Source organism: Ornithodoros turicata, chromosome 1, assembly GCF_037126465.1.
Source record: "Ornithodoros turicata isolate Travis chromosome 1, ASM3712646v1, whole genome shotgun sequence".
Lineage (NCBI taxonomy): Eukaryota > Metazoa > Arthropoda > Arachnida > Ixodida > Argasidae > Ornithodoros > Ornithodoros turicata.
Window position 1 is genome coordinate 73,424,301 of NC_088201.1, and position 72,089 is coordinate 73,496,389.

At 46.7% G+C, this 72,089-nt stretch overlaps 1 protein-coding gene across 2 annotated transcripts; it reads left to right on the forward strand.

The window, feature by feature from the left end:
* Nucleotides 1-4,768: 4,768 nt before the first annotated feature.
* Nucleotides 4,769-50,206, forward strand: LOC135400850 (uncharacterized). Of its 2 annotated transcripts, none has more exons than XM_064632794.1 (9): nt 4,769-5,163; nt 5,920-5,977; nt 6,113-6,225; nt 6,276-6,350; nt 10,399-10,437; nt 10,496-10,519; nt 16,439-16,648; nt 49,464-49,631; nt 49,842-50,206. In XM_064632794.1, the coding sequence occupies exons 1-9, from the start codon at nt 4,785-4,787 to the stop codon at nt 50,024-50,026; spliced, it is 1,251 nt and encodes a 416-aa protein (XP_064488864.1). In that variant the 5' UTR covers nt 4,769-4,784; the 3' UTR covers nt 50,027-50,206. The 2 variants fall into 2 exon arrangements, with proteins under 2 accessions (XP_064488864.1, XP_064488872.1); XM_064632802.1 differs by having other exon boundaries at nt 49,464-49,719; nt 49,842-49,970.
* The last annotated feature ends 21,883 nt before the right edge of the window (nt 50,207-72,089 follow it).

Consider the following 72,089-nt stretch of genomic DNA (forward strand, 5'->3'; position numbering starts at 1 on the left):
CTCTGCTCATGTATCTTGTTTTACTGTCTAAACCTTTCTAAAACTATGGTTTTAGTTTAATCTTGCTGCTTTTACATAGTCACCAACCATCCCCATTGTCTTTTCACCATAGCTTTGGCGCACTATGACCTTAGTTGTCCGTGCGCCATAAAAACCTGAATCATCATCATCATCACCTCCCGGAGCTGCGTTATTTCCGCAGCAATCCGCTCCTGCACCTCCAGAATGCGATTTGCTATTGGTGCGGGGACCCGCCTCCTCCTGCTTCGGCATGGCCCTATTCTACCACGCTGTGTGCCTGATACGTCTGGCACTGCTGCTGCGGTAGCCTCAGTTTCCTGCTGGGGTGCAGCTGCAGAAGTGCTTGCTACTGCAGCATCGGTGTAGTGAAGCACCTGTGACAGTTTGCTCGTTAAGTTATATGGATAGGCAAAGAAGTTACGCAATTCCTCACCGTAGGGCCTGTTGCTGCTGGGACACTGCCATTGTCTCTTTCGGTCTCTGGTTGGTCAGCTTGTTCTGACACTGGCTGTGTAGGTAAACGTAACGAATTCGTTGGAAGGCTAGCTTTATCTAGAGTAACTTTTTCTTACCACTTGTGGCACTTGTGTAACGTTGCCCGCCATACTTAGTCGTGCAGCTCCTGCTGCGCCCGATACGGTGTCCCAGCCTACAAGGGCCATGACACGGGCGTCGAAACCACGCAAGGACCCTGCGATATCGACGACGCGTGTTGTTGTCTCCTCGCCGGGCTCTGTGCCGGGGTTTGCAATAGCGCCGCCGCCGCCACCCGTACCACAAATGCCAATTATGTTGGCGCGCACCGTTTTTCGCACACGGTATCTCCACTGCTTCCATAGTCCCTGCCACCCAACTGCGTCTTTCACCAGTCCCCCTAGAGAGTTTAGGGCTACAGCGATCTCTTCCCACTTTTTCTTCCTATCGTTCTTCGTTTCACCGGGCATGAAACTTCTATTGTTGCATAGCTCCGGATTCTGCTCCATAAACGCGAGCAGCTGCAGCTTCTGCGCTTCAGACATTGACATGTCTGTAAATTGAAGGCCGATTCTTTGCTACCTCCGACTCCAACAACCTAGCTGCTTCCAGAAAGGTGAGGATAAATGCTGCAAGTGTTTCCACGGGAAACACTATAGGAATAAAACTTAAAATAGGCAGCGCAATGTATATAAAAACAGCAAAAGATCCGAGCGCACGTCAGTCGATAGCAGACGACAGTGTTGAATTTGAAAAACGCGCGCCTCCCGAATGACCGTGTCTCTACTAACAACGATTATTTCAAATTTACGATGAGGGTTTATGCTAGTCTAGGAAAAAGACAGAGTAATATATCATAAACAGCTCCTTTTATTACGTGACTGTATAAAATGTGCCTTTCCACAAGGTGTCCTGCGGCGTCCGGTGCCGAGAGTAGCGTCTGTTAGTCTCGGTGCGAGGAGAACGAAGACGACCACGCGCAATCACCCTTGTTGCTTGCGCTGCATGGTCTTTCGTCTCGCGGAAGAGACGGTGAGACGATGACCAAAGACGACACGAAAGACGATGCGGGAGAAACGTGAACAACGCGCCCCTGGTCACTTGCGCTTTCACTTCCAGATAGTAAAGCTGTTATTACTTTCGCTCCGTGTCTCGTCCCTTTAAACAAGTGTCACATCACATCTGGACAAAATAAAAATTTAAAAAATTCGAATAAAATTGTGCGGGTGAAATCCAAACACATCAACCGGATAAAATCCATGTGAATTAAAACCAAACAACCCTGCTGTGTTGTCACCGTGCTGTCAAGCAAACGCCTGCACATTTCGGAGACTCGATCTCACGTTGATGAATCAGAAGGATGTAGGAGGCAGCTTCGCTTTGAAAAGGGTCAATCACCCATGTGCGAGCCTCGCTCGGTAGTTAGGCCAAACAGGGAACGAGACAGAGATGAGCACTTTGCGTACCTTTAATGCACTTTGCATATACGAACAAACTTTCTCACACAGAGCATATGTTCCAGCGCCACAGCTCGACGCTGATGTGTGTGAAATGCTTTACTGCAGGGGAGTCGAAGTGGCGGCCCGCGTGGCTCCCTTGCAAAAAGAAAAAATAGTCGGCCCAAGAAGCATTTTCATTGGGCTTTGTACTTGTGCAATTTATCTTGCGTTAGTTAAATAAATGAATATAAATACAAATTACTGATAAAAAGGCGAAACTGAAGAAAACTTTACTCAATTGGTATTACTAACACATTCCTACCAAAATTTCTTAGCAAACCCAACATGGCCGATTTGTTATACATGTGCCTTCAATGACATCGCCAACGGACTGGCTCAGTCGCAGGGTTGGTGAACTCCCGGTGAATTCGGGCAAAGATTCTTCGAGTGCAGGTGACTTGAAACGCAGCTTTCTGGCTCGCTGTTTTCCGCAGCTGTTGACAACGTTCCTGATCGGCTAACAAATGGAACTGATTGGCCTGCAATGCGACGCACCGATAAGAACACGTTCGACGAAGTTGGTGCGACCTCGTTTTATTCCTACACTCTAAAAATAGAACTTCACCGCATAGCACGCTCATGCCCAACCATTACACAGAATGATACCTTTATCACTTTTGATGTGTAGAGAGCGCGGGGCATACGCCTTTCGGGACACTCAATGTATCTGCATAAAATATAAAGAACACCACGACGTCGCAATTCCGCAGTCACTTTCACACGATGATGACGGAATAGTTAGAAAGAAAAGGTGCCAGGTTTCATCATGAGTCATGACACAGCAAATAAAAATGATTGCTGACCGTGCGACTGAGGAATGCTCAGTAACCCAAATATATATGCCGTTTTAGGATCTGTCTTGTGTCGTCTTCGTATATCAGAAAGAGGCTACCCCAAAGCCGTGGTATGCGGCCTGCGTAGTTCCTCCATGGCTCAATGAGGCCCGCGGACACGAGTGAGGTCGGCACCCCTGCTGTACGGAATACGTCGTTGTTACATCCAACAACTTACCGCAGATAATATACAGGGTGTTTCCTTTTATCTGCGACAAATTTTCATAACTTTTACTTTACTTTTGTCATTGGATTACTCGACGGGGGTAAATGACGCTAGTAAATGACGCTAGACGTGTTTGAAATTCAAACTTACAGTTTAAGATGGCTTCTGTGGCTGCACTGGCTTCTATGTGTGCAGCCATAGAAGCCATCTTAAACTGTAAGTTTGAATTTCAAACACGTCTAGCGTCATTTACTTATTTCTTTAATGGCTTTTTTCTCCTCATTATAATTCACTGGCTTGCATTGTGGCATTGAGGAGTGCTCAGTCACCCTCCCAGGTGTATATCGCTCGCTGAGTGACCCCTGGTTTGCCAATCCCGGACGATGCGCAGCTACCCAGGGCTGACGAGCCGCAAACACGGCGAAACACGTGTCCTCTGGTGCTGTCGCATCGTTCCATGAGTATATATATATATACACTCTTATACTATACAGGGTGTCCCAGAAAACGTGTCATGAAATTATAACAAAAAAACTACGCCACCTAGAATCATGCGGTCAACGGCATTTGTTCTTATTAGGTTTTTGCCACCTTGTAAAGTTAATGCCATGTACCCCAAGTTTAATTATGCAAATATTTGCGAAGTGAACTCAGAAATTTGCCAAGGGAAGGTCACTTTTTTACCCCACCAATATGAAGAGCGTGCCGAATTCACTCAAATTCATGATAATTGACAGTGATATTCACGAGCTATCCCATCGGAAAAAATAGCCGAATATCATGCTTTTCAGAGCACAGGACCATAACGCGCGATGTCTTTCTGAGCGCAATCGCTCGCAGTCCGACAAAAGGAGGTTCCGAAGCCAGCCCACAGAGTGATAGTAGAAAAAGTAACAGCTCCTAAAATTGGGAGAGGGAAAGTATTATCCCAGCGAAAGTCGGACATGATAAGCCATGCCTGTGTTATCTCTTTCTGCGATGCCGGGGTGGGCTGGGTTTCCAACCTCCTTTCGTCGGACTGACACAGATTGCCCTGAAAAATTCATCGTGCGCTATTCTGTGCGACCTCCGTAGAGCATGATGTTCGGCTATTTTTTCCGATGGGATAGCTCCTGAATATCCCTGTCAATTATCATTAATTTGAGTAAATTAGACACGCTCTTCACATTGGTGGGGTAAAAAAGTGACATTTACTTGGCAAATTTCCGACTTAAGCTCGCAAAAATTTACATAATTAAACTTACGTTACACGACATTCACATGAGGAGGTGGCAAAAACCCAGTAAGAACAAATACCGTTGACCGCATGACTCTAGGTGGTGTAGTTTTTTTATTATAATTCAATGACACGTTTTCTGGGACACCCTGTATATATATATATATATATATATATATATATATATATAGTATAAGAAAAACGTTACGTTTGCTTGGCTAATTTTGGAGTTCAATTAGCAAAATTAGCTTGCTTAATGTGTGACGCGAATGCAAAACGGCCTGAATCTGTGGCAATGTGCTCACGCAAAAGTCTGTGTGTGTATTTCAAGTAGTTTCCTAATTTTCCGAAGTTAAACCTATTTTTAGAAATTTAATGACACTTTCTCACCGGACACCCTGTATAATCTACTCAACGGCATAGTGTACTAATCTCGTGATTAAAGCTGTGTTCCGTGGCCAATTGCAAGTGGGCTATGCGCCACTTTTGACGAAGAAAAAGAAGAAGGTACTTGAACCATTCAAAGAAGCTTTTGGGATAGTGCAATGGCTACGCCTAACGAACGAAGGCCATCAATGCCTCAAGTAGAACCACCAAGAAGGTCATCCAAGGCTGAAGTAGAAGCTTCCAGAAGACCATCCATGGCTCAAGTAGAAGCTCCCAGAAGATCATCTAAGGCTCAAGTAGAAGCTTCCAGAAGATCATCCAAGGCTCAAGTAGAACCACCCAGAAGACCATCCAAAGCACAAGTAGATGCTTCCAGAAGACCATCGAGGGCTCAAGTAGAACCACCCAGAAGACCATCCAAGGCACAAGCAGATGCTACCAGAAGGTCATCCAAGGCTCAAGTAGAGGCTGCTGGGCAACCAAGGCCATCCACTTCACACGTTGATCCACAACAGTACGTGAGCGCGCCCCAGCAAGCGAGACGAGCATCCAACAAATTCTTTAGTGGTGAGCTCCCTCCTCCTACTTGCTGAGGGTAGATATTGAGAGAAAGGATGTACCCAGAGAAAGCGTCCTAGGTTGCTCCGTTTAATTCAGTTCAATTTCGTAGAAAATTCGTTTTGACGCATTTACTACAATACACCACACATCAGCTTACTGCAGTTAATTTTCGAATAATATGATGGTGTCTTGTTAGCGCACTAAGGCTAAGGCCCAAAGGACGCCTTATGTTGTATGTCTAATTGAACCAAGAACAACAAGTTCATTTTAGACGATGAATGGTGAGTTTCATCGCCAAGGGCGATACTCTACCCCGTTGCTGGTGGTGATGTGAGGAATGAAGCACGAGAAGAGAGTTGAATGTACGAAATTGTCTGAAAAACGCCGTCTAATCGTGACGAGGACGCCTACGGGTGTCAGAGGTATTATCCCTGAAGCAGCTGGTTGAATAATTTAATCGATTACGAATACTTTTGTCTGTTCGGTGGTTACTCGGTAAAATGTTCAAACTTTGTGCTCCACTTGCATGGTCCTTCAGAGACGTTGCTGAACTACCGGCAACGGTACTTCTACCAGCGGCAGTAGTGGAGAAGTGTCGGCGGCGACGCTCGTGGTAATGCCCGATAAACATTTAGATGTAGTGCCCCGGGACAGTGTCAGGGAAGGGAGAACCTGCGCTTACGCTCTAGGTGGTCGCGTCATCCAACTGAGAAGTGTTGTTGCCTACCAGAAGGCTGTGAGTAACTTCTCTTATGGTTTCAGTGATGGAAATCGTCAACTACATGGACAATATCCGGAAGCTCGACGAGCCACGGTCGTCGTAAGTCCACGAGTGATACCTCACAGAGCGGATGAATTTGGGTCTAGTCCTGTCAACTTGCGTTTTCCGTTACTGTCGCTACCACCTCCTCAGGCTTAAGGAAATTATACCATGAAGGATGAATTTACATTTCAGAATTTCCTCCCCATCTTCGCGAAATCGCGGCTGGTATTTGAAGCGATGCTGTGTATGTCTGTTACTGCTCGTGAGCATGCTCACCATCGCCCTAGCCATCTACATAGTTACCGGTGAGTCAGAATCCTTCAGAGGTCCAATCTTGACGCAGATGTTTGTGCAGGACCTGCTGGGAGGTGGTTTACGATCTCCGAGGAGACGACAACTCCTACCGAACCACATTATGTGCCACCGAAGGGTAAACCCATTTTAGCATGTACACTTCGGATTTCACTGCCTCTTTCCACTTACCATGTAGTACATGACGCCCCGTTGGATTGTTTGGTAGTGTGTCCGCCTACTTGTCACAACGTTCCGCGTTCGAACCTGACCAATAGCAGGAGCGGCTTGTTGACAGGGTAGAAGCTGCAAGAACTATCTGGGTTCGGCGAGGGACGTTCAATAGCGTGCATGTGGTGCGCTGATATTTCGGCCCGCGTTCGGGAGCCCGAAAGTGGGCAAAATTAATCCACGGACCGATCAATGTGCCGCCGCTTATGATCTCGCGCCGAAAAATTACGAACTATATATGAGTTACCTAACCGTGTAAAACGTAAAAGAAAGTTCCCAAGTCCCGTGGACGTTACTCCGTGCAAATGTGATACTAACGGCGAATTGTCCGCTTGCTAAGCTGGGTAGAAATTTCGCTCAGGGAAAACGCAAGAATTGGTCCATTGATGGAAGCAGGCCTGACGTTCTCAGTGGGACAACTTAGTAGCTTTTATAACTAAAAAAGTTAACTAACGATTTTTAGTTTAGTCATTCGACGGTTCAGCAACAGATGGCCGAGAACGTCCGGCGGCAAATGTAATTATGAAAGTTAATTAGGACATTGCCTTAGGAATTTGCGTGCGCCCTCTTTATGAGTGCCCTTCAGCATATGCTATATTGCAATTGACTTCATCTTGAAAAAAGTGATATATAATATGTGTGTGTGTGTGTGTCTATATACAGGGTGCGGCACGAAACGTGTCACTTGACCATTATAAAAAAATAGGCCTAACGGAAAAATATGGGGTAAGCAGCTTTCTTCTGGACATTCAGTTTGCCACCTAATAAAAATAGTTTCATCAATTTGACATTGAAATAAATCGAATTTTCCAAATTGAACTCGGAAATTTGCTAGTCAATGTAAGTTTTTCTTGCTAAATCAGATAGACCGTGGTTTAATTAGCAAAACCCACCGCAAAATACGTTACGTAGTACGGCGGTTATATGCAGAAAAGTTGTCTGAAAATTGAGGTTTTTATTTTCGCATTTGTCAGCGACGCACTAAGTCGGCCGCAAAACAGTGGCTTGAGGAGGCCATATCACTAGCCACCCAACAGAGCAACAGCAGAAAAGGAGGAGAGTGAACAAGAGACGCCGCGTATGTGCAGATACGCGGGTTTGTGATTGCTGGATGCGAAGGCTGCCTTTCCCTTATTTTTCAGGTACTCTGTCTATCAGGTGGAGAGTGGTATACCTTCTCACGGCGCTGTTTTGCGGCCAACTTAGTGCGTCGCTGAAATATGCTCAAACTTCAATATTTGGACAACTTTTCTGGACATAACCACCGTTCTACGAATCCTAGTTTGCGGTGGGTTTGGCTAATTCAACCACGGTCTATCTCATTTAGCAACAAAACAGTTACATTGACTAGCAAATTTCAGAGTTCAATTTGGAAAATTCAATTGGTTTCAATGGCAAATTGATCAAACTGTTTTTATTAGGTGGCAAACTGAATGTCCAGAAGAAAGCTGCTTACTCCATATTTTTCCGTTAAGCCGTTTTTTTTTTTATAATGGTCAAATGATAGGTTTCGTGCCGCACCCTGTATAGAGGGTGTTTCAAAAAACGTGTCATTCGGACTTTATAAAAAAACGGGGCGACGGAAAAATACGGGGTAAACGGCACTTGTGTGGCAACTGAATTTGCCATTTTGCAAAAGTATTTTCATTCGATTTTAATTAAAATAAATTGAATTTCTTTAATTGAACTCAAAAATTTCCCAAGTCAACCTAACGTTCTTTTTTTGTTTTTTTTTACAGAATTAGAGAGCCCGTGGCTTAGTCACTTAGTAACTTAGTCAGATCCACCAAGAAATCCGCTCGATATTGCAAATGGAACTGCCCAAAATAAGTCCCGAAAATTGAGGCTTCAAAGTTCCGGGTATTCAACGGCGCACCAAATCAGTCGCAAAGGTGCGCGGAGAACAGGACATGCTCCTGCCCCCATTAAAGATAGAAGGTCGAAAAAAAAAAGAGGGCGGGAGAAAAGATGCGGGTTTGCCGCTTATCAACGTATGGTTGAATGTCACCCGCCTTGTTATCGGAGCGTCTTGTGCTGCACGCCGGTCCGGCGATAAATTGTTCTAGCTTCATGGGGGCAGGAGCATGTCCTGCTCTCCGCGCCTCTTTGCGACTGATTTGGTTAACCCCGCCGTTGAATACCCGAAACTCTGAAGCCTCAATTTCGGGACTTATTTTGGGCAGCTCCATTTGCAATATCGAGCGGATTTCTTGGTTGATCTGACTAAGTTCGCTACGGGCTCTCTAACTCCGTAAAAAAGGAAAAAAAAAAAAAAAGCGTGCGGTTGACTTGGGAAATTTTGGAGCTCAAGTAAAGAAATTCAATTTCTTTTAATTAAAATCAAATGAAATATTTTTGCAATGTGACAAATTCAGTTGCCACACAAATGCCGTTTACCCCGTATTTTTCCGTCGCCCCGTTTTTTTATGAAGTCCGAATGACAAGTTTTTTTAAACACCCTGTATATATTAAGAAAATATGTTCGCATTTAACTGGGATGCACTGTAGAAGTGGACAGTTTTTACATGCAACTGAGCCGAAAGCAGAAGTACGCACTTCTGAAGTACAGAAACTACGTGACCAGACCAGCGCCTACTCCAATTAGCTCCATCGATACCAACCGCGTGGCCCTTCGACACGACCGACCGTCGCTTCTTTTGCGCTCGAGAAGAGCGTGATTTCAGTTTCGGCACATTTGCATAGCAAAATTTAGCGAGGAATATGTCAAAGTAAGTGCTCGCTTCAGGATATTTAAAAAGGAGGGCGAGTCTCTACAATGAGTGGTTCAAATTCTGCTGTCTCGCATTTCCCCGCAAAATATCTCTTCTTCACATCTTAAAAAGTTTTTGGGGAATTTGGGGTAATAAGTCGTTCAGCAGTTAGATACGCTTTCCGACAGAGTGTCTGCATGACCTCATGACCCACATGTGAATACCGCACCTATTTAGCCCTCAAGTTTATCATAAATACTCTGTAAATGATAAAAAATGCCCTGTATAGTAGGTCGAGGTTCCGAAAAATCCTAGCATGGTGGCCTCGCCATGTACACATCGTGGTCAATCGAATCTCTCAAAAGACGCTCCAGTTGCAGTGCCTTCCACTGTACGAAATACGCTTTGCTCCGGAGGAGTACAGATTGCGTTCCATTGGGATGCAGCCCCGTGCCACAGCGCAGGATCGAGTTCGTCATCCCTGCTAGTCAGTGACGTTAGCTAGGAGCGTAACGAAAAACGGACGCTTGGAATGTAGACGGGTAGAAATCCAGCGAACCCTTAAGGAAGTATCAAGGGAACTGCCTCAGGACGAGAGCCGCCGATATTTCGAACAGCGACTGTTGTTCTTCTGGGCTTCTTCCTCTTCCCAGAAGAAGTACAGTCTCTGTTCGAAATATCGGCGGCTCTCGTCCTGAGGCAGTTCCCTTCATATGACGATTAGAATGATCTACATTCTACGCTACAGATGTTTGCAGTGAGGGCAGAAAGAGTGTGTTTCGAATCACTTTCGTTGGGAGTATAGGTGAGCACAGATGTCTGAATGACCCCGAGAGAGATGGCATGACTTTAACGTTGAGTGCGTACGACATGACAAGCCCTCGCCGGAAAACTCGTAAAGGTTTTAGCACAATAGCCCCGTCGGGTCTCGGATTTAGCTTTTCCTGCTAGCAGTTGTGCTGTTTGAGGTTTTCCCTGGGTTTGCTGAAGATTTTCCATACGAATGTTACCACAGTTCCCTCTGACTTTTGCCCTAGGACGCATACTAACTCCCCTGTCCCCCACTCCTTCCTCCTGTCCTCTCTCCATCTGTCCCCATTTGTACGCCGCTCAGAGCCACAGTTGCTTCGCGGCGCTAACACGTAACAAAAATGAATTTAGCTTTGTACGATCTGGGATTCCGGTAGAGTCAATTGAATACGACAAGTGTACTAGCAATGACGTACTTTACTGTGTGGATTTCAGGACGGAGGGGTGTAAGCAACATTGAGGAGGTTGAAACCTGTAAGTTTCAATGTGTGTGCTAAACTACGCACATGGTTAATTCGTACTCTTATCGCAGCTGTTTCGACGAACGTGGCCACAAGTAAGTCTGCTGTGCGTAACTACTGTTCAGGGTACCACATATATTACTGCCCTCTTTAACCAAGATTGTCATTTCAAATTCCTCATTCAGTGTATTCCCAACTAGCAATGGCGTTGCTTCTGTACGGAGAAGGGTGACATTGTTTGAGTAGTTTAATTGGTGCGCCCATGTTGAGCCACTGCTGTGGAAAAGGCGAAAGTCATGTAAGAGGCAACCCATTAGCCACCCATGCAGATGACACTGGAATTTTACCCGAGACGAACAGTTGTCCAGGATATTTTTAACAGAAAAGAAGCGTGAAGTCGCGAAATATATATTCGATTACAAGAAGGCAAACAATGAGGCTAGAAACGCAGATTTGGAGAGATAATTTGCTAACTTCCTTAGCAGCTATAATGAGTGCTCTGTAAATGAAAATTGGATGCCTCATACGAATGCGTTGCTTGAAAATGACTGTCTAATTACAGTTTAATTCTAAGAGCCCCTGGATTCCCTCGGACCTGAAACGTTTAGCCAACAAGACGAAAAGTCTATGCCGTCAAGCTTTTTACACGAATAATTGAAATAAATGGGACCGGTACCTAAAGTTGGAAAGGGAGTACCGCATTGGCAAAACACAAGGAAAGGTTTTAATGTCTTCAGTTAGAAAGACATGTTGAGGAGTAAACTGAAGAAGTTTTCGTCTGTTCCACACGAGAAGGCTGGGGATGATGTACATACATTGGTAAACCCGAAGAACAAAGATATAGTTTTATTGACACGGAAGCCGCCCAGGCTTGTCGGCTTCTTCTGATGGGTTTTTACCTTTTCAAGGGTCGCCTAATCCAGGTCCACAGGGTTAGGCCACGTGCCCACATGCGGAGAATCTGCGCGGAAACGCGAACGCGGCGCGGTAAACTCTTACCGCTGGGCGGGAAAAGCCACCTCCGCTTTCCGCTTTTTGGCGATCGCGCAGTGCACGATTTTTAGCGGCATCCGCACGTGCTCGTTCAATAAGGGAGCAAACGAAAGTTGAGTGACGTTCTTGTTTTCTTCCGGCCTCCCGCACGGAAAGCATTGACGGCGTCTTTGACTGGAAGGTATGTCGCAGTGGTGCTCACGTTTCTCAACCGGCGAATTTATGAAGGAAATAAAATTTCATTGCTGGCTACATTGTACAGTGTAGCATTAAAATGACTTTTTGGGCTGACACTGGAATAAAATTTGGGATTGCAGGTAAGCAAAGTGTAAGATATTAACTGTCATAGACAGTGTCAGGAAGTTGAAAGCTAAACATTCTTCACAAGAAAAGAATGCGCTATCGCCACAGTGAGTGAACCCAAAGCCTGCGTTTCTTGCGTCTACAATGTTGATTTCGCAAAGGCTTACAGTCGGACCTCGTTTTATGAACCCTCGATATACGAATTCCCTCAACTTACGAACGGCTCCACAGGGAACCAAATTTTTTCCATGTATTTTGACCTCGTTTTACGAACCCTCGATATCCGAACTATGAACGGATTATGAGGGAACGGACCCAAAGTAGCCAAGCCATTCTGACCTCGATATACGAACGGGCGTTATGAACGGACAGAGGACAGGCCAATGGACCGGAGGATAATGAAAGTTCCTCAGTACATGCTGCCAAGGTCAAACATACAATGTCCCAACGCCACTACGTTCCACAAACATGATTCCCCATTTCCTGAAAGAATAATTCGGGCGTTTACAGCCGGATGGTTGTGAGTTTGGACCAGGTCTCCGAGATGGAAACATCTTGCCGTTCCAAGAAAGCGTTCAGTCCTGACAGCCGGTGACAAGCGTGATATTTGCCGTTGGAAACAGTCTCATCCGCGCGCGATACGGTACTTTGAGGACAGGGTGCATGAGTCAAGTGTCAGACTTCTGTCATCTCTTCTAAACAGGATAGTCCCTGCAGAAAGTATGGTGCAAAGCACAATTACGCAGTATTTTCAAAAATAAAACTTATTCAAATCAATTTCCCGTGGATTTGTGAGGTATTTGTGCACTGCAGACCTCGGACCTCGATTTACGAATACCTCGATTTACGAACGATTTTCTGAGAAACGAAGGGTGTTCGTAAAGCGAGGTTTGACTGTAGATGTAAGAACGGAAACGTTCACTACAGTAAATAACTCGACTTCGCATGTCGTTCGCCATCTTGTCAACCACGGTCTCAGAAGCTCTCGCTGTGGAGAGTCGAGGGCGGAGTCAGTATAGCTGGGGCGGCAGGCGGTTGCGCACATCTCTACCGCATGTGGGCTTGTGGCCTTACGTATGCGCATTTCTGAAAGCGAACACGTGGCTGTTTCTGTTTCCGCAGTGCTTAATGTGATTGAAAATCTTCCTGTGTCATCGGCTTCGGGCAGTGATAACGTTTCTAAATTACTAAACTTAACAAAGTGATAAGTAAAACCCTTGATCTAATTTTCCATGAGTCTCTTGATCGCGGAGGAGTTAAAACCACAACCAAGCTGTAGTAACAAAGATAGATACTACATGCCTGCCGACATTCCCGACATTCGAGAATGAAACACGCGACACACACACACACATGCACACACAAAGGGAGGAAGAATACCCGTGTCCACATCGCCGTTGCTCTCATTCTCTTCTCGCTCACTTTTCGTAACATAACTGATATCACTAGAAACACGCAACTGTCAAACAGATTCCGAAAGCCTCGAAACTTTTTCAAGTGCGCGATTACAGGCTCCGTAATGTAAAAGCCGAAGTCCGAGCACACAGAGGGATGACACGAACGCACTTCAGTTGGCTTGCATTATGGAGTTCTTCCATGCTAGCCTGCATCTACGCCATTCTGTCCGACAATTATAGACCTATTTCCCTAACCAGTGTGTGTAGGAAAATACTATTTTGTGTGTTCATATTATCGATCATCCAGACACATATGGTGTTATATTTAATGGACTACATCGTTGCAGGAGAAACGTTTAGTGTGAAACCCAGCTTTTTGAACTTTGAAAATAAGAAATGCCGGAATACCTGTTGATGCCATCTCTGTGGAGTTTAAAAATGTTTTTGATCGTGTACCGCACAACCGCCTTATCAGTATAGTTTGCTCCCTTGAACTTCATCATTCCGTTATCACATGGGTGTTACGAGTTTTTGAAACCTCGAAAAGGCAATGTGTGGGATGGGGTAATAGGAAGTGCAGGTCTTCTAATAGGTTGTCTGGCATTCCACAAAGCTCAGTGTTGGGCTCTCTGTTGTTTATAAGTTACACTCTAAGGAAAAAAAGGAGCAAAATGGGGAGTCAGTGTCCTCTGGTGCTGTCGCATCGTTCCATGAGTATCTGTTTCCCTGCGTGCAGCCATAGAAGTCATCTTAATCTGTAATTTTTAATTTCAAATACGTCTAGTGTGATTTACTTGTTTCTTTAATGGCTTTTCCCCCTCATTATATATATATATATATATATATATATGTGTGTGTGTGTGTGTGTGTGTGTGTGTGACGTATGAAAGAGGAGGTGCAGCGCGCGCAATATTGCGCGCGCTGCACCTCTTTCATACGGCACACTGCGCCAAAATGCGCCAAATGTGATATATTTGGCGACTGCGCCAAAATGTGATATATTTAGGGGCGGTGAGCCATATAACTGGCTCCTTCTAGGGGCATCATCCGAATACCACTTTTCTAATGATCTCGTGTCCCTCGTCTTCCTCCTCGTCCTCGTCGGTGCTACATTAGTGCGACGTATGAAAGAGGAGGTGCAGCGCGCGCTGCACCTCCTCTCTCATACGTCACATATATACTTCTAAACATATGTTCAACATGCAGCCAAAGAGCCTCTACTAATTTTCTTCCCATAATACTTCACTGGCTTCGCACTGGGCTTTCAGAGGTGAGTTTCTCACCCTGACGGGAGGACATCACGTTCCATGAGACCTTCCGACGCCACTCGCTCAAACGTCGCTCACCTACGCATTGCTGATGAAGGCCCAATAAGGCCGAAACAGCTGTCCAATGCTGGTGTAGCGACGTTTGGGACTTATAAACACACACACACACACACATATATATATATATAATGAAGGGCAAAAAAGACATTAAAGAAACAAGTAAATGACAGTAGACGTATTTGAAATTAAAAATTACAGATTAAGATGGCTTCTATGGCTGCACGCAGAGAAACAGATACTCATGAAACGATGCGACAGCACCAGAGGACACGTCTTTCGCCGTGTTTGCGGGTCGTCAGTTCTGGGTAGCTGCGCATCGTTCGGAATTGGCAAACCAGGGATCGCTCATATATATATGGTCTTCGCGATTTTTATGGAATAAGGCTATATAACTTGACTAACTGATCAATTTGCCGCTCACACAGAGGAAAAAACAGCGCGGTTCTTTCTTGCAAAATTTTGCCCATGTCCTAAGATTTTATACAACTCGACATACACTCGACTTGCGTTTGCTGACCAAGAGCGAGGGAGGCGCCTTCCGGATGGAGGAGGACGCCACTAGGAGGACGCGGAGGGCAGGCACTTCCCAAGTCTCTGCTTTTGCCTAAGACATGGCGCAGCGTTACCGTTGTTTCGCGCGTCGCAAGGCTTCTGCCATGGCGCACCAATCTAACCAACGGCTTCGCTGTCCGTCAACGTGGGAATGAGGCCAAGCGGAGATTGGTGCGCCATGGCAGAAGCCTTGCGGCAGGCAAAACAGCGGCAGCTGTTGGTTAACGAACGGCGAAGCAGTTGTTAGATTGGTGCGCCATGGCAGCAGCCTTGCGACACGCGAAACAACGGTAACGCTGCACCATCTCTTAGGCGAGAGCGGAGGCTTGGAAAGTGCCTGCCCTCCGCGTCCTCCTATTGGCCCGCATCCAGGAGGCGGAGCCTCCCTCGCTCTTGGTCAGCAAACTCAAGGATAGTCGCAGGTCAGAATACGGAAAACGAAGGTAATGTCCTTAACTTAAGCAAGGATGTGCGTTGTTTGTAATTATGGACTCTGAGGTGTCAAGGTAGTGGTGATAGTGGTGGTGTCAAGGTGTTTGTCATTATTAGTATTAAGCATTTGGGTGTATTTATATCGGATGACATCTCCTGGAAATACCACATTAAACAAGTTCGTTTTAGGGCTTCATTGGGCGATGAAACTCCCATTCATCATCTCAAAATAAGGTTGTTCTTTTTGGGTGTTTTGCAACGCACTTTACACATGGCACGAGCAGAAATAAAAGTACAGTCAAACTCCTTTACAACGAAACTCAGGGGACATCAAAAAAATTTTGCAGTAAAGGTATTTTCGTTAAAAAGGATGTCCATTATTGGTCCTATAGGGCTCCAGCGGGACCGCAAAAAAAATTTGCTGTAGTGGTATTTTCGTTAAAAAGGTGTTCGCTATAAAGGAGTTTGACTGTACTAGCTATAATTCATTAGCACGCACCAGGCTTGAGTGCGCCGCTGTAATTGTGAACGTGTGTAGTGAGTGAAGTTGTGAGTATGACTGAGGTAAAGACCGGTTTTGGGATTCCTTTGTTAGGTGCCAGACGCAAAATCTCGAGGCTTATTTCGATGTATAAGCTGTAATAGTCTCATTCAGCATAGGTTGTGGTTGTTCTGGCTCACATTGTGTCCAGTCGCCTTGACCACCCACATAAGCTACAACCCAAACACAGCCACACTGATCGTCATAAATATTCCACGTTACAATTAGGAATTTCCGAATGCAACAGTCTTCCCTTTGAAACTGCCTCAATATGTACTGTGTCTCAGTTTTTAGCCGCTTGTGAGCAGACGGCTTGACTGTTTTACATCGTATCGTTGTATATTGCCATTACGTAACGCCCCACAGGGCCTTGAAGTGGTAATAAATGAAATGAAATGTTAATGTGGATCTTCAGTCGGGGCATCCCAACGGAATTGTTCCATCTCTCACCATTCACTCATCCCGTAGTTCCAGAGGAAGTTCCGACCGAGTGTGAAATGAACGCCACCATGGACCACTGCCCGTCAAATGTCCGGCATAGCACCACCTGGTACGTCTGTCCTGGAAACGGCAGACTTTGCCAACCGGCCTGGAAACCTGCCGGCCGATGCCTCGGCCCCCGCGGCCCGAGGTTCTCCACACAGAAGCTCTGTGAGCGTCATTGTTTCAAGAAGGGAGGTAAGAACGGCTTGAAGAACTCGTTTCGCGTGAAAACTATATGGAATAATTTGGTCCTGAGGAGGACGATGAACCAAAAGTGCCACGAGCACTGGATCTCACAGTACAAGTTGGGATAAAAGTTTACGGAACACGTGAGCGTCGTACTTTTTCTTCGGTGCGACACCCTAGCTGCTGCCGGTAGCGGGTGAGTTCACTGTTTCGGAGGCGTGGAAGAGTGCGCTGTTAGCGACACACAGCGGCAGCTTCCCTCCCAGGCACACCCAAGCGGCACAAGAACTACTACTGTGCGTCCACGGAGGAGAAGTAAGGGCTAGTTCTTACTTGGCGACGCCCGACGCGGTGTCGTGAGCGGGCGGTGGAAGTAGAGGCGCATTTCTGCCGCCCCGTCAGCGCGCACGATTTTCATGTTCCCACCACAGCGGCATTCCGTCGTCCAAAGCCAGATGGGTCAAAGTCGCCATCTTGCCATGTATTTCGGCCCATTCCCCGCGTAAAACAACGGGGGTCGCTCTTGTGGGACCGTTGTTGCCAAGACCGCGAAATCTGCCCCCTAGATTTGTACCGAAGTAGAAATTATCTGCAAACAATGTGCACCGACCATGCTATTTCTCAAAATTGCCACTTCAATCCGTATCCAATCCAGCGTGAATTATGGCTGCCGTCGCTCCTCAATGGGTGTGTGGATGTGTTCACGGTATTTCGAATCATTGCGGACGTACGATCCTGTGCGTTCTGTCCAGTTGTGTCTCTGGACTGTGATGTTCGCTAAATATTGTGATGCTCGCCAGCCAGCTGAGGCTATAATAATAGCACATGGTGGAATAAAAGTAGACAGGATTTATTCGCAAATATATATTTAGAAATCGGTTTATATTTGATAATGCAAGTTGCATAATCACTTCGAATCCCTCGCAAGTACTCCATGAATCAATTTCAACCTCCATGTAACTTTTCTCTTAAAAAGTTCGGTTTGGAAGTGGAACCGCTTTCATGCACCTCTTTTTGTAATCGTTGAGACGTTTTGTAACCGTCTCGTTCACGTCATCCCCTTCCACAGTCAAAGAAGGGGCTTAAGAGGACATATCACATAGGTCTCAACTCAAAAATGAACTTTTTTCTGCGATAGATGGCGCCACACGCGCGGCCTTCTTACTCCTCCGACTTTGCAAGAAGTCCATCGCGTCTCTGATTGGAGGACACGACAAGCCCACGTGACAGGCGGAGACCTATGAGCTGGGTTGTAGGAAGGGAGTTGCCTCAGGACGGAAGCTGCCGATATTTCGAACAGAGACTGTTCTTCTTCTGGGCACCGTCCTCATCATTGGCATGGTATATAAAGGGTTAGGTGTGACGTGTTTAAAGGTTCATGCGAATTGTGGGTCAACAGCCCGGAGGGAAGAAAGGTTCCGTACGGGCTTCTACGGCCGGAGTGAATGGCTGCTTTGTTAGAGTGTGGAGGGGACTATGTGAACGTAGTGATCTAGGCTACAGACCGGTTACAGAAAAATGGAAGGTTCACGAACACGTGGACGAAACGGGACAACAGGCAAGATAAAAGATAAGGAGGTTAGTGGTTACGTGGGGAAAATTCCAGAACGAGCAAAGGCTTTTTTTTTTATAAGTTGTGTCGTGTAATAAAGAAAGCAGAAAGCAGTGGCCATGCAGAACATAACAGATGATAATGGAGGTCGAAGGGAAAAGCATATTTTATTTGTGAAGTGTTTCTAGGGTGCCTTGTGATTTGTTGATACCGGACGGGTGAAGAGCGTTGAACTTGTATATGAGATAAGACTCCCTATCACGTCTGTCACGTGTGGATCTAAACCCGGTTTCTAGAATATATTGTTTAATATTGTCAAAATTGTGACCAGGAACGTTAAAGTGTTCGGCGACTGCTTTGGGGAGTTTGTTGGACGTGTCAGTTCTGTGTCCGGTAAGGCGGTTGTTCATTTGTTGGCCGGTTTCACCAGTGTATTGCATAGAGCAGTCGCCGCATTCAATGCAGTATATGACATTGGAGCTTGTGCACGTGAATGCGTGGTTAACGGGGTGGGTGTAATTGCTCGCAGTGCTTTTGATGGAGTTAGCGTGTTGAACGTGCTTGCATGTTTTGCAGCGCGGGAGGTTGCAGGGTCGTGTTCCCGTGTACGGGGTGCTCGTTTTGCTGATTTTGGCATTGACCAAGGAGTCTGCCAGGTTTTTTGCGCGTCGGTATGGTCACCTGTATGGGATGGGTGAATATATTGCTCACTGCTTTGGAGGAGGGGCTCGTGTTTCTGTAGAATGGCTTTGATGTTTGGAAGTGCGTTGGAATATCCTGTGATGAAGCTTATTTCGCACGCGTCAGGATTTTTTCGGTTTTCTAGAACCTTGTTTCGATCGAGTGTGAGTGCCTTGCGACGGAATTCGGTTAGGAGGGACTCTGGATAGTCCCTTTGGGCAAGTGTACTGCAGAGTTCGTCAAGCTTCTCAGCGTAATCTGTGTCTTTGAACAAATTCTGCGTAGTCTTACCCTCTGACCATTAGGAATTCCAACCTTACAGTGACGCGGGTGGTGACTCTTGAAGTGAAGGTATTGTTGTTTGTCAGTTGGCTTTTTGTACAGGGTTGTGATGAGGTTGCCGTTGTCTAGTGATATTGTGGTGTCGAGGAAGTTAACTAAGTGAGTTGACTGTTGTGATGTGAACTTTATGTTGCTATGCGCGGTGTTCAGTAGATCTACGAACTTTTGAAATTCATGTTCCCCGTGTTCCCATATTATCAGTATATCATCGATGTATCGAAGGTACACAGTGGGTTTTAATGAAAGGGCGCTGAGAACTTTGTTTTCTAAGAACCCCATGAAGATATTTGCGTATGTGGGTGCAACAGGTGTGCCCATACTTGTACCGTGTACTTGTAGGTAGTATTCGCCATTGAACTCGAAGTAGTTCAGTTTAAGGACCAAGTCCATTAGAGCGAGTATGGTTTCCGTGTCTTTTCTGGTGTTTGTTGTAGAAAGGGTATTGCAGAGGGCTGTGATTCCGTCGTTGTGTGGGATGTTAGTATACAGTGATGTCACATCCAGCGTGGCTAGTATTGTGTCCCTACCAAATGTACGATTATTTTTGGATTTCCTCCTTTCCCCGATTTGCTTTTGCGCGGTGGATTTGGTTGTCTCGCGTTTGCTGTTTGGTATGTACGTTTTACTGGCATTTCTCGAACACGCCGTGTGATTGTCGCGTACCGCCGTTACCACCTCGCTTTCTCGTGGATGAAGATTGCTCTGATCGGTAGCAGTGGGCTAAAGCTTTTCACCCGATGCGCACAGACTGTCCGTGGAGGTGTCTGTTCGTGATATGGTGATTGTAGTTTTCAGTTTTCGTGGTGTCACAGGATCACGTGTCCCTGAAAGTATCGGGGGACTCCAGTTGAGCTGAATAGCGATTTTTGTCAGAGGCAACGGTATCCAGAAAGGACGGGGGTTGTCGACGGTCATATGACAGTGCAACATCCCGTTGCAAAACATCCCTGCTTTTCTTGCCAGTGACATTTATGCTGTTGAACCATGACGTTCGTTGCTGTCGATTGGTGTCGTGAAATCGGCTCGCATTATTTCATGGCAGAACTCAAGGCCGGTGCGCTCGCACAGGACTGCTAGCAAATTTCGATAGGGTTTCGCACTCCCCTTTAGAGCATTGCGCTGGCCTTGTCGGGCCGGGCTTTACGTTTTTCGCACGTGCCAGTGCCAGGTTCGGACTCGACAACACATACCATGGTGCGGCATGTATGTGGGTTGTCGCGACGAGGGATAATGAAGGGACAACCACACAGGCTGACGGTTGGCATGAGAATGGTTTAATGGCGGTGGAGCGAAGCTTGGTGCGGGTGGTGCGTGCGCACACGGCATCCCTCATCTTCCTTGGGATGCCGTGCCACTACAGCTACTCCCCCCCCCCCCCCCTTGGAGATGCGTGAAGGATGAACAGGTGAAGGGAACGGCCGGTGTCCTAGAGTCGGCCCAGGTGACAGTTTTGGGCAGCCGGCGGGCTGGCTCAGGGGGGACGTCTGGCGGAAGGAGGGTGGGATGGCAAAAGGCAGAGCTGGTTGCTTCCACGTAAGCGGGTTTAAGCCGGTCGATCGACACGACTACCTCGCGACCGTTGACGTCGATGGCAAATGTTTTTGCACGACGGTGGATAAACTTGTGGGGGCCGGAATAAGGGGGCTGGAGAGAGCGCCGGATGGAGTCGGTGCGCAGGAATACGTGGGAGGAGCTGGTGAGGTCCTGGGCGACGTACGGCGAAGAGGAGGAGACAGCTCTCGTAGGTATTGGGCGCAGCCGGGAGAGGGCAGCCTTTAAGCGCTGGGCGTAGTCTGATGGGGCTAGGGGTGATGGTTGCGAAGATGACCGATGGTTGAAAATGTCCGCAGGGAGCCGGATGGACGTGCCGTACACAAGCTCTGCTGCCGAGCAGCCGAGGTCGTGCTTCACGGCAGCTCTGATTCGGAGGAGCACCAATGGCAGGTGCTCGGTCCAGCGGGAACCGTCCAAATGGGCCATAAGTGCCTGCTTGAGGTGCCGGTGTAATCTTTCTACCAGGCCGTTACACGCCGGATGGTAAGCGGTCGTGCGCAAACGCTTCGTGCCGAGAATGGTGGTGAAGGCAGTGAAAAGTCTGCTTTCAAATTGCGGGCCCCGGTCGGTGACGATTTCTTCTGGCACGCCGAATCGGGCAATCCACGTCTGAAGAAAAGTCGCTGCGACAGTTTCAGCTGTGCTGTCCTGCATGGGTGCCGCCTCCGGCCATCGGGTGAATCTGTCGACGCATGTTAGAAAGTAGCGATGACGGCCAGAGAGGGGCAGGGGTCCAACTATGTCAATATGGACCTTCGAGAAACGGCTTGTTGGTGGGGCGAACTGGCCAAGCGGTGAGATGGTGTGGCGGTGGCACTTGCTGATCTGGCAAGGCGTGCAGGCGCACCCAGCGGCGGATGTCCTGCCGCACCCCTGGCCAGACGAAACGGCCGGTAATCAACTTGATGGTGGTGCGAACTCCGGGATGGGCGAGGCAGTGGACGCTGTCAAAAACTGCGCGGCGGAGAGTAGAAGGGACGACAGGGCGAGGTGACGGGCCTGACGTGTCGCAGAGGATGGGGACGGCTGAACCGGGCAGGAGAATGTCAGCGAGCTTGAGGGACGTGCGCGAGGACGCGTGGAGCTGGCAGAGCTGGTCGTCCGAATTTTGTGCGGCTGCCAGGTTGTCGATGCCGAGGACGGGCTGGCCGGGTACAGCGTAGACGCGGCTGAGTGCATCGGCCGCTACGTTGGCGGAGCCCTTCACGTGGCGTACGTCCGTGGAAAATTCCGCGATGTACGCAAGGTGGCGAATCTCGCGGGGGGAATAATTTTGGCCGGCGGACGTGAAGGCTCCGACGAGGGGCTTATGGTCTGTCCAGATAACAAAACGCCGTCCCTCCAAAAAGTGGCGAAAGTGGCGCACGGCCGCATAAGCTGCCAGCAGTTCCTTGCCGAAAGCGCTGTAGCGGGCCTCGGTTGGAGACATCTTGCGTGAAAAGAAGCCAAGAGGTTGGGTGCAGTGATCGACTTCTTGTTGAAGAACAGCGCCCAAGGCCCGGTCGGAGGCATCGACCATCAGCGAAAAAGCAGCATCGGGACGAGGGTGAGCAAGAAGTGTCGCGCGCGCGAGAGCCTTCTTGATGGCGTCAAAAGCTGCCTCGTGAGCCTCTGCCCACGGAAACTTGGACGCGCCGGGCCCTGGGGACTGGAGGAGGTCCTCCAGTGGCCGGAGTATCGCTGCGCAGGATTGCACAAAACGCCGATAAAAGTTGACCAAGCCGAGAAAGCGGCGCAGCTGACGGATTGAAGTGGGGGTCGGAAATTCTGCGATGGTCTGGATCTTCTTGGGCAGAGGCGAGATTCCGGCAGAGGATACGAGATGCCCAAGAATTCAAGAGAGGGCTTGCCAAACTCGCACTTCTGGGTGTTGATGACAACGCCGTGGTGTTCGAGGCGGGCAAAGACTTCGCGGAGGTGGTGGAAGTGCTGCTCCTTTGTTTCGCCGACGATGAGGAGGTCATCCATGTACGCGAAAACGAAGGGGAGGCCTCGCAGTATCGAATCAATAAAACGCTGGAACGTCTGCGCAGCATTCCTCAAGCCGAAAGGCATGCGCAGGAATTCAAAGAGCCCGAAAGGTGTCACAGTGGCTGTTTTCGGAACGTCCTCTGGCGCTACTGGAATTTGGTGGTATGCCTTAGTGAGATCGATTTTGCTGAAATACTTGGCCCCGGCTAGGTTCATTGTGAAATCCTGTATATTGGGCAGCGGGTAGCGGTCGGGTTTCGTAGCGATGTTCAGGGCGCGGTAAAAGCCGCATGGCCGCCAGTCTCCGGTTTTCTTGGGGACCATATGTAGATGCGTATACGAAGAGGGGAGTCAAGTCCTGTAGATCACATAAACAAAATACAGAAGCCGACACTGAAGATTTTTGTTTAAGTTTAATTTGTACAAGCTTTCGCGTGGAGGTCCACGCTTCCTCAGGTACAAAGTGAAATGGTGACACACATAAGTTTATATAGTATAGACACTGCTGTACAAAGAAAGGGAAGAGGAAAGGAGATATGGTGCCACATGTCTGTGTACAATGAATAGCTGGGCAGACGGATAAGTGACCTCTAACCGTTTAAGAACAGTAAAAGGTGTTGTTGTGAACAAAAAGGCTCGCCAACCCAGTTTCGCGGAAGGGGGGTCAGGAGTATGGGAAACGAGTGGCCCAGAACGGACAAAAGGGAAGGTTACGGATTATCTAACGGAGTACCAGACGATGACTGAAAGTGGGGATTCAAGAATTGTGCACAAATAAATATAGATATATAGCTACTAAATTTACATAAGCGGATATAACGAGCCAGGACTAAGATTCAGACCATTTGGTGTGAGACACTTGAATTGCGAAATTAAGTAGGACTCTCTATTCTTACGTTATGTGTGTCACCATTTCACTTTGTACCTGAGGAAGCGTGGACCTCCACGCGAAAGCTTGTACAAATTAAACTTAAACAAAAATCTTCAGTGTCGGCTTCTGGACCATATGTAGGGGAGATGCCCAATCGCTGGAGGAGGGGCGGGCGATGCCGATAGCGAACATATGGTCGAATTCGCTGCGAGCGATATTCCACTTCTCAGGGGCGAGACGACGCGGCTTGAAGTGCACCGGGGCCCGCGACGTGTTGATATAATGGACGACGTCGTGGCGATTGGGCTTCGTCCAATCAGGGGGCTGGGACAGAGAAGGGAATTCGCTGATCACGGCAGCGAAGGGAGACTGAAGGGACGAGAGGGAGATGGCGGGCAAGGAAATGCGGGGCGTTGATCCCATGCCTGCTATGCGCAGTCCCGTGTTCGAGTCAAGGAGGACCTTACAACGCACATCGACGAGCAGACCAAAATGCTGCAGAAAATCTGCTCCGATAATAGCCTGGTCAACGGCTGCGATTTTGAAGATCCATGGGAAGGAGCGACGTAGGCCGAGGTTTAGCGTCAGTGACTGCTCGCCGTAAACGGGAATGCTGTGTTGTTGACAGCGGTCAGGTGGTAAATCGGGAACTTGCACTTGTTCGCCTTGCTGGCCGGAAGGATACTAATCTCGGCACCAGTATCCACAAGGAAGCGCCGACGAGATGCTAAGACGGCGACGAAGAACAGGCGGTCCCGATGGACAGGAGGGGGGGCGCCCGCCGCCTTTAGCGCTCCCCGGGAAGGTTTCCCGGCCAGGAACACGGCGGTTGGCAATTGCGAGCTTGAGCACCGAAGGACCAGTGGTACCAACAGAATGGTGAAGGGTTGGCACGCTCTGGAGAATGGGACCTACGAAATTGTCGGGATCGTGAACCGCGACGGAATTGCTGGCGTCGAGGGGAGGCAGGGCCACGGTTCGACTGCGTCGAGGCGATGAGGGCACGGGGCTCGTGAACGTCGTCTCGAAGAGCGGCAATTGCGCTTGTTGGCTCGGCAGGACGGAAGGAAGGCTGAGGGGCAGTCACCGAAGTGCAGGGTGCAGGCACGTGAGCGGGCATCGGGAGGGTGGCGTGCATGACGGCTAGTGAAGGCTGTGCCACTTCCAGAATCTTGTCCGCATGAAACGCCAGCTCTGTGAGCGACAGGTTGGTTGCAGTGGCCAGTATCATCTGCACGGTAGATGGAAGGCGCTGTAAGAATAGCTCCTTGAGGAGTGCTTCGTCAAAAGTTTGGGCGCGGTCACCGAGCAGGCTCTGCATATGCCGTAGATATTGGGATGGTCGCCGGTCTCCGAGATCTTCGGCGGAGAGAAGCTGTTGGAAACGCTTCCGGTCGGATGCCATGGTGCGCTGAATGATAGCAGCCTTAAGTGTGTCGTAGGGCGTAGGGCCCGACGGAGCGCAGAGAATGTTGGTCACATCAGAAGCTACCTCGGGTGGAAGGACGGAAACGACGTGCTGATACTTCGTCGCTTGCGTGGTGATGCCAGCCAGTTGGAATTGGCATTCGACCTGTACGAACCAGATGGTAGGGTTCGCAGGCCAAAATGGCGGTAGTCTCACGGAGACGCGACTGACGTTGCTGGTGGACGAGAACTCCTGCATGGCAAAAGCGATCAGCGGAGGGTATGCAGGTGGATCAGCAGGGTAGTTCGGGTCACCAGTTGTGGGTTGTCGCGACGAGGGATAATGAAGGGACAACCACACAGGCTGACGGTTGGCATGAGAATGGTTTAATGACGGTGGAGCGAAGCTTGGTGCGGGTGGTGCGTGCGCACACGGCATCCCTCATCTTCCTTGGGATGCCGTGCCACTACATGTACGTCAACAGACTTCATGAGACTCGACAGCTGAATTTTTGTCCATTTTCATGTCCATTTTCATGCCTATTTCGTGTAACGGGTCTCGGTTCTTCTTCTTCATAGGGGTTAGGAGATGTCAGCCAGATGGCTACGGCTTGCTACTCCAAATTCCACACACATGTACTCACACACGTTGGGGCCCACAGGCGTGGTGGGCGCGTTTGGACAGCGGAAGGAGCGTCCTTCAACAAAGCCAGAGAGGAGCAACCGCGTACACACGACACCGGTCTCTCCGTGAAGCAGAGTGAGACGCTGATCAAGAGGAAAGCCGAAGTGCGGAGTTTTCAGGCGTAGTGCAGGGTTCTGCACGACCCGCTCTATCCTGCGGTGCGGATCCCGGTTTGGAATTTCCCGCGGGTAGCGGGTCGGTTGCGGGTGATATTATTGACACCCGCGCGGGTTGCGAGACTGTTGCGGGCAGCGTTTTTGGCACAAGCACTGCTGGCGGGTCGGCCACGAACAAGCAACGGCTACAGCAACAACAACGAAGAGAAAAGGTCATAACAAATAATAGGTAAACAAAGGCGCCGCAGCCCCTGCTGGTCGGGTCCGGTTGGGTGCGGATTTCATTTTCTGGTAGAGCGCGGGTGGCGGGTCTTGTCAGAGGATTTAGGGGTCGGGTATGGATTTCACCCTCAAATAATGGGTTGCACGTCATACGGTCCAAACGCAATTTTGTCCATCTACCAAGTGTCCGTCTGGCTTACGCGAACATTTGGGAAAACAAAATGCGTGATAGCGCTTTTCTATAGAAACCGCTGTCTTGTCCCCCGTCCCGAGTTTCTTCAGCTATCAGACAAACCAAACAGTGCACGTATGCACAGGTCATGCGCATTTTGGCACTGTAGTCGCCTCTTGAGAAGGGGTAGAGCACTGCATGGGCCGGATTTTCAGGCCCGTGCCCTGCCCATACACCAATATTTCCATACTGAGGCCCTATCCAAACCCACCTCTGCTCTAAGTGTTCCCCAGGCTCGCAGCGGGCCCGATGGCCAGTCCCATTTGTCCATTCCAATTTTCTTTCTGTGTTCTCGGGAAGGATAGCTCCATAACATACCCGAAAATCGTGCCAAAATTTTGGCGGCGATTTTGAGTAAATGGCCGCCGGATTTGGCCAATTTCGTGATACAGTGTGCGTGCAGACGGCAGGTGTCAATGTGTTACTTCCTTCACTGTATTATTGTTACTTTTTATGGGGTTTAATGCTAGCCGGGCCTTCCTCAACCACGATAAAAATTTCATAATTCCAAGATAAAGCAACCTGTCTGAACAAGAGAGAAACTGATGTTCTGAGGCTGGAACAACATAGCCGAAGATGTGTGGGTTCGATCCCTACAGCTGGCTAACCTTTTCAGTGACTTTCATATTTCACCGGTAATCCAGAAGATGTGGGTTCGATCCCTACAGCTGGCTAACCTTTTCAGTGACTTTCATATTTCAACCTGTCTTCCAGTCTGTTCAGGCTGACGTGTTGAATTGTTTGTCTGAATATTCGATATTTCGGACGCGACTGTTTATCATAGTGTAGTTTGCATCAATTGCGGACTATCCAATTCAAAAATAAAAGAAAGCGCCAATCGAACTACGATTTCATCTTCACCGTCAGAGAATGCAGGCGAATTTCCATCCTTTCCGCGGTGCATATACAGTTCATAAAAGGAAGCTTTTGACCACTCAATAAATAATTTGTTGTTTTTAGTGTTTAAACATATGACCGTCCCACTACAGCGAAGGATTCTTAGGTATACATGCAGAATGCTCATGACAAATAAATCTGGGTTTGCGTAGCGTGCCGCAAAATCTTGTGGCAAACGTCCACACCCTTACGGTCATCGCAATATATTTGGTTTGGCTGGTCCATAAGGCCCTAAACCAATGTGCAAAACACCACAAACGCATTTGATTTTATTTATATTTTTGCATGCGGTGGGTTTGTTGTGTGGGCCCCGTCACAGAACATCCGCGTCTGAACGAGCGGGCTGCCAAAGGCTGGTCGTCGCGTCGACCTCAGCGAGCAGACGACCAGACAGCCGTGGAGAGGAGGACTGCGCAACGGCGCCAACTGCGTCTCGCGCACGGCACAGACGCACGCATGGTTCTCCCTTGCAGCTTCTTCGGAGATTTACTTGTTTAGCGTTCAGCTGACTTTGCAGTTCGCCGCATCACGCATTGTGATCCCAGAGAAACGTAAACGATGAAAGGCGCGTTGGTTGGCAGTAGCCAGCTGAAGTTTATGACGCGCGACAGGTTGTTCGTGGACGCTGACGTGGAAATCGTCACTTTTAGCTATCCCGGAGCTACAGCGGCCCGTCTGAGAGACAAAATCTATTGACTGCACCTAGCAGTAGACTGGATCGTCATGTATATCGGTGGCAACGATATCCAGGATGGGAAGAGTGCCGCAGCTGTTTTGCGGGAAGTCTCAGTAAGTACAGATTGCAACGATTTCAATCTCTGTGCTGCTAAAACCCATTTCCTCTGACACGCCAGGGAAGATTCATTTCCATGAATTGTCTTCTTTCACAGGATACCGTTGAGGTGGCGAAAGGCTACGCGGAGCATATATTCCTGTATAAGCTGATGCCACAGACAAGGCGGCCTGAACTTTCTGGCACAATTCAGGGATATAACGCGATGCTGCGCACGATTCCAGCTGTCCGTGCCGGTGACGCTACGGTGTTGAGCATTGACGTGAGTAGTCGCTTCTCGAACGCTAACTCTGGAACTTCCTGGTGGTCATGGCAGGTATTTTATACAGTATGCTCGTTAGTTTTGGAAAAACAGCGCGACAAAAAGTCACTGGGGCTACCTTTGTGGTGCTTGAATTACAAACAGGTGCTGGTCTTGATGCGGTACCTGTTTGTATTTCAAGTATCACAAAGCTAGTTTCCAGTTGCTTTTTATCGCGCAATTTTTCCGAAAATAAAATGCGTACGAAGTACTGGTACATGCCTACCAGGAGTTCCGGTTTATTTGTATTGCTGTCTTTGTGAAGTGCTGTCTGCAAAAACATTCCGTATATATGTTCAAATATCTTTTCCAGCACAAGGTCTTTAACAGGAACAAGGAGGTGAAAGAGGGGATGTTTTCACGGGATGGCTATCACATTTCGAGGGGACGGGGGTTATCGTGCCTAGCAGGCATCCTCCGCACAGCCCTCGTGAAACGCTATGGACCATGGCTGAAAGCACCGGGTCCGCGTCGTGGCATCGTACTCAAGCCAATGGAGTCGTGTGAAGAATGTCGTGCTAAGGGACACCCAACGAGTGCATGCAGGCCTGTGCGCTCACCGTGGTGAACGCTCACCATTTTAGTCATGACGACACAGAACGATGTTACCACCATTACCTGCTGTATTATAACAACCACGTCATCTGATCCCCAATCCTATGCTCACTTCTGTCAGCAGCAGCAACGTAGCCAAAGCGTTTTGTAACCTGTTCCTCCTGCCATCGCATACTTTGCCCCATGATTAGTGTACAAATGACGCACATCTGCCTGCCCGATAAAATTTTGTAAACAACTATCATCATTCCAATGGCGATTTTGTAATGGCTCCATGCCGTCTGCCAGCTTCCGGCTGGACTGTCTGCTCGTTACCCTAGGCACCGTGAGACCAGTAGTTTCCTTAGAAGTTGGTCCAGGGCACATATACCCCCCTCCCCGTGATATTTCCTGGAGCAGAAACTCTAAACACAGCGTGGTGGTGCATGATACTGCGTGTGAAATTTGAAATTGAAAGACTACTGCGTTGCTTGCCACTATGAGTGCGAGTCACTGATGCCCACTGTAGCCTGAATGAGATGGCTGGGTATTTTCCTACGGGTGCAACTCGTGCGATATGTTTTGGTTAATAAAACATATTATGCTTCATAGCAAGCGTTTCAAGGGAAAAAATGTATTTCTCCTCAAATTCGTGTTGTGGTCCGTACAGATGTGTTTGCAGTGTTCCCCCGGACTCAAGTTTTTCTTCAGATGAAATCTGGTCAAGGTGACCAATAGCCATTGTTAGTAACACTGGTTCACAGATTCCTGCAAGTAGAAAATCCTAGACAGCCAGCACCTGAAAGATTAAAAGGAAATCAGTAGCATGTGTTCACTATTGGTAGATTTGAGATATTTTATTCAAGAACGCAGCATGTGTACATCGTCACGTTTTCTGCATTACTTATGCGTATCAACTCATGCTTGTAGCCTCAGAATGTTCATTCGTGTATACAGTATCCAACAGAGCACATTTCATCATTGGCGATGTGGCATAAACACATAATGAAGTACCATACAGTCCGCTGCATGTAGGCGCACTTGGACATGAAGGTCTCGCACATACGGCATCAACATATAGCATCCTGGTGGACAGAGCCAGATTCATAATATGGGAATAGTAAAAACTTGGAACGTGTTACTCAGCAACGAGTTTTCTTTTTGAGCAATGAAGTAGCAACTGATAGTTGCTTTTGCCATGCTTGTCAGTTGGCAGCTAAGGCCTCAGAGTGTGTGTTTATGGAAAAAAAAATGTCCAACAGGGCACCATTCATCATTGGCCACATAATGCTGAACCAGGTACAACACTGGCAAGGGCAGGTGCTTCATAATCAGGGAGAGAGTGGGAGATTTTCAAATGATAGATAAAGACAGTAACACTTAGGAAGTTTGACCTTTGGGCGTCTGGCCATCATATCTGCAGTAGTACTGGAAACCTGAATTTGAAAAGGCAATTTTCATATGTTGAAATGACACCCAAGTAAAGGCAAGATGGCAAGAGGACGTAACGCAGAGCGACATGTTGGGATGTTGCTCGTGCTCAACAATGCGGGGAACTGGCGACAGTTGGGAGACAGCTCTGCACAATTATGATACTTACCGACCTTGTCAAAATATCAAAATGGATTCATACTCAGGATGTCGACATCTGAACAGGCTGGTGGAACTTCAAAAGTGCTAGGAACACCATTCATGTTTCTTTCCACAATTTTCATACACTCAAGCCAAGGTAGAATACCATGATGGCCTCACACATATAGCATCAACGTGTGGACGTGTTTCAACAATGCCTGGGAAGAACGACGGTTTGGGGACAGCTTTGCAATATTTTCATGCACTCAAGCCAAGGTAGAATACCATGATGGCCTCACACATATAGCATCAACGTGTGGACGTGTTTCAACAATGCCTGGGAAGAACGACGGTTTGGGGACAGCTTTGCAATATTTTCATACACTCAAGCCAAGGTAGAATACCATGATGGCCTCACACATGTAGCATCAACGTGTGGACGTGTTTCAACAATGCCTGGGAAGAACGACGGTTTGGGGACAGCTTTGCAATATTTTCATGCACTCAAGCCAAGGTAGAATACCATGATGGCCTCACACATATAGCATCAACGTGTGGACGTGTTTCAACAATGCCTGGGAAGAACGACGGTTTGGGGACAGCTTTGCAATATTTTCATACACTCAAGCCAAGGTAGAATACCATGATGGCCTCACACATATAGCATCAACGTGTGGACGTGTTTCAACAATGCCTGGGAAGAACGACGGTTTGGGGACAGCTTTGCAATATTTTCATGCACTCAAGCCAAGGTAGAATACCATGATGGCCTCACACATATAGCATCAACGTGTGGACGTGTTTCAACAATGCCTGGGAAGAACGACGGTTTGGGGACAGCTTTGCAATATTTTCATACACTCAAGCCAAGGTAGAATACCATGATGGCCTCACACATGTAGCATCAACGTGTGGACGTATTTCAACTATGCCTGGGAAGAACGACGGTTTGGGGCCAGCTTTGCTATATTTTCATACACTCAAGCCAAGGTAGAATGCCATGATGGCCTCCCACATATAGCATCAACGTGTGGACGTGTTTCAACAATGCCGGGGAAGACGGTTCTACGGTTGGGAGATTGTGCACCATTCTCATACTTAGATCCTCACGTGATGATGGCTGGATTCAGATTTCACACTCTTACGCCATGTTTAAAATATGACAAGCATCCCACGACTAGTCTGTGGATTTATACGTCGACATATATTAATATATGAATATCAGTATTTAGGAAAATTGCAAAATATGCACAGATATGTACAGTAAAAATGGAAAAAGGAAACTTAAATATGAAACACAAACGTGAAGATATGCAGCCTGAGCAAAAGTCGAAGATATGTGTATGGAAAAATATTCAGTAAATTATGAAGCAAAATGGGTGAATATGCATTAAAACACTTGGCAAAGGTGGAGCCGCACAAACTAAATGACACGTAAATCCACAGTCTAGCCATAATTACAGAACAGCGGCAGGTTAGTTATCTTTACCAGTCTTCGGTGTCTTTCTGGATGAATCGCCCTGATTGGAAGTTGTTTTGGCGGCATCACAGAGCGAGGCAACCTGATGGTCACTCTTCTTGTTATCTCTGAGCTGCAGCCCACGGGACTGACGAGGGTCAACCAATTCCGGTAGAAGATTATGCGTGTAGAACAGTTGAAGGTGACCAATCATTTTGCTCCAGAAGCCATCGTTTCTCTCGATCCCTTCCAGACAAAAATTTCCTCACCAGAATATACCACAAAAAGACAAAACTGACGTCGAGTGATGTGGAGCTGTCCCTGCACCTGATAGTGGTAGTCATGGTTTTCCTTCAACGAAATATTACCAGAGTTATCAATAGTGCAAAAGGTGATTTGTTTTGCCCGCACTCCCTCCACAGGGTAAGGGACCGAGCCGAATAAGGGCACTTCACTTCCACGACAGTCTCGTCACCGACAAGCCCATCAGGTATGGCAGCAAGGTATGCAAACTCCCGATCAACAACAAGGCCGCACGGTGAAACAGTCACCCCTAACTCATCCTGCAGCTTAGCAATTGCAATGGGCTCAGTGTCGCGACCATATCGGAGGGCCTCAGTGTCAAAATGACCATAGAGCAAGGAACGAACAGTACTTGCACTGCTCGTTATATCTCACATCTTGCGTACCTTGCCAAAATTAGAAGCGGTGAGTCGCTTTCGCCTCTCCTGCATCCACAAAGTTCTCCCTTCTTGACCTCGAGTATCAGCCTCGAGCTGCTCTGCATCTGGTTGGGAGAGCACAAGGGAATCCTTTTACGCCGCAGCAGCTTCAACATAGTCATCGTGGTTTATGTCTGGGGCATACACTATGGAACCATAGTGGTTGTCGCTGGAAGCACGCTTGCAAGGCGCACCTTCAAGTGAACGCTTACAGCGAGCAGCCCCAGAACTCCGATGCCTTATGCAAGCAGCACGAACAGCTGCTTTACGCTTCAGCATAATTTTTGCATACTTCCCAGGGCTGGTGTTGTACACTGCCTTATGTACAGCACATTGGTACTGCTTAGAGTTGAAAGACACGACAGCCCCTGAAGCCTGCATTCCGAATGATCCCCTCTGGGAAAAGTTTATTCTTTTCCCGCCAGAAAACTTTGCAGCGAGAGAATTGAAATGTTCTGCAGCATTATTGTTAACGTAAGGGATCAAGCTGCAACCATTGTTTGCCAAACGACTCATCGCTACAAGGATTTAATTGAAAAGTCCGCATTTCCTGAGCTCTGGGACGTGATTGACTTCCCCTTCTTTTGGACCACTGCAAAAGTAACCCGCACATTTTGCGTGGTCGCCGAACACATGGAGTGGCCCATTACGGATATCAGCCACCAGGTTCCGAAACTGATCTTGTTTGCTGAACTCAGCCTGCTCTTTGCGATGGTGAATAGCCCAAGCAACTCCAACTCTTAGTCGAACAGCATTATCCAGAATTATCTTTGTGCGGTACCCAACAATTACAGCCTGCAAAAACGAAAAAACGTCAGGATTGTATTCCACAAAACTCTACCCGCAATGACAATGTTTCCAGGAATCATGCATCTGTATGCGTATCGTACAAACTCATGCCACAGGATGTATACCACTCTAGTACGTGTGTTTACCAAAAGACAGCAGTGCCACTAATAGCACCAGAGGGGTCAACTTTTTCCTCCAAATAAATGCTCATAGTGTTCATTCCGCAAATGGTGGGCACAGACTTCCTGTATATCCCGTCTGCCAAGCGGTGTGCAAGATAAATCCTTCTTTTTCGGGCACCTTTATTTAGTGTAGATAACAATATTTACTTACCAAGCCAGAAAGAGCGTCGCACTTGTTCTTGTATGAACGTTTGCACCAAGCACCATCGGCAACGACCGTAATTATAGGAAAACCGTCAGCATCGACGTCCCCAGCCTCCCTAGCTAACCAAGTTTCCTCAATGCCTGCTTTTCTTATTTCTTTCGAAGCTGTTTTGTCGATTCCTTTAGCAACAATATCCTGATACTTACTGTACGTGCTACTAGCCATGCCGGGTATGTCCAGAACACCTAGGAGCTCGAGAAGGCCTGAGAAACCGGAACCTATAGACACGATACCGTTCACTGCTGAGGAATTGACGTCCATGCGTTGTTGAACAAGTTGATCAACTGGTGCCTCCGTTGTGACTACATCTTTCCTCAGACCTCCCCTGCACTTCAAACTGAAAGAGCTACACAGACCTCGCCGATGTTCTGATACAATTTCCAATCTCCAATTTTCAATGTGGAGTCGTCGAAGTGCAACGATCACTCGGAACAGCACGGCTGGAGCATCCTGCATTACCAAAATCTCTCAAATCCGCAGGTTCCGTCACATGCCTGCCTCTACCACGTAAATTCGCAGTCCTTCTTACGTTTCCGTTGTCCGTAGACGTGACTTCGAGCCATAATGGGTAAATACTATGAACACGCAGAAAACACACAAGGACAGAGAGCAAATGAACAGGACAAGAAAGTGAAAAAAACACGTAACTTAGCCACGAATTGGTCACTTCAGGACGAACCGAAACCACGGACGCCGATCAGCTGCTGGGCGATACGCGGAGGTTTACGAGCGGGGTACGTTCGGGCGCTGCGAGCGGACGGCGCCATCTTCCGGAATCAGTGGTAAACGCGCCTTGGATGCATGCCTGTACTCACTTTTAATTCTTTTTCGGAAAAACAGAATGCTAAAAACACACAAAAGACTGGTCATTTGAATCCTGAAACATGTCCCCGGTTAACCTCAGAAGCGGATTGTTTTTAGTTGCTTTCATTTATTTATTTGGACTTTTTGAAGCTGTAACGACAAAATTCGTTTCTTTTTCTTTTTTTAAGAAAAATTACAACGCTAGAGCGAGTTCCCAGAGTTAAGAGATCTTGACGTCACCTTTCCAATGAAAGTTTCCGCATTCCGATCTGTCTCATAGTTCGGCGACAAAACCTATGTGAAGTTCACATAGAAAACAGAGGTGTTCCCACCTTCAGGGGTCCGTAAAAAAATTTACAACGCAAGAGCGATATTTCAGTTCCCAGAGTTAAGAGATCTTGACGTCACCTTTCCAATGAAAGTTTCCGCATTCCGATCTGTCTCGTAGTTCAGCCACAAAACCTATGCGAAGTTCGCATAGAAAACAGGGGGTGGTATGTCCTCTTAAGGACGGTGTGTGTCCAGCTGTATCGTAAAAGACCTTTCCCACCATCCAGTCTGCTGACATTCACACTCACACGTAGCATATACCTTTCAGTTCTCCACATATGCAAGCATATTGACGTAACATGAAAAAGGATTGGTTGGTGATTCATATAAATTAACAGAAAGCCTGATGGACTAGACATAACATGAAAAACGGTTAAAACGTGGCCTGGTGGGTGACCACGGGAAGAAATTTGCAGAATGACATATTCGTATAGTTTACTCTGTACCACTAAAGTGCGATAAGGCATATATCGGGTAATCATCAAGGTGCATAAATAGAGCGAGTGTTTGGGCTGGTTGATACAGCACTGGGGGTTTTTAATTGTTTTTAAATGAAAGGTGCATGAACACTCGTTTAAAAGAACATTCAACTAATACCTTTAATAGATAGCATGAGTTGGGGGACCACTTATTGAAATGTGTGGGATGTCAGGCAGAATTCCAAAAAACTTTGTTCAGGTGTAAAAAACAAGGTAGCCTTCTCTGTCGAGAGGCGCATGAGATCAAAAACGCAGGTAGTAACTGCCGTCAGTAACCCCTTTATTTATCTTTCCCAAAACACATCAGCATTCATGTCGACCACTTAATGATAACGGTTGTGTGCGCGAGTGAGTGTTGTAAACAGGAGGTCCTACACAAGAGGGAATAAAGGGGAGAGGAGAGTTCTTATGTATTTAAGGCCTCGTTTCACAAAATAAAAATTATTTGGTTGGCAGTTCAGTGTGGTGTCCTCGTCTTTTTTGTGTTCCATTCTCGTCTTTTCCTGCACTGAGAGATTTATCGTTTTTAACTATATTAGGCGTAAGATTTGAAACAGTGATTACGTTCACAAAGCATATGCACAAATGAAGTTTACTTTGCTGTAGATCACTGATTATAGATTTCAAAATTTGTTTGCTTCGCTTTCACATGAGTCGAGGCATGCATACAATTAAGAAATCTGTGCAGCAGTAAAAGATGAGTAAACGGTTTGTATTACACGTTGCTAATATCTTCATAATTCATATTCACCCACCCATATGCTTGTTGCTTTTTCCACACAAACGCTTCATGCTTGATAGAAGTGAAATGTGGAACACCGTCATTGCGTACACAAAATGTGTGCACACCTAGTGCCATTACTTTGCTGGACGTAACTATTTATTGTTTTGAAGTAAAATTTGTTTATGTATGGACGTGTACAACACATCTGGCCTGAGCTTTGTCATGTACCATGATCATTACATATGTCTGAATGGCACGTCGTTCCGAGGAACTCTCAAATCACGTGCACTGTGCCTTCAGTAAAATTCTCACTTGTGCACTTCCAAAGCGTTGTTTCTATGCGAGGATCCAAAATGCACAGGCGACAAGTGGTTGCAAAGCAACGTATGCGCTTTGCCTGTATGTATGCTGATCACAGTGAAGCAGATTTTCTCCAAGAAGGAGGGATAAGCTATATTGAGACTGCTTTCCGTAAGCAGAAGTATGCTGTTCCCACAGTGGTCAACCATCATACCAATATACGCTTAGTGTACACTCTAAATCCAGAGACGCCTAAAACGGATTTTTGACGCCATTTTCAGTGTCTTTCATGCTATAAGACGCCAAGCTCCGGATCAAGGCCGGCGTCACAAGTTCGGGTACACACTGTTAACAAGGGGCTCAGCGCAAGATTGGCCTGTGACGCATGTCGCTGCTGCTGGGACGCCTTAGAAGTGATGCTGGGCACTGCGAAGGGGGAAAGGGTGTGACAGATCTAGACGATAAATAGAACAAATCATCGCGGATCAGACTGAGCGAGTAGCAAGGCGTCCGACGGCACCCAGGCAGCACAATGCACTGAAAGTCGAGTGCAATAGGGGTGGACGGGTAGGTGGAAGACCTTGAACAGACTCTCGAAACTAACCGTGTATTCACACGAGCGTGCTTTCTGACGGCGCAGCGACTGAAGGAGCGAGAGGGTAAATGATAAGCCGCTGACGCTCCGCCCTTCTGGAGTGCCTGCACAGATAGCGTTCCAATGTGCTGTCAGCCCAGTTGCCGGGGGTAACGTTCGCGCTGCGGTTGAAGGTAGCAGCATTAATTTTATGTGCACGGCGCTTGGTACGCAATGGACGAAGGAAGGCGAAAACTGGTGGCTCTTGCTGTTCTCATTGATGATAGCGAATGCTACCATGAAAAAAGCGGTTCAGGAAGATATGGACGACAGAATGGGTGTTGAGGAAAGAGCACGGTCTGCTAAATAGCCTGTAACGGGAGCAACCACAGTAGGACCCATGTGTGTACCGCAAGGTTTTGAGAATGGATGCGGCTACTTTTGAATAGACTCTGCTCCGCATAGCAAAGCACATAAGGAGGGTATAGAGATGAATATGCGGGACAGTATACTAGCGAGTGATCGTCTTTCCGGAACCCATCTGCAACAGGTGCGTTCGAATTATGTGCGCTTAAATGTGCCTCTAAAAAGCATAAAGCATTCGTAAATAAGACTGAGCGGGAAAGCGCGTAGGAGAGAGTGCTATGATAGTTGTGTGCCTCCGTTTTCAACCGTGACTCCGCAGCAGTCCGACGGTATTGAGTGTGATGTAAAGCAGAGACGGCTGTGGCGTAAAGTTCGCACCTTTCGAACACAGTAAAAACAGCTTCACCGCAAAGCACGCTCTTCGCCAACCATTGCCACGAATGATAGGGCTCACTTCTGATTGGAGGACGGAGTGGAGCGTACACCTTTTTGTGTCAGTGGTGTGTGTGTGTGTGGTAGTTCCTCTGCTGCACGTTCTGCCAAAGCAAGAAAACTTGTCCTCTTTCTTCAGAAGGCAGGTATTGCTCAGCGACTCATCTAACAGTTTGCTCCCCCCGAGGAACTCATGCACCCTCTCCGCATCTCCACCCTTTATCCTCTATCCGTCTTACTCGTTTTTTTTTTTTTTGCTATAGTCGTGACGACGCCCACTTCTGTGTGGAAAACAACGGCGAGTCGATCCTGCCATTACCCCTTTCCCCCTTTGTGTCAATTCGGATATATGATAAATGACACAAAAACCGTTCTCCCTCCTCTCTCTTCGAATCAGAAGCGCTGACCCTATCGTCCATGGCTATGGTTGGCGCATAGCGTGCTGTGCCGTGAAGTTCAGTTTTTATTTGTGCAGAAATCGGATGGTTCAGGTCCGATCCCCTCCTCAGGTAGCTTCCAATTCCTGCGTTTCATTGGCCCCATTGCTTTAGGCGTTGGACAGGCCATGTTTTTGGTCTCTACTGCCTTCGTACACTACTCATTGCAGTAAAACGTTCATCTCATATACCAGTGGCATAGCGAGGTAGAGTTCACCACCATGAACCCGCACCGTCGGTAGTGCAATTAGGACGGGAAAATAACCTCTCTTGGAAATAATCCTTTCCCTCCCAAACAACCCTTATGATCTTTTCTTATCTTTTTTTTTTGGCAGGGGTACGTTACCGTCCCATCCATACATATAAAATTATGGAACAAAACGATTTTTTTTTGGCATATGGCGTTGTGTAAGAAGCTCCCCCAGTGAATAATTACGTAATAATGCCATGGCAAAGCGAGACGCTATATAACGTAAGTTCGTCACTATGTCGCATTTTTAACACTAGCTTTATCCAGGAATAAAACACGTTACCTTGAGGCGCTGTGGCAGTTTCCAACCTGTGTGGCCGCGATAGATGGGAAACACGAAAAATAGTGAGACCGAGGAAAACTTGCTCCCTTTATTACAACTGTTCGTCCTCGTTGATACTTCTCAGAAAACAATGTATGCACACAGTGGCCTCCCGCAAAAGCACTCCATGACGTGATGGTGATCCCGCGGTGCTTAGCACCTGTAAGCTTGTGTAATGACAGCCTAAAATGTTATAGCATTACATTGTTAATTTATGATGCCAGACGACTATGAATATGCGCGACCTCCGCCGTGGCCGGCTCGTGGATTAAATTTTGAGTCCCTTTGGCTTACCTGACGTGCGATATAGTGCTCACACATTTTCTCGTTTTTAAACGAAACTGCCAATATCCTGCGCCGATAGCTTTCCGTTTGGAACGCGAGCATGCAGCCAACTCGTTATTAATAATTAACACGTTCCCAACTGATACAACGACTGCGTCGTGAATATGGGAACCCAGAAAGCGCTTTGGTGTACAGGTTGGGACAAAAGTTTACGGAACACGCGAGGGAGGTACTTTTTCTTCGGTTTGACACCCTAGCGGCAGCCGGAAGTGGGTGAGTGTACTGTTTCGGAGGGATGCAAGGGCCTGAGCAGGGTGTGCTGTGAGCGACACACAGCGGTAACTCCTACTTCACAGGCACATCGAAGCGACACTGGATCCACCGCATCTATCCCCCCCTAAACAGTGAACTCACCCGCTTCCGGCAGCCGCTAGGGTGTCGCACCGAAGAAAAAGTATGTCGCTCACGTGTTCCGTAAACTTTTGTCCCAACCTGTACATACCTACTGTTGCTTCGACATCCGGGTGTTTCTTTTCGTTTCAAAAGCGATCTTTTCCCACATGGCATGTTTCCTTGGTACACTTCGGTATTGCTCACAGGGATCGGAACCGGAACTGAACCGAAAACCGGAAAAAAAAAACTTATTTTCTGACGAACCCGAACCGAACCAGAGCAATATTTTTGCGTCTCCTGAACCGAACTGGAACTGAACCGAAAAAAATTCATACGGTTATCGGTTCGGGAATCGGTTCAAAGGTGAAATAATTGTACTACTGACCGACCTTTTTTTGACTCACCTGAAACGGTTAACTCACACACCTTTCTCAACCCGGTATGGGGAGCGTAAGCTCACCTTCATGTAGCAAAATTACTGCCCATGAACCGGTTAAACCGGGACCGAAGAAGTAACGGTTGCAATCCCTGTAAATGTCCCGACCGCTGACCGATTTTTGTTGTCTGTGTGTGTGCGGGAGGTGTTCTCCCCGAGCCGAACCCGAACCGAACCGATATACCTGAACCGGTTCAAGCTGATAATTTCGCTTCAGCGAAGCTAAACCTGAACCGAACCAATACGCCTGAACCCGAACCTGAACCGGACTGAAAAAAAATACCGCTTCCGATCCCTTGCTCATCGGCAAGTTCCCACAAAATCGGGTGTTGCCCTACAAGGTGTATTAGATAAAAAACAAAAGAGCTTGCCACATTGGCAACAGAGGGTGTTTTTTTTTTTTTTTTCGTCCACCCGGGAGGTTCTGCGCGTCAGCCGTCAGATTCTGTGCCCCGCGAACAAGCTATCCGCGTGGTTCTTTCTGACGGACGCAGCTGCCGAGCGCAGTGATGTTGCACAAGGCTCTTTCATATCTCGCCAAAAATAAGATAAAAACTTGGGCGCTTCATAGATTCTGCTCTACGATAAGCCCCGCCCGCGACCGAATGGTTGGATGATTGCGTGATAATTCTGATGCCTCCTTCTCCTCCTTCACTCGCTGCGCGGTCAGAAAAGGCGCTCGTGTGAATACACGGTAAGGAACATTGATAAGACACATACCGTCTACCCTTATTGCACTCGACTTTCTGTACATGGTGCTGCTTGGGCATGGTGGTTTTCGTCTGTCTCGTGCCTGGCAGAAAATTTTCCTGATCTTCCTTGGGTGCACAGCAAGGTCGGGACAAAGCAAGGAAAGCAAACTAAGCAAATCTGGGTATGAGTGCCAAATTTCTTTCACATTGATTATGTCCAGTCAACTTCCTTGATGATTACAGACTGTCTTTGTGAAGAGGCTAACGAACAGCCGCCGCAATGCTTTCCATCGTAAAAAGAACAAGACTCGGGAAGAAAGTCTCATCGAGGCAGAGCCGGTCGGTAACGAGTCGGTGGATGACCTGATGGGAGAGCTCAGAGTAAGATCCATTGCTTTTTAACAGTTCGTTGTGTTCCTCATCATTAAACAACTCTCTACAGCTTTTGGAGGCTTGTGCACCATCCAGCTTTGACCTCACAAGAATGAGGCACTTGCTGCAGAAGACGCTTAGACGCAGAAAGAACGTCGCCCTTTCCTTGATGCCTTCATACTTCCTGAGTGAAAAGGTGGTAAGCAGAGCCAGGCTGCTGGTGCGGCAGTATCATTGTATACAACACGTGTAACTTGCATTACAGCTAGAAATTGAAGCTGAGCTACGGTTTGGAGCCTCATTCTCTTCGATGGAGAGGAAAATCATGGAAGTGTTGAAAACGAAGCTGGTGTCTGCAGTACCCACAGCATCTTCGATGAGCGATATCGATACATTTCTGGGGCCTCGGAGCTCGAACAGCCGTCTGATTCAGCGGGTAAGGCATTGCCTTCTTTGTCGTGGTTTCCACCTTCTAGATATCACAGTGGAAAGCTATCAGGATGCCGGAAAGGACATGATACGTAAGAGCAATATTTTTATGCTTTACTTGGGCACTAGCTATTCTTGTCCACGTGGCCGGACATCACTGCACTTCATAAATCATTCCAACTGTCCGGTGGAATACCGTTCCAACGGGTGTGTTTTTGGCAGTGCGCGTTTGAGTTTACTGCATGGCGTTCGCTAAAGGGGCCTCTTTAAAGTGGGAAGCCCAGTGATGATGCCTAACCTATAGCTAGAATTTTTACATTTCTCCTTGTAGGTTGAGAGACAGACTGTTGAGGGTACGGAGAATTACCTTGGTCCTTGCATCGTCTGGACAGAACAACATTGTGTCGTCTGTGGACCAAGCAGCGTAAGAAGGACCTACCTGAGCCAATACACAAGCATGGAAGCTGCATTGATCCTGTGTCTGACGGTGCACTGCGTAAAAGACCTATCGTACCCATTGGCGTACGGACAACTTCTTGGGCTACTGCAATCTATCCTGCACCCTATTACGCCATTCGAGAAAGGGTGGATGACGGCTAAATTAAGTAAGGTAGTTGACCTGATTTAAAGGTACTGTAAAGCAGTAGACAAGCATGATATGCAGGTGATGTGACTAGAGACTCTGTTGCTTCTAAATACCATATGCGGAACCATACGACCGACAACGCGCTATAAATATTTTTAATTTGCCATGAAAGATGCGGCGTAGTGGAGCGGTGCGACGCCTGGTGTCAAACAACACCCTGTACCGCGGGCAACACTGAAAATTGGTATTACGAACTGTTATATCGGAACTTCGTTATTTTAGTAACCATATTATTAGTTTTCCTGTTTACCTATGCATTCTGAAACCCCTGTTAACAGTTTAACTTGTTAACCCCTGTTTTTGCGAAGTAACCCAGCGCTGGCCGCTCTTCGATGGAAGCTCTCAATATTTCTCTGCTGCGCCTCGCGCTCCTTCTGTTCGCGGCCTCTTTCTAACGAACAAACTCTCTCTGTGAACCTCTGTGAACAAACAAGTCCCGACGCTGTCTGGCTTCTTGAACGTCTGACACATTTTTTTCAACGGCTCAGCATTTCATTTCAGTTCGCTTATCCGTTTATCCTCAGATCTGGATCGTTGTGTGGATTGCAGGGGCGGATTTTATGGTGGATTGTGGTGGATTGTTATGTCGGGCCCAGTGTTATACGCGTGCAATGTGGTTGCCGCCGTATGTGTCAGGAGTACGGATTTATTTCGAATACCTAGTACAGTGTTGCCCGTAATCTTTAATTGTAATTTTCTAATTAATTGCACCGTCGATTGGAATGAAACTTGCGCAGTTTTTGTCCTTGTGGCTTGGACTATCGAATAGCCACACTAAATGACATTTGATCGGTGCTGCTTTACAGTACCTTTAAGACTTTTTTTCATCTATAACTGTTATTTTATCAGTTACGATGTTCAAGCACTTATGAGGCCACCTCAATACGCACATGACAAAAGAAAAAGAAAAAACAAGCTTGCCTTTTTCAGTGACCGTAAATTTTGTTAAATGTAGTTGCAAATTGTTAAGCACAGCAAGAACGGCTGTAAGTCTCAGTTGCTTTTGTAAAGTACAAGAGCTTTTGGAAATAAATGTTTTGCTCTATATTTACATGTGGTCTGGTAGTAGCGGATCTACCTTGATTCGCGTGCTATCTATAAATTATTTAAGCTTCACTCCGTTATGTGGAGCTCTCCCTAGAAGGGTATGCGCCTTCCAACAGGCCGCGAAGTGTAACGCCCTCCGACATGCACAATGCAGACATGCAGTTTCTTACAGTAATTCATGCATGAATGTGATCATGCCAACCGCTCAGAACTTAAAGCTTCTACTGTGTGGGGAAAATTGCATACCTCTCCCTCCCCAACAGCACTGATGCCGCCGGCAAGGCGGGCGGAGCGCCGGATGCAGCGCAGAGAAGCAGGCTATCAGGGGGTATACGCCTGACGCAATGTCAGCGTTAAAAGCGCGAGAGTGGGGAGACGGCTATGTGGCGTCACATTTTGCGGCGTCTCTGTGAAGCGGCGTTAAAAAATCGATATAATTAGGACGCTGAAAAGGCGCCACAAAATTTTGCGTCACTATGTGACGCTGACACTCAGCGTTAAAAGAGGCCTACTATTTTGGCGCTGAAATGACGTCACCGAAATAAGAGTGCAGGCTACTCGTTTTGCTGCAGGAAGAGGGCAGGATACTCACCACTGTGCTGTGAGAGTTCCTCACCGCTGTACCTTAGAAATGACTGCTTGAGTAATCACGATGAAGGAAAAGAGGAAGCATCAAGTCATTGATCTGTAACACTTCGGTAGATGTCTTCTGTTTTTCTTTTCTTGCTATGCCTTCCCCTCTGGTCCATGGCGGCTTTACATCGGGATTATGCCATCGAGGTGTAGTCCACATTTCGTGACTTTTTAGACGTCTGAATTTATCAGTTAGGGTTTACCCTTCGCAGTATTGTAAGGCGGAGTGTGTAACGTTCCATCCTCTCCCTCCTTTGCAATATGTCAAAATCATTTCAGAAAGAGTCTGGCTCAATATCTAGTTCTAGATATGACTGCATATGATAGATATGTAGCACGCCAAAACCCGCAAGCAGGAAACCGAAACTGCCATTCTAGCTTGTGCATGCATTACAATGCGAGCGTTACAACAATCGCTCAAAATGTCAAAGACAACATGGGTTAGTTATTACTAATTTTTACCCGTTAATCCCATCATTTTTGAATAAATTCGTTTGTTTAAGCAAATATGACAAAAACAAACCAGCGGTGTTTTGTGCCGCCGTAACGGGCGAACTTCGGGTTTCCGTGTCTGGCAACTGCGTTCCACAAGATGGCAGCCTCCGCTGTTTGACGCTGATTTAACGGCAGCTTGACCCACCTGTCCAAAACAGACGAAAAATCAGGAGGCGCGGCCTGTCTGTGTCACCTAATTGGTCGCCAGCTGTCGTTGTCGGCAGCTCTCGCCGACGTCGTGAAAGGAGGTCGGCATGGCAGTTAGTTTGGCTCGACGTCTCTCCTCTCCCGACTCTGGCACTGCGCGTCTATTTCCGCCGCCCACTCACGACTCCGCGTCCGTCGCGCCGCGTTGAAAAAGTGTGGTCCCGATTCCTCGAGTCTAATTGTGGCCGCGGCGCTCGCGCTCCGTCAGGTACTTGCTCCTCTGAAATGATATGCCTATAATGCGCTGTTTTGTCTGCTGTAATCGTCCAGTGCAAGCAGGAAAAAATATTTTGATAAAGAAACACGATTGTCGTGTATCAAGGCACGATCTCTCTCTGCATTTTTCGCCTGCAGTTTTTGTTGGTGCAAAGCGAGAGGCTTCCATTTTACAATGTCGGGAAGCCGCCGTCAAGAGGGATCCGCGTTTGCTCGATGGCTTGAATGTCTAAATAAGCGTAGTGCTCTCGCAGTTAAGAAGCTGTCAAGAATCGCGGAAGTACGTTTCGTTTTATTTGAGATAAAAATACACCCGAACAAGCACAAAGGTGGTTGTTTGACATCGTACAGGATAGTACGGTTATATGTTGCACCACTGGCAACGCACGACTGCGAGATCTACATTGTTGAATGGTGTACATTGATTATTATTACTTCCCACGAACATCTCGCAGAGTGGGCAAATGATGTAATTGAGTTGGTTAATCCACATTTGGGTTCCAGCTGTTGCGCGAGAGCGTCGTCGCGCGCGTTTCTCCCACCCGCACAATGCTTTGGGAAACGGGAGCTTGTTGTCGTAATTGTGATGCACCCGCTAGGGTACAGAGGATAGAGTTACATTTCACATGACACCATACACGAATTTAATACCAAGGTGCCAGAACTCACTTTCTGTCACAGGTTTGCAAACGCGGTAGCGGACTCAGTACACGTACTTCAGTTTAAGGAAGAGATCCCGAAGACGATTTTCATCTTGGTGTTCGGTGGGGGTGTGAAATCCATATCTACTGGATTTGGGGCCTTTTTAGCTTGGGTAGAATAACTGGTGTAACGTTCTGAGCAGCATGCTTGTGCTGAAATAAATTGAAACTCCTAAGCATGGAACTGCACATCAAAGTCAGTGTTGTTGAAGATGTCAGTGTTGGACAACACACATTACAGACTACATACAGACTTTCTTTTCTGTTCCCAAAACCGTAGCATAGCGTGTCACTAAAACGTCACCATTAAGCTAACTGGCACTCATTGAGGACAATAGCCCCAGAACCTTCAGAACTCCACCGTGTCCCTCCAGCAGAGTGTACCGCCCCTCCTTGCACTTACATACCTGAAGGTTTCTTAGTTGCTTCGCACGTACGCAGATAAAACTTTCTCAGTCCCAGCTTATGCGGCGACACATAGAAATTCCCACATATTCCGAAAAGATCGCGTCCGGAAACTTTACAGAGCTTCAAACATATCATTCCCTCCATGTCATTTAAATGTGGCTTTTCAGTACAACTTTTGCTTCCTTTAGAGTAGGTCCCACCTATGACACGAAAACGAGGCAACAGAAACTGCAGAACAGGATTGTAGCTGACCAGAAAATATTAACTCATTACAACACTCGTTTTTAACGCTTCTTAGCAGAGTATTCGAGGACAAACAGCGCATTGCCTTGCAGGAGATTTCGCGGAGCTAGTACCGGAGGGAACGCGAGCGTAGCGCCGCGCCGCGGCCAACAATAGACTCTAGGAATTGGGACGTCATTCTCCAGCCGAGTTCGGTCTCCTTACTTCTTCTCCGCGTGTGTGTCCCTAACAGCGAACCCTTCCACGCCTCCGAAACAGTGAATTCACCCGCTTCCGGCAGTCGCTAGGGTGTCGTACCAAAGAACAAGCACATCGCTCGCGTGTTCCGTAAACTTTTGTCCCAACCAGTACCTTAGTAGCCTTTAAGTAGTAAGATAGTAGTAAGATAGTGAGTCAATGACTAAAAAGCCCGTAACATACGAAGTCCATCTATATCAAGTGAATAAATAGATAAATAATTCAGGGCTTTACGTCCGGAGACAACTGTGCTATCTCAAGTAAGGCACATGACTAAGAAATGTAATGTTATGAATGAATTCATTACATGTATTCATTGCATGAATTCATTACGTGTATGTCGTCCGTTTGACAAAATATACAGCTGTGGTTATTACTACAGCCAGCCCTGTTGGTCGATGATAAGCCTCTGTTTTGAAGGATATATGGGTGTTTTTTTTAAATTTCTTTACAGAACTTTTATTTAAAAAAAGCAAATGACTGAAAAGCCCGTAACATACGTTGTCCATCTATCTCAAGTGAATCAAATAAATAAACAATTCAGGGCTTTTGGTCGCGAGACAACTGTGCTGTCTCAAGTAAGGCACATGACTAAAAGAGTGCTCCCACCCCCACCCCTAGCGGACATGCAGTGGGAAACGGCTCCCTGCGTTACACATCACCTTCACGTGTCACTCACATGTATGTCGTCAGTTTTACAAAATTTACAGCTGTGGTTATTACTACAGCCATCCCTGTTGCTCGATGATGCCTTCCCAGAATTGCGGGACACCTACTCTTCAAGTTGGCTTAACCTGCGAACTCGCCGTCCTCCATTGAAGCTATGCATTCCATATGCTTTCCACGGAATATCCATTAGCAGTGAGGGTTTGAAAAAAGTGTCCATATCTAGGCGTGACGACGGAACGTGCCTCGATTGTCCACAAGTGGATTGGTAGCTCAAGACCGTCACGTTTTTTTTTGTTTTTTTGTTTCCTGAGAGGCTTATTTTCGGCGTGTTGGCTTTATGGCAGAATACATTGGGATGTCTCTCTCTCTCTCTCTCTAATTACGTCAAAACCAGGGCTTCCCCCAAAAGTGTCCATATGGAATATGAAAGGCTGACCTGTCTTCTGCGCTCTGCAACTTTATGCGCAGTTAATTGTATAGGAGGTCCCAATTTTTTTCCCACGACGAAAAAAAGCACACGATAGGCTTACAGTGGCTTTCAGAGTATTTCTAAACAAATTCCTGGCTCTGTCGTGTTACGTTGTTGGTCTCGTGGTATAGCGGGCGAGTTCAGGAATCGTGTTCTTGGGTTCGATCCTTGTTGTGGCACTTTTGTTTATATAGACATTTCATATATGTTTTATTTCATTTACTATACCTGAAGAAGCGCTACATCAGGGAATTTGTACAATCTCGCAGAGTTTAACAAAATCACCGTAAGAAAGATTATATGTGCAACATTCTATGGCAAAGCACTCCATTATACATGGCTTGCACGTGACGTCACACCATAGCTTTACCAGTGCTTTTTCCCTCTTTCTGGTGGTCTGGCGCACCCCGCCTATACGCGTGCTTTTTTTTCCTCTTTCTGGAGGGCCGGTTTGGCGCATTATGGCCTTTGTAGCTGATGCGCCAATAAAACCCGAATCAAATCAAAATGGAGGGCCGGTGCAAGCCATCTATGGGATGGAGCACTGTACAGGTAAATAGGATAAATATTCTGTTGAGCCCAACTCAGGTTCAACTTGTTCAATTCTGTTCTGGTTGAATTTAAATTCATTGTGAACACGGCTAGAAACAAAAAGTGTGACAGCCCTAAATACTGAGGACCCGAAAGCAACAACAATGCATGTTTTTGAAAGATGAATGAAGGATATACGGGTGTTTTTTTTTTATGTCGTTACGGAACTTTTATAAAAAGGTAGCAAGGCAAATTAAATACCGTTTTTTTTTTTTTTTTTTTTTGCAGTTGGGCTATGTGGCCAGGAAAACAGTCTCTCGAAGAAAGTATGTAACTACAAGATCACTAATTACTTAAAATGCATTAACTATTCCTTTAATTAGGGAATTTCGCGCGTAAGCGAAAGAACAAAACGGGAGATATTCCTTGCTGAAAGCCATTCCATGTTTTAAAAAACCTTAAACGCGCACGTGTGTTGAAATTATCCCTTGTACTTTATATTAAAAATTCTGTAACGAATTGAAAACAACAAAGCTAACGTGCACCGGCGTCTAAAACACACGGTGCGTCTTAAACGAATGAAAACTCCCGAATATTGCGAGGAGTCCCGTGTTCTAACCGCCTGTCTTTGTTATCGTGGCTGACTAATTAATTAGGTGCAAATAATTATGTACACACATACACATAGTGGATGGAGCCGGTCGGTACATATCCCTTGGCCAGGCGACAAAAGAAAGGAACGAGACAGCGACGACGGAAGGAATTATGTACGAATTGTTAATTATTCGTCTTAAGGCCGAGATGTGAATTTGAAAGCTCTACAGAGCGTCGAGAGACACTCATCACATTTCTTTCCTACAGCGTAAGCCTTGCGTGGAGCTTTCCTTGTTAAGAAAGAACGCGCGCGAACTCCGAAACTGAAACATGTGACACGATGCGAACGCATCTACGCGCGCGCCTCGATTTCAGAGCTTTCAATCGTACAGAGCAACTACTACATCCGTTATCTACCGAGAAGCGACCTTCGTTTCAGAGGTCGCCTGAAGGTATAGTAAATAGGAGATGTTTAAATGTCACACCATTTTAGACATAGTTGATTTTATTTCGTCACATTTTAGTTTCTAAGCTGTATAATATGTTTCTTTTCGAAGCTGTTTATGTTGTCGTCGCCACATTGTTTACGACGCTCACGGCGCACTTATGGCCACCGTAGCTCATCCGCCACGAAGACTCCGGCCGCATCAGCATAAGCAGTCTCATGGAGTGCTTGTGATTATTTGTATGGTCCGTAAGCGGTATTGCGCGTTGCCGTAGTCTGAAAGTCATTTGCAGCAGGGATGATATAATTATCGTGCTGATAATGAGCATCAGCGGTGTACCATGAATGGTACATGGAGTGGCAGCATTCATGACAACGGGTTTCCTTCAGTATTACTTTATGTAAGTTGATCGCGCGTAACAGATATACCAATGTACAGAGAGATTAATGGCCCCTGGTGAATGGTCAGCTTTTCTTCGAACATGCTACTGAAAGAGCCGCGACTCAAAACTTATATAGAAAAATCTGGAAAGCTCCATTCCTAGAATCCATATTTGACTCTTGTTATCAGATCCATGCCAAATCGGTCCGGAAAGTTGTCCCTGCAAGGAGGACTACCGCGTCTTCAACTACGTGCACACGAAGGACAAGGGTTGCATCCCCCTGGACAAAGGACGGTGCTTGGTTAAGGATATCCGAGGCTACAGATCCAAGGCCGACTGTCTTAGGCGTTGCCAAGGTACGACCAAGAGGCGCCGCTGGGCCATACCGAATGCTGCTGCGGTTCGGCTAGAAAGCTTAGAGCCTGTGATGCCTCTGTCATTTCAGTAAGCGTTACACAGTAACAGTTACAATAATATTTTTGGTTGATGCATCAAATGTCTGAAATAGGGCCTGGATGATAAATTGTTTGGTAACGGTAACTTTGACGTTCCATTACCCTGTTTAGGACGGACGTCGAGTGGAGCTTTCTGTGACCTCGAAGGAGTGAATGCCGGACTATGCACGTGGCGACACAAGATTTACCAATTCTACTTCGACGTCGAGAAAAAATCTTGCTTGGCGTGGAACGACGACATTTGCCAGCCTAATGCTTTTTCCAGTATCGAACTCTGCATGCAGATGTGCAACTAGCCACTGAGTCACTCCCTATGCAACATAATGAACTTGTATATAGTGACTAGTGCGCTTCTGAATAGATAGTAAAGATGTGTATAGAAGAGTGCGGCAACACTGGAATGCTGGGTTTCGTATAATACGTGCGTTAGTCAACTTGCTTTTCATTTCCGTACAAAGCGTACTACCACGCAGAGTGCGCGGTAGAGACTTAAAGGTTCGAACAAAAAAACAAACCTAGGAAAAGCCTGGCATTCTCTTTAAATGTTCCTGTGGGATTTTGGTTTCCTTATTTGGTACGCTTTATCTTCGGAATTTTTATTTTCTTCGAGCATTTTGAGCTTCAAGCAAAATCATATGATGCATATTCAAAAACTATGCGCCATATCCGTTGTACCAGATCCCGTTACATAGGTTTTCCCGCTTTCGACGCCGAGAATGGGAAGTGACGCGGGTTTGAATACCCGCACCGGCTGCGCTCTCTGGGATTTTTCGTGTTTGAAAGACTGTGTCGACGAATGTCGGCAGTTCCCACTAAAGTGAGCCCAGGATGCGTACTACACTCTAAAAAATATAACTCCTTTTTGGGTGTAATTTGACAGTACCCTATCTGACTCCCTTTTTGGTGTATATGTACACCCTCTGGCAAAACTACACCCGTCAAAATGGGTGTCCCCTAAACACCTCTTTTGGTGTAATCCAGCGGTACCCTAACCGACTCCTTCCTTGGTGTATGTCTACACCCCAAGGCAAGGCAACACCGTTCAGTAAGGGTGTTATGCCGAGGGCAACAGAAACACAACAGACAAAATCACTGGTATATTATTTATTTTGATTACTTATAATACACTGCATGCACTACAATAAGAATTGAATGGTCACAGCACAATGGAAAATATAGATCAACATAACGACAAAGATGAAGGTATTACGGTGAGGCGAAGAGAAGTCCTGCCTCTGTAGTGAAGAAAATGAACTGTGAAATGCCGTCATCAAATTAAGGGCGAACCACAAATTACATGATAGCTACCCAGATGGATGAGGCTAGAGAAGAATTAAGACTACACAAACACAGCCCTCGTGAACAGCAAGAAGCAGCTCAAGATAGGAAGTAAGGCAATCGGTAAAGAGTCAGCGAAGTGTCGGCAACGAGACTCGAACCCATACCTCTCTGATTTCTGGTCAAGTGTACTACCAATTACACCATGCCGACATCGCCAACATCCCAACTCGCCAGGGCCTTGTTCAGAAGGCACGCACAGCCATTGACTCAGCGCATCTGACTAGAAATCAGAGGCCTGTGGCCTTGTGACCACATGTGAGCGTTACAACGCAACGCGCACTGTTCTCTGATCTAATCCGTGCATTCCACTTAAGTTTCAAACATAATCTGAAAATACCCGCTTCAAAGGCACCTCAATCAAGAAGACAAGACAAAATACACCGACAACACTTACCAAACAGCACGATGCAGCGAGCCGCTCGGACAAGTTACTCGATCAAGTTGCTCGATCCGATGGGCACGGCGCCGCCGTTGCATGCCTCCGTTCGAGACCCGAAACCGTGATGCTTGCTGTGTCATACTAAAATCAGATGGTGAAATGACCTGTAGCTCAACAAACGACCTGCCTAAAGAACACAAAAGCTACCGCAACTAACTCCAACCACCATTACTGGAGAACACAACGTAAACAGTCACTGTTGCCAGACCAGTCTTAGCGAAGCATTAGAACCTTGATGGCCACTACACCTTTTTCACACCAATTCTCCAAATTACACCCTGCAGAGCGGGACATATACATATTACACCAATTTCACAGCAAAACACGGTGTATTCTTTTCCTTCGGGGTGTAATAAGTAGGGCCAGGATTTTTAGGCTCTAAAAAGTGCGAAATAGGCAGGCATTTAGGCCCTAAAAACAGTGAAATAGGCAAATATAGGCACAATAACATTGTAAGCTTTTATTGACTCATTTCTTCACTATTCTGGTAGCATAACACAATGAAAGTCGTTCTCCAACTTGAAACTTGATCTGTTTGCTCTAAATAGGGGCTAGTAGCGGGAGAAGCTTCTTTCCACGTCGCGTGACGTGCAAACTTGAAACATGAAATCTCGTACGGGCTGAGGTCTTGATCTGGTATAGGTGTGTCCCCACCATTTAGGATCTCTCCAGTCTTCAGCAGTGTCAAAAGGCCCCGATTCTTTTGAATGAGTGCCTCCATCTTCGTGGTGGCTCTGGAGCTTTTCCCTTCCAGGTTTTGGAGCGCAGAGCGGACACGTTGTAGGATCTTTAGAGATCCACTCAAAGAAATGCCAACTGTTTCTAGCTTTTTCATGTTCGTTGACAGGCAGGAGAAATTCGCATTGATGTACGCAAGATCCCTTTCAACTTGTTCATCGTTGAAGGCATCCTTTGCAACTGTCACAGACACAGCATCCTCTTCCACTTGATGCAGAATTCTCTTCACAGTGTTAAAATGCTGAGCATAGTATACCGCAGCATTGATCCACGTTCCCCACCGTGTTAAGATGGGTTGTGGGGGAAGAGGAACGTCCGGTGCTAACTCTCTGAAGACTGCAACCCTGGAAGGAGCCTTGAGAAAAGCCTTCTTTGTATTTGACACCAACAAATCCACCTCAGGAAAAGCCAAGCGAATCTCTTCGGCGACGCGGTGCATAGCATGAACGATGCACGTCACATGGACCATTTTAGAATACAAGACTACAAGTCCTTTTGCTGCCTTGCACATGTATATGACGCCCCGTCAGTCACAAAGAGAAGAACCTTCTCATACTGTATATCGCCAGGCCACAGAAGTTCCAAAGATGAGGTAAAAAAGCGTGCGATAGTTGAGTGGTTCACTTTCTCCAGTTCCTCCGTGTTTAGTAGGATTGGGCATCCAGCTTCATCGCCATCGGCCTTCAAAGCCCTGACAATGAAATTTGCCACGTAACGCCCGCTACTGTCTGTTGTTTCGTCGATGGACACCCACACATGGTTCTTGCCAATTTCTGCTCTGATTCTTGCAACCGTCTCTTCATAGCAGTCTTTGACATACCTTTTACGGAGCGTTGACTGGTCCGGTACACTTTGCTTGGTGTACTTCTCCAAGAAGTTGTGAAGCTCGTTGTTCGTCAGTTTCCATAGCGGTATGTCAGCTGACAGGAACGCCTTGCATAGGTCTGGAGCTGCGGGGTCGCCACCTTCTTCCTTCGGATGCTTGAGAGGAGCTTGCTCGTTGCAACGTGCTGCACAACATGGCATCGCTTCTCCCCGGATACTGATGTCTCGCATACCTTGCAAAAAAGGACAGCTCCATCTGACGAAAACATATCGTCTCCAAACTCTGCCACCCATCTCCTGCACCGGGCAGCAGGTGTCGACTTCTCCTTCGGCATTTTCGGTTCACTGGGTTGTACTGATGGCAACCAACCGATGCAGTGAGCAGCCTTGTTAACTAACTCTACGACAGGAGACACAAAAAGCTAGCCTCACACCACAAGTTTCTGTTAAGGAGGTTACGTGTCCGTGAGTCACAGAGGCCCACGCTAGCAGGCTATCGAGGGGATCAACGTATCCCTCTTAAGAAGGGTCGATGAGTCAAGGAGTGCAGAAAAGATGGCTATCGGAGGGGTCAACGTATTTTTCAGGCTTTGTGACGCGATGGTTGCCCTATATAGTCGTCAAGGTTGCGAGAAGAAGAAACGTGTGTTGGAAGGGAACAAAACCTCCCGTTCTGCCATGATATATAACATGGAAGTAAGAAGGTCCGGTCCCAAATTGCCTCGAATAGGCAATTGTAGGCACGAAACTTGGAAAAAGGCATTTATGCATGAAAATGTTCAATTTAGGCATTTATAGGCATTTTTAGGCAAATGCCTAAAAATCCTGGCCCTAGTAATAAGGGAGTAGAGCAATTGATACACCCCAATTACACCTAAAAAGAAGTTTTATCTTTTATATTGTAGCACCCCCTGCCCACACTCCTTCCTGCTGTCCTCTCTCCATCTTTCCACGTCTGTGCGCTGCTCATAGCCATAGTTGATTCGCATTGCAAACACGGAATAAAACAATATAAATACAAAAACATCCATTAGGAAGCCCCGACTGCCGGGACTTTCGTTTGAATAGCGATGCGTGGCTGCTTAATTGACTCCGCACGTACTAGAATGGCTTAAAGCTCAGCTCCGCCGATTTTCGACTGCGACAGAATGGAGCCATGCTTGGGCTGTGCATTCGTTTCCGCACAGGGACCATACATGTGAAAAATTTTCACCCATTTGTTTGTAGTTTTTGGGAAAACATTTTTTGAAATTTCCCTGGCACGGCGGTCCTGTGGTCGGCAAACCCTGACCAATCCCGGCTTCGTCCTGGCTTAGCCGCGCTGGTGGCTTGGCTAACGCCAAATCGTCGATGCGATGGCGAAGATCTATGGGCGAAGGGGAATGTTTTGGGTGTGTTCCGTGATAATTGCTGTCTTTAATAGCCTAAAAGATAGTTTTGCCGGTCTTCTTTAACACGCCTTACAGGATGGCCTCGTTGTGCAACGACGGCCGTCGTGAGCGGACATTCTGTGCCCGAACTGTGCTTCATGCTACCAACGAGATCTAACACCTAACGTGTGACGTACTCGTACACATTCTCAATAGCTTTGGCAGCGCACTATGCGCGGACTTGCTGCGCGTGCAGAAAGCACCACCAAAGCTATTGAGAACGAGTACGTGCTCGAAGACGAAGTATTTCTTATAACAAACGTGATAAAACGGTGCGGTGGTCACCAATAGCTCGTGACAGCTATTTCAGCACGATACAGCGGCCATGACGGAGTGTAAACACAAACTGGTTGCCAGGCAGAGCTGGCTAGGTGGGGCTATCCAATCCGCGCAGTTCCAAGTATGACGTCACAAGTGGAACCGCCGCCCGGTAGTTTTTCTCAAATTTCTCACGAAGGAGTATGGAAATTTGGAAAGCAATGTGCGTTTATGAATGAAGTTGGGACCACGGTTCTGAATATCACAACGTCTTGATACTTTCGGAACAGCAGCGGAGCTGCACTTTAAGTAATACATGAGCAGTACAAGCCTCAAGTTGCCTGGGAACATGAAAGTCATTGAAAATGCGAATTACAGAGATTGATGGGAGTGAATGCGTGTCCCGTTAGTCACTTGAAGCTCCTAGGCAAGTCCTCGGAAAACAGTTGCCAGCGTGGACGAATTGGTGCGAAGGCGCTCGACCGGTAATCGAGAGATGCATAGTTGAAATCCCGCCGCTGTCTGGCCTTTTCGATGACTGCTATACATAGGGTTAATTAAGGCCCTGGTTTGCACTGGCGCCCTTGGTTATTTGAGAAAAATATCGTTTGCATACTGTAGTACCACCAACATAGGAATTGCAAACGGACACAGTGAGAGGAGGGAAGTCAGCAGGTGAGAACCTGATGGAAGTAACATAATCCCGAGTCTCAAGAACCATAGAAGACGAGTGCATACGAATATACAGGGCGGACTCGGAACCTGCTATGATGAGTCAATTGAGTAGACATATCAAATGATACAGATCGAGAACGGGGCTAAGAGGAAACACTACGATACTATCTAGGTGTGACAGGATTAAGGAGCACAAGGAACCCTCCGGAGAGCATAATGTCAGGCTGATTCTCACACCATTTCCACCATTTTTATAAGTGAGAAGAGAAGGCTCTAGGATAGAGCCCTTTCGCTATTTAGCGCCATCTCTCGCTATCAAACGTGAACAGCTTCGGCCGCCATATGGAAGAGTAGTCTCCGTTTGGTGACAGCTGGAAACGGTGACCAACGCTTGTCGTTCGCCGTAAATATTGCTATTGCGTGGAATGGCGACATACTGCTGTGTTCCTCAATTCAACCAACAAGGGTACCAAGACAAAGACGGTAGAAAGGTATGTCACACTTTACACTTTATAGACCACTTTCTGTTTACAAACATGTGGTGTCCCGAGAAGACCGGTTCGAGGTTATATTTTGCTCTGGTTGGCAAGAAGCGGGAAAAACGCGTTGGCTGATAAAGCTGATAATGCCCACCAGCATGCTTTGCGCGGCGGGGACACGTAATCGATGACGTAGGGGTGCAAGTGGTCTATAGCCAGCCACTGAAAAGCACTGGCTTGAATTGTTCGCGCCGCTCGTGTACTACAGTGGTGTGGGACATGTATTGCTTTTGGTACTCTTGAGAGCTTGAGGTATCTGTATGACGTGTGCTCAGAAATATGGTCACACACTTTCTGATTTGATGAAGCCGCGGCTGTCAGAAGACGTCAGTACATTAACTACAGTAGACGACGCAGCAGCAGCGCTGCCGGTCCAGATGAAACAGTAAAGCCTATAAAGGAAACAGGGATCTGTTAATGTATGTCGTCCTGTGATGATACAGCAATAAAATAATAATAATAATTGGGTGTTTACGTCGCAAGACAACTGAGATCATGAGCGACGCCACAGCGGTCGGTCTGTGGATTGCTTTTGCCCACCTGAGGGTTCTTTAACGTGCAATGAAAGCTCATCACACGGCACCCCGTATTTAACGTCCCTCGCGGAAGACGGCGTGTCTCAGCAACTTGTACCCTGCCACCAAGTTGCTGGCGTCCTCGGCCGGGTTCGAACCCGCGATCTCGGGATCAGAAGGCGAACACGCTACCGACTGAGCCACCGAGGCCGGTGGCAATGAAATGTCGCGATCATTTTTTTATGTGCTTACTGACCTTGGTAGACTGCATTTTACTTCGTAAAAGCCCCAATTTCTTAATGTGTCTGTTTTCCTGTTTCTTAGGTGTCATTCCGCAAGTTTCCAAAGGACCTTGCAGCACGTAAAAGGTGGATAATTGCAATAAGGAGGGATGAGGGAAAATATTTCACAATAAGTCAAGCAACTAACTTGTGCTCTATGCATTTTATTGAGTAAGACTTTGTACGAAACGTTGCAAGTGGTCAAAGGATCTTGTATGAGCACGCTGTACCGTCAGTCTTCAACTTCTGTCCACAGAAAAGTTGCCTTTGCGCCATTATAATCTTAATCATCATCATCATTCTGTTCACAGAAGAAGAAGCGAACACAACCACGTCAACGCACAGTGGAAATACCTGGTCCAGAAAAGTCCCCGTCACTACTTCTTGAACTCAGTCACCAGGAAAATATACCGCCAGTGAACAATGCAGGAGCACATGAATGTGAATTCTCAGCAAGGGTTAAAGAGCTCGAAAGTGAGCTATATGTGTATATATGAAGAGTCTGCCAGACGCCTGACAAATGAAGTTGCAAGGCGTCGCACTTCTTTGAAAGAGAAGACAGATCAGGTGCATAAACTGACATCAGAAATGGAGCTCGCAGTGACCAAAATATCCGAACTCGAACAAGAACGTGTAGTATTTGGAGTGGAAAAGTTCAAGCCCAGTGACAACGACATGCAGTTTTATACTGATCTCCCGAACTACAGCAAGTTTAAGAAGCTACACGACTACCTAGAGCCAGGAGAGAATGGGGAGAACTTCACCTACTGGGGTGAAGAAAACCAAACCAAACAACAACTTTATTTTGGCTTTGGAGAGTGTGGAGGTTCATCGCCACAGGCGATACTCTACCCAATTGCTGGTGGGAATGTGGGGAATAACTCAGAAAACCAAACAAGTGTGAGAAGATACCGGAAACTTAGCACAGAGAATCAACTGTTCCTGGTCCTGACAAAGTTGAAAGTTGGTTTCTTCCACCAGCACCTAGGACATCTTTGCGGCATATCTCAGACAACAGTGTCGAAGATTTTCAACACATGGATTAATGCCCTCTACATGGAGTTCGCACGGCTCCCACTTTGGTTACTACGGTCCTACATCGATGAGACTATGCCACTAACGTTCAAGGAGAAGTACCCCACTACCCGTGTAATCATTGACGTGACGGAAGTTGCAAGTTCATTTGTTACCCAGTCACGCACCTATTCAACATACAAATCAGCGCACACATTCAAGGGCCTCATCGGAATCTCTCAAAATGGACTTTTGACATTTGTCTCTGAACTGTTCATGGGTTCAGTGTCAGACAGGAAATGTGTTATCAAGAGTGGTTTCCTTGAGCTGCCCTTTGATGCTGGTGACTCAGTAATGGCTGATAAGGGTTTCAAGATTGAGGACCTGCTTGATAGGAAGAATGTTAAGCTAAATATTCCCCCATTTCTACGCAAAGACCAGTTCTCCGCAGAAGAAGTGCAGGAGACCCAGGACATCGCTGCAGCGAGGATACACGTTGAAAGAAAGATCCAAATGATAAAGACTTTTCACATATTCGACAAATGCATCCCGATATCACTTGCACCGCTAGCAAACGAGATGGCAGCAGCGGCAGCCCTTGTTGCGAATCAATTGTACTTACTTGGGATATTGCCTGTTGTTACAGATCACATCGTCTATTGTTATCTGCAAGCAAACCAGTTGTCAACACGTGCATCATTCCTCGAAACACGCCGATACGCCATCCCTCGGCAAAACGTCCTGGCGCACTGCTTAAAAGACTTTAAACTCTCGTCCGGAGCATCAGTCAGCGGCAGCCCTTGTAGCGAATCAATTGTACTTACTTGGGATATTGCCTGATGTTACAGGTGAGAGGCCAATTGAACTGAATTTTATTTTCTCCTCCTCATTTTCGCTGCCGCTGGCCTGATCAATTTGTCTCTGTGCAATTTTGTACCGACCTTTTGCAAACATGAGCACGAAAATCGACAAACTACTCGCAGAGATGTCGGCCAAACTCGACGCACTGCCTGCGTTACGCAAGGACATAGACGACATCGAACTCTCACTTGAATTTATGAGTTCAGCTTTTGACAAATTTAAGAATGATCTATCAGAAATGGCGGTAACCGTTCACAAAGTTGCAGAAGAAAACAAACAGCTGAAAATGGAAGTAAAGAAAATGAAGAGTGAACTGGATAGAAACCAGAATGAACTTTATGAGCTGCAGCAATACACCTGTAGTAACAACATTGAGATAAAAGGAGTTCCTTTTCGGTCTAATGAATCAGTATCGTCGTTGATCCAAACAATGGCCTCCTATCTTCTGAAGATATTGATGTTGCCCATCGTGTACCTTCGTCAGACCCGGAGAGGCCAAATATCGTTTTTAAAATTTGTCAGTTGGCACACAGTCAGTTTGAGACGGGGTTATGGTGGCTAGATGAATATTGTCTGGTGTGAGGAGCGCCGCAGCCGAGGCGGCCCGTTCGCGGAAGACGCCGTCAGGTGGCGCGCCAACACGTATGTATGCGAAGATTCTCCCGAGCGATCCCGAAGCGCGTCTGCTGAACGGGCCGTTTCCGCCCGTGTGATCGAGAAGTTTTGCGGAGGAATGGAACAGTGAGGGGAAATATCAATTGAAAACGAATAGCTTAAAACACATTGAAGATCGCTTACCCAAGCATTCAAAGGATCAGGTACTCAGCTTGGTATGTCCCATGCGTAGCTCGGACGCGACAAAGCTGATGGCAACCTCCCTTTTCAACTTTTATATATCTTCCTTTTATCAGTTTTTTTTGTTCATTCTTACTTTTAGCTTTCTTTTTTTAATGTCATAACAACAAGGCCGATTGATCTTTCTTTTTGTTCCTCGATGTATAAAGTCACGATCATCTCCAAATTTCAACCTGGCAATGCCAAAACAAGATTTATTATACACAGCAATAGAAATAACCTGTTTCGTCCCCTCATCATGATATATATGTACGTACATATGCACAGAATGAAAGCAAAGAACATCTGTACACGAGTCTGAATGCTCACATAAGTGTATTCACTGAAGACGCGCCTCCTTTGAAGGTTTCTGCTTTTGCTCCGCTCTGCGCAAGAACGGTTAATGCTCTTTTCGAGGAAGTGCATTCTCATCACAGCATAGAATTTTACAATGTTCATTGTGAAATATTCACTATGGGCTTGACGGCCAACATTTCCATAAGGCTCCCCCTAGCCAGTGATGGGCAAAGTACAAAGTACTTCAGGTATTCATCAAGTACATTGTGAATTTAATTTGTATCACTTTGCATTTCACTGTTTAGTATATTTGTCTTGCTTTTTTGGCAAAACTTTAGCTAGCATTCTTGACAAATGCTCTAATGCCATAAAGTCCTAGCTTAAGTGATAACCTGTGAATATGAACTTAATCAGATGACATAATTTGCAGGTACATGTAGAGAGATAATCAGCCAACTGGGCTGTTCAGCGCTAAAATGACTGCAAGAAGACGAAAACACACAGATAACGCTATCTGTGTGTTTTCGTTTTCTTGTTGTCATTCTAGCGCTTTTAGTAGGGTGCATTTTTGATTCTCTTTTGTGACTTTTTTCTGGAGTCCAGTTTGGGTACTTGAGCACTTGATGGGAAAGTACTCGGAAAAGAGTACTTTAAGTACGGTACAAAGTACACGGTTTAAAATGTACTTAAGGTAAAGTACAAGTACACAGAAATGTACTTAAAATACTACTTGGGTACTTGCTACATCAAGTACTGCACATCACTGCCCATAGCGCACATGCCATGATTTCTAGTAAAGGCTGTCTGCATGCCCTTTACGACATGAAAACAGCATTGTGAAGGTATCTTCAAGTTTGGAGACAAGCTTGAAGAGTGTTTCTGACTAGTAGCGTGGGCCCCCCTGTTGAATTCGTTCATGTACGACGACGGATGGTCGGCGCTCTGTTCGTTTTTGCACGCCGCTTTTTCTTCACAGGGGCGTCAGAAGTCTGCTAAAGGCTCACCATTCCACAGAAACAGTGCACAGCCGACGATAAAGTAAAATAAAAGCACTTCAAAGACGCGACAGCGTCGCTATCCCACCCTCTGATATGTTACGGCGAAAGAACTCCGCACGGGGACCAGCCAGAGCGCCCAGAAATTAGCATACATCCGTGGAGCAGCGCGCCTGGCGGCCGTCTTCCGCAAGAGTCCCGCTCCGTCGGATAGGAGGCTGTGGGCGCTCCTCACACCAGACAATATTCATCTAGCCACCATAACGGGGTCGTAAAAGCACCCAAAGTATGGAGGTCGACGATGACGACTGCATGTCGCAGAAGTCATCGTTGGGCCTTCCCAGCATTCCTTCACAACGGAAGGAAAAACGAGAAAAAGGACGAGGAAGGGGTTTCAAAGGGAATGAACAACAGAAACAACCCCCGCGAAGGGTCCAACCCCCTAAATGGTACAAGTCTTTTCTAGTCGGTGTCACCAAGTGCTGCGCTTTCTTTTCCTCCTTTTTAGTGTGACCGTCATGAACCACTTCCTCCAGTGGAACTGCCGTGGTTTATTTTCTAACTTAGACGACATTAACGATCTCTTTGACAAGTACAATGCAGCATGTTTCTGCCTCCAAGAAACATATTTAACCACACACACACCAAATCCAATTTGTAGATACAATGTATTTCGAAGAGACCGAACAGACGCCACTCGCGCTTCCTGCGGTGTGGCTGTCGTCACACGAGGAACTGTTCCGTCCAAAGAAGTCCACTTGGTTACAGACTTGGAAGCCGTAGCCGTGCAGATGTGTCTGGACAGAATTGTCACCATCTGCTCGTTCTATTTGCCACCATCAGGAAGTTTTGCACAGAGAGATATAGAACACTTAAAGGTCAGCTACGCCGATTTCCCGATGTGTTGAAACGGTTGTGATATTCAGAACCAGCACATCCAACTGCCCCCGAAACGCACCTTCGTTTCTCAATTTTGTCTTCCTATTACGAAAATTAATTCATCAAAGAAACCAAAACAAGCCATGGGCGCAGCCATTTTTGTGACGTAGATGGGATAAACCTGCTCCATCTATGTAGATAGAGAATCGTGCGTCTGATTGGACGAAAGCTGAGGCTTTCTCTGACTTCCCTGGCGTCTTCTCCCGCTTGCGAGGAAATCCAGTTATGGCCGCCGGCTACGATGAGCGTTTCGTCCGAGGTAATCCCGATAACTATTGAACGATGGAAACAACAACCGCGAACTCACTTCAACATCATTTTCGGCGTGATATTATGATTATGTGCTCGAGAACTTCGCAGTTCAACCGTTCAGCTGCCATTCACGTCAAACCGTTTGCTGCTTTTACTACAAGTGCAGGAATGGCAGCGATTGAGCAACAACGTGAGACTTGGTGATCGTTTGAGCATATACCTGCAGAGGACTGGTCTTCAAAGAAAGAAGGCCGTATTTCTGCCCATGCACATCGTGCAACTGCCAGGCTTGTTACACGAGATACATATATTGTGCAGCATCATAGCGCGACTGCAATGAACGACGTAGGAATGTATCGTGACCACTCGAACTGCACTCGTTGAACCATTCGTGGGTTATATGAAAGTGCTCAATAGAGTTGCCCCGCACAAAAAGTGTTGGATGTAGTTTTGTAGTGTGTTGTTTATCTCGTAGAGCGCATCGCGGCATGTAGGTCGAGAGCCCTTATACGTATTTTTTGCATGTTTACTTGAGTGTGCGCATCGTTCTATACCACACAGGCCATATTTCATTCATAATAGTTTCGCAAATAAACACGTACGGGTCGATCTCATATTGCTTTTGAGTTAGGCATAGTGTCTTCAGATCAGGGTATGTGTATCCTGTTTGCTGGGCCCAACAGATGTTATTAAGGGTAGTGCAACATTTCCCACTTCTTGAACCATGTTGACATTGCCAGAATAAGGAACATTACACTGTGCTGTGTATTCCACACTCAGTTGTCTCGCGACGTAAATCCCCAATTATTATATTGGGTACTCCACATGTTCAACCAGTCAGCACTTCCCATATCCTTTTTTTTTTAAACATGTGCTTAAAATTCCACAACTGCCACTCAAGTAACTTTGCCACCAAATTAGTCAGTGACAAAAGGTATATGTACTTTATCACAAATTTAATAACTTTGGTGGAAATGGTTGATGGTGTCCTCTGCCTTGTACGGTGCACTTCATAGCAAAATACACAATAGTCCAAATGTTTTCCTTGTCCACAAATGCCCTGTCAAAGCTGAAAGACTCTTATCAAAATGGGGAAGCGGGCTTGCTTGTCCAGAGAAACAAATATGAAACTGCAGTGCTCAACGTAAATAACTGCATGCTCAGCAACTAAGGCTGGTGATGCCGAAGACCTAATATTTCTAGGTTAAAAGGAACAAAGGAGAAAAGACCACTGCGGCGTATTAACATTGTTTCAAAAGTATAACACCACAAAATTTGTGAGAGTCAGTTGGTGTATTTAGTTATGTTGGTCACCTCCTGCACCAATTTTTAATAAGATTCAAATGCGTTGCTACCAACCAGGACCTAAGCCTGACCTATGATCTAATAATAATAATAATAGTATCTATCTATGACCTATATGGACCCTCACCACTAGTTTGGTCCAGGTTTCACACGTGGCTTCTAGTGAAGTTCGAAGCTGCTTTGTAGAGCTGACAGGAGACTTGCAGAGTAGAGAATTTTTTATTTATATTTTCCATAGAACATGTAAAAAACAATGTGCTGTACCAACTGTATTCAAAGAAATACAAATATACTTTGTTTTAGCTATGTGCATATTAGCAGATTACAGGTGACCGATGACACACAATGGGCGTCAAGGGTGAGAACACAAGAATACTACCACTGCAGGCACTGTCCTGAAATTCTAAGTCACCATTTGTCAGAAAGCAATGACCACGCACAGCCTAAGGATCATATTTAGCTCCTTCCATTATTCTTTTTATTGACAGCATGTTGGCTGCCATCCAGTCCATGAAAGTGACCCTTATCGTGGAAAGAACGGTTCAACAGCAAGCGAGCTGGTGATAGTGTCCATGATGGCGAAACCTGAAGAGGAGATACAAGAAGGGACATAAACACGCTATGTTGAGACATTGTGTATGTCCCTTCCTATCCCTCATCTCAGGGTTTTTCGCTATGGACCTTCATGATGTTTCCTTCCGGAAACGACATATTTTCATGTAGAATTGTTAAGGTACAGCTAGGTGCTGTTAGCAAATCACACAGTACTTTTCTTGAAACAAGAATCCATAGATGGTACACAATCATCTTCAGCATTGCACACATCTATGGGACATGTTAATCACTTTGGAATGTCACAAACAGGTCATGGAGGCCGGCACATGATTAGTGGTGTTGAACAGACAACTATTTGTCATATTTAAGGCACAAAAAGCAGTTTTGGCACCTGCATGTTGAGACAGATGTACCTCTACATACTTTGCCATGACACAAATATATGAAGCAACAAATGTACTCTCTAGTTCATTATGGTTATTAGTCAACACTGCCAAGAATGTGGGAACACAGTCTTTTACCACCTACACTCTTCAAAATGACCTTCACACACGACACATTGTAGGTCAACGAGACTCCAGAATGATGTCCTCTCCCTCCCCATTAGCTGAAAACATTTTTCTATAACCTTGCATAAGGGGAAGTTAGTACAAGAAACACACACATTCCTTTTTTGAGCAAATTAGTATTCAGAGCGTTACCATACTGTGGTAGGCCTGCAGTGCATTACGTGGTACAGCACACACTGTAAAAAATTTCACCGTAGGACATGTCCCCCATGCTAATGACAGTCTTCTCCAGTTTTTCAAACTGCCATTTCCCATAGTGCTTTATGGTATGACACAGTATTTCTAAATCTTTACTGTAGTTTACTGGTTGTAGCAGAAAAAAGACATCACTGTTCTTCATCACAGGACGCAAGCCATAAGTGCTATACGGAAACAGTACATGCTGCTGTCTAGCAGTTGTTCGTGTTTGGACATGGTATGGTGCATGCAGGGTAAATTCCATGGTTAAAATATCCAAATGTGAACAACTGTTAGATTACATGATGTAGAATGCTCTATAGTACAGTAAAACCTCCAAAGTCTGACACCTCCCTACCTCGGACAACTCCCCACGATTTCATTGCACGGGCAGGCTCCCATTGAAACTACATGGGGACGAAATTCTCTATGTCGGACACCTGCCTATCTTGGAAGTAGGATAGGGTTTTCCCTGCAAAGTCCGACTTAACCCTGGCCAAATTACCTCAGTATCGGCCCATCTTTGCACCAAAAATACCCAAAATTAGCCAGTGGCCTTGACTTTTGCCCCTTTTTTCCCTATACTGGTCACAGCATTTTGTTGCTTTAGTTTTTAGAGTCCAAAAGCAAGTGCTGTCAGTCTACATTGTAATTCTTTATGTGAGCACTTGTCTTCAGTTTGTCTAGAGCCTTTGAACGAGCACTGCACCAAAGCTATCAGAAGTGGGCTGACGCTTCAGAGACAAGTCCTTGCTGCTCGAAAAGCTCCAGAAGTAATGCCATTGAGTAGAATCTGAACGGAATTGAATATACTAAAATCAGTAATAATTATCAGTGAAGAGTGGGTAGAGGTACCACTACCAGGCACCACCACCAGGTACCACTAAGGACCTTAAATTGAAGAAGGGGGACATTTCTCACAGCTGTGATCTCTTCCATTTTTTGTTGCCGTCATATTCTGTAACTCGGACACCTCTATAAGTAGGAGACGCTTCGGCTGCACCGCGGGTGTCCAACATAGGAAGGTTTCAGTGTATTTGTGTTCCGTGTCATGTGACCACAAACAATATATGCTTTTGCTCATGCTGCACAGCACAGGCGAACTGAGCTGCATGTGAGGATAATAACATGAAACCCGAGGCGCGGAGGAAAAGGCATGACTTTATGGTCTCTGTGTCAGTTGTTTCATGTTGTAATTGCGTACCAGGTGGCCTGTACCTGAGAATAGGTTTGATGCATTGTACACGCACCATACACATGCAGTATGTGGTGTGTTGTGATAGTAATGCCACTGCCAATTGAAGAATAATGCTCCAGGTGGATTGTTTCGGTACAATCTTGAACTATGCATACCAAGGGGTAGGGCATCTGCGTGACAGGTTTACCTGGAAGTAAGAATGTAAATGTTAGCTGAAGTCATTGAATAATTAACATTATCAATATACTGCTGCAGATGATACAAACAATAGCACACATGATGCTCCGATATGTTCTGCAGGAATGTCTCTGTACTCACAATATTAGTACAGCAGCTACAGAACGGCATAAAACAAGTTTTTGTATACATGATACCACTTGTATGCAACACAAGCTTCTGCTGCACTGCCAGAACACCACGGCGGACAGATTTACCTTACTTCACCTCAGAAAAAATATGCACTGTTGCACACATGATGCTGTTTGAATGTCTCGAAAAACATAATTTATGACCAAAAGACATCAACTGGAAGATTTCGATTTATCTTAGTCAAAACTGAGAAAAAGTATGTGCTGTTGCACACATGAAACTGCTTGAACTGCCCTCGAGCGCTCTGGAAAAACACCTTATTTGTGACCAAAATACAACAGCTGAGCCAACATTGAATTTACACCTTACTCAAAATACACAAGATTTGCTGCCGTGCATATGATACGATGATACTGCTTAAATGTACTCTGAAAGCGCTGCCACCTCAGGCATGGTTGCTCTAAGCTAGCGAGCAACAGCAAGGGTATACGAACACAAGAAGTCGAGCACAAGTGATGGAATGCACTTGATTAATCAGAAAATGAAATGTCTCAGTACCAGGTGTCACTGTTCCGTCAACAAAAACAGATGAACTTTGAAGGGGCGTCTGGTTGGCACTGGTGACAGCCTTCAGCTTGAAACCTAGACGGTGATAGTTGAGACGTGGAGTGCAAGCTTTACGGTTGTGCCAGCATGCCTGCGAAATCATTTAACAAATAAGGCAATTCCAAATCTGTACTGAGAATACACCCGCTGGGGCGTAATCTCTAAAGGATGAAGCAGTAACCGACAGATAGCGTATTTTTCTCTTCTACGTGATGCAATTTGCACCGCATGACTGACTTGTCTAACATATTACGCGTCTTACCTTTATCTGCTGCCTAGTCCTGCCCCTGCTGCAGATAAGGTTGGCACAGCATCCAGGACGAGACATCTTCGGCTTCTTGTGAAACAAGTTGCGCATTGCTTCCGTAACATTCGTATGAGCCAGATGAACAGATCAAAGCGCTCCTTTCGAAGGTGGCACCCGGTCGGAGTTGTAACCGATTGTTGCAGTCAATACACTTCTCTTTCGCCTTTCGGAAAATTGTGGTTTGAAACATTGGAACTGCATGCTGAAGTGTTCTTGCAGACGGGAGCAAAACGCTTACACATTCTCGGCACGCAGCACAGAACACGAATCACACCAGGAAGTCTGTACTGGCCTAGCAAATGCTTTGCAGTCGAAGGAAGCAAAACTCACGTTCCTCGTGGGTTTAGTGAAGTCCAGAAATATACTGGCTCCCTAATAGCGAACTGTTTATCACTTCCCCAATGTGAATCTGCGCAGCAGACGGCTCGGCAGAAGAAACTGGCCGGCTTGGCGGAAGAAACCAAGCCAAAAGTCATGCCAAGCCGGAGCGCGGACAGACCACGAATGTGTCGTCGACACAGGGTTTGCGGGCCACAAGACAGGATGTCAGTGAAACTAAAAATTCACTTTTTCGGAAAACCGCGAGGAGTTTGGGATACTATTTTGCATACATAATCAGTGTTCCCTTATGAACACATCGTGTGAGTACCATTCCATTTTGTAACACTCGAAAATCGGCGTAGCTGAGCTTTAATCAGCCAACTTCCACCTCAATTTATACTCCTAGGCGACTTTAATGCACACAATCCGGTTTGGGGCAGTGCAAGAACCGACAGCCGAGGGAAAATGTTGGAAAGTGTCTTGTTATCAACTTCCATCTGTCTTTTAAATACAGGAGCACCGACGTACGTCCACTGTTCAAGTCAGTCTTTCTCGGTCTTAGATTTATCGCTTGTCAGTCCACCTCTATATCAACATATAGAATGGAGCGTGGAAGAAACCCCACTTGGGAGTGATCACTTTCCAGTGGTCCTGAAATATATCTGTACAGTCAATAGTCTGACAGCATGCCCCCCTAGATGGAAGCTCCAACATGCTGACTGGAATGCTTTCTCTAAAAAATGTGACCTCTCGTTAATCCCTTTGGAGAGGATGACGATTGAAGAGGCCAACAATGTAATTACCAACGTCATCCTGGATGCAGCAACACAATCCATTCCCCAGACTTCCGGTCGTCTACCGAAACGACCGAAGCCATGGTGGAACAACGAGTGCAAGGAAACTCGTAAACTTCAAAATCGTGCGTGGGGTACATTTCGGAGGTACCCCACATCACAAAATCTTCTTTTGTTTAAAAAGGCGAGAGCCAAGTCCAGATGGACGCGGAAACAAGCAAAGCGATCATCTTGGCGCAACTTCGTGTCCTCCCTATCTCGCAGTACCCTATCCAAAGTGGTGTGGGACAGACTTCGCAAAATCGGAGGAGAACACCGTAGTTATGCAATCCCTCTCTTAGAAGTCAACGGCAAGTGTGCGGAAGCCTACAAGAACAGGCGGATGCGCTCGGACAACATTTTGAACGCATATCTGATTCATCCCATTACAGTCCCGAATTTCTTAGAGTAAAAACAAACGCTGAGAAACGAAAAATTCCAATGAGTGGTGGTGATGAGTACGTATACAATCAGGCGTTCCCGATGGTGGAGCTTCAGCGATCTCTATTCGCTGCTAAAACCACTGCCCCGTGCCCAGACAGAGTAACCTACTCTATGCTGTGCAGTGTTGCGGATTTGAATCCACGGATTTGATTTAAATTCGGATTTAAATCCACCGGAGGGCTGGCGGATTTAATTTGCGATTTGATTTGCGCAAAAGATATGCGCAGGATTTGGATTTGGATTGAATCGCATTTTCCACTAATGATTTGGATTTGGATTCAATCGCATATTCCAGGTATGATTTGGATTTGGATTCAATCGCATTTTCCACGAATGATTTGGATTTGGATTCCATCGCCCCTTTTTCAGTGGATCTGCGCATGGATTTCGTCAAGCTCCCTCACAAGAAGCTCCCTCAGATGGATTTGAAATTGAGCGAAGCGCCGTTTCGCATTCTACGCGAATTGATGTGACCTTGTCTGAAATCTGCACACTTACTAGCGGCGTCCTCTCTCCAGAGCGACAGGAGTAGCCGTTTTGTTCCAACCGCACCGAGGGAACACCAGGTGCAGTTCTTATAACGTAGTTAACGTTATTCCGTCAATTGGACGGCAGTAGTATAGAAATGTGTCCTATAGCCAAGAGTTTTCTCTAATCCAATTCCAATCCAATTCCAATGCAATTCTCAGCCATAATCCAGTTATAATCCAACACAATCCAGTTCTAAGCCAACACAAGCCAAATCCAAAGCCATCTGATTGGCCGCGATTAGCTCCGCCTACTTCACGTTGATTGGCCCCTGCTAAGCCTACTGATCTGATTGGCCGCCATTAGCTCCGCCCACTTCACGATGATTGGCCCATGCTAAGCCTACTGATCTTTGATTGGCTGACCGTAGCTCCGCTCCTTCATGCTAATTAGTTGGCTTGGCTCCGCCCAGTTCACGCTGAATGGCCCGTGCTAAGCCTTGACTGATCATTGATTGGTTGACTGTAGCTCCGCCCCTTTATGCTAATTACTCGTCTCTGCCCACTTCACGCTGATTGGTGCATGCGTATCGCTGAGCACAGCTCCGCCCCTTTATGCCGATTAACTGGCTCCGCTGATTGGTCCGTTCGAAGCCTACTGATCACTCTCCACATTTTCCAGACTTTCTAGGCCCTCTGATTGGCCGTCCCCCGTTTAAGCCTACCGATTGGTCCCATTTCTAAGCCCACTGATTGGCTGACTAAGTCCGCTGAACATAGCCTTCGTTAGCGCCCGCCAGATGGCGCGCTCGGCAGCGACCCTGCTGCGGCTTTATCTCAGACAGACAGCGAAAAAATACCTTTCAACGTTTATTGAGTACATGTTTGAGAAAAAGCATGGCGGTCTTGGAGAGATTGATTCCTTTGATGCTGGGCGTGGTTCCACGGAAGTGACGGATCATGTAGACGTCTCCGGGACAGCGGCTGAGAAAAATTTCGTCCTCCGTGAGCTGGCACATCCGCGTGCACTGGATATCTTCGTAGCTGTCGCTCACGTCCAGCGAGTGAAGGCACGCGCGCAGCGATCCAGTAGCGTTCCTATTCAGGTTAATACCGGATCGCATAGGTACCACGTGCCACTCTCTGATGGCCAAGATGTCGCCAGGGCATTCGTGCGCGTACGTGTGCTTATCCTTCTCCAGCTTGATGCTCGCAGTACAGTTGCCAGCGTCCAGCGCCAGCGCGCACGAGACGAGCGAGAAGAGAACGAGGTGCCACATCCTTCCAGTGACGCAGGTCGAATGATGCTACTCCTACTCATCCACTGCATTATCTGTGCGGCGGGGGGAAAGAACGCCAGGTGAAATCTCGCTATCTACGTCATCCACTCAAGCTTACCATATTCGCAGCTTCCGTACGGGTAGGAGTCTACGTCATTGTAGAGGTATCGTTTGTCGTCGTACGCCATCAGACTTCTTTTCACATTTCTGATGGTGTACATGCACTGTTTCTTTCCCACTATTGACACCTGTTCGTGCGATACGCTAGCGTGCTTGAATAGGGTATCGCGGTACGTATCATGGAGGAGGTGTTTGCGCACAATGTTCTTTTTGACCCCTTTAGCTCTTGCAATTTGTTTTCCCCCGGCTAATTTGATGGAATACATTTTGGCTTTCAAGCATATTACTTCCTCAATGGGTACGCTACCCGTTTCACTTTTGAACGCGCCAAGTCTACCGCGATTCCTCTCGCTGTACAGTGGATGATCACGATCGAAGGAAGACAAATCTAAATGGTCGTCGGCGATCGCGCGTAACTGATCTTCGTAGTCCTTGCAGAATAGGCCGAGGATCAGAGAATCCGTGTCAAAGTAGCACGTAATCACCGGACAAGTGAGCTTACTCAACAGGGTTTCATAGTAGAACGAGTACATGGTTAACTTACTCAGTTCTAAAATCGTGAAGCCAATCTGCAGGGGGAAATCGCATCGCACTTTTCTTTTGCGCATTTCGTACATGACGCAATCGGGGGACAAAATTTCCATTCGTACACATTCCGCCAGACTCCCGAGGCGACTCGCCGTCTCCTCATCGAAGGCTACTCGAATGTCCCGCATATTAAATTTATTTAGCAACGTACGCCCGAAGACCGCATTATTTGAGATTTTATAGAAATTTTTCTCGAACGTCGTGCTCAATGCGACGCGTCTGGCAACATTGTCCTCGATGCAGGGACGCAGGAATGGTGCCTGACGAAATTTTAGAATTCGGTGAATTTTTGTCACCCGCATGCCCAGTCTACAATAGAGAGCGAGCAGCGCGTAATGAACAACGTACTCGACCTTGTCCTTGCACGTGAGCAGCAGCTTTTTGCTGTTCGCCGGCTGATACATTAACTCTTCGAGGAGCCCTCGCTGGAATGGTGAGAGCCATTCCTTCGGGACGACCGCCTTCTCGGGAGCCAGGGGGAAGTACCGCGTCAGCGCGTGGATAGATTTTGGATACTCCAAATCGCACACGTACACGTATCCCACATCCGAATCTGTGGGATGACGCATAAAATCCACGGAGCTAAAATCCTCGACCCATTCGAAATCGCCGACGGGGAGGTGCTTTATCATACTGAATCCGTAAAGATTGTTGCAATCTATGTACGATATGTACACCTCCTCTTTATCGGGATCGTAGCCACTGCACAGCGGGTTGTTAGCCCGTAAATGACGCCTGCTCGCCTGACAGAGTCCGCCTCTAACACCCGATTCGATGGTCCGGTACATGTCCTCGTCGATGATCAGCTCCAATTTTGCCCGCGTGTAATTTAGAGCGCATTGCCATGAATAGGATGCCAGAGAAACGCAATGAAGCAATTCCAAACCGCGCGCGTCGTAGCACAGGCGTCGGAAGTGCTGCATTACGTCAGCATGTAACAGGGCATCCGTTTTCAGGTACAATGCATTATAATCCCTCAGATTCGAGCATCCAAAACGTTCAAATACGTGCAGCGCGTACTGATAGTCTTCATCGCTTATATCCTCC

Excerpts from the sequence above, each read along its gene's own strand:
- LOC135400850 (XM_064632794.1), top strand. The coding sequence starts at position 4,785 with ATGCCTCAAGTAGAACCACCAAGAAGGTCATCCAAGGCTGAAGTAGAA. Across the intron at positions 5,978-6,112 it reads CTCGACGAGCCACGGTCGTC|AATTTCCTCCCCATCTTCGC; the intron begins GTAAGTCCACGA and ends TTTACATTTCAG. Across the intron at positions 16,649-49,463 it reads TCATTGTTTCAAGAAGGGAG|ATCCATGCCAAATCGGTCCG; the intron begins GTAAGAACGGCT and ends TCTTGTTATCAG.